This window comes from Oreochromis aureus, unplaced genomic scaffold (genome assembly GCF_013358895.1).
Source record: "Oreochromis aureus strain Israel breed Guangdong unplaced genomic scaffold, ZZ_aureus HiC_scaffold_245, whole genome shotgun sequence".
NCBI classification, from domain to species: Eukaryota; Metazoa; Chordata; class Actinopteri; order Cichliformes; family Cichlidae; genus Oreochromis; species Oreochromis aureus.
The window spans coordinates 104,603-176,691 of record NW_024108813.1 but is presented as its reverse complement, the minus strand read 5'-3'; the positions used below and the strand labels follow the sequence as shown (position 1 = coordinate 176,691).

The following is a 72,089-nucleotide window of genomic DNA, read 5'->3' as shown; positions in this document are numbered from 1 at the left end:
TCATACCATACAGAAATGAACAGAAACCCAATGTGATTTAGAAAATGGACAGCTGTATTTCAATTTGTAGTAAAGGTTTACCAGTATGGTCCAGTGATATATTGTGTTGTGGGAATTAAGCAAATGCTGTAAAGGCATGCAAAATCTACCATTTCCAACTTACACTTACCACCCTCGTCAGAGTAACGCTGTGCAGAAATGAGCAGCTCATCCAATTCTGTACTCTGAGATAGATTTTTGCAATCTTTAATGATCCTTGGCTTGAAGAATGTTGGCCACTTTGCAAGGAACTTAGCAGACACTTCCTCCCCAACAAACAGCATTGTGAAGTCTTGGTCAATCTTAAACACAAAGTGTAACAACAGAAACAACACATTAACAAGAAAACAAACAAAGGAACCACAAAGCTGTCATTAAATCATTTTATGCCTTACCGAGCCAGGTGTATCCAGAAATCTTGGGAAAAGGTCCAGGACAGTAGAAGCTGTGGCAGGTTCTTGAACCACTTTTTGCCTATGTTGAAATGTCACCTTCATGTTGTCTTTGACACGTTTCATGTCAGTTGAGTGCCTCTTCCTTGCATTTATCACCTGACAACGGCCTCACATTTGAACACAAGTTGCGAAGAGTCTTGGGGCTGTCTTGAAAAGCTGACTTTGATTACTTCATCTCTTCTCAGGAACCAGCATATCACCACCTTCCAAGAGTAGAATACGGTCCAGCATATAACACCATTTCTTCGCAAAATATCTAGCATGTCTAGTCCCTTTAGACTGAGCTAAAATTAATTTTGTTAAGAAAAAACATCCTTGGTCCATTTTAAAGTAGTACAAGCTGTGTAACATGACTGCAATACAGTATTCTCTCAATTAGCGCAGGGGTTAGTAGAAACCATATTTCTATTTTATTATTTTTATATATTTTAAGCCATAAAAACCCCACTCTCTAACAAACCCTAATATAACCCTGTTATTCATTTTTAGACTAGAAAATGCTTAATTTACCACGAAAAAATGTAAATCTAAAAAAAAGAAAAAAAAAGAAAAAAGAAAAATACCTACTGGCTACAGAAATGCACACAATAATGAAATTCCCATAATTAACAAGATGTAGGGGCCATTACAGTGTAAAAAATACTCTCAGGTTACCCTTAAGCATCCTAGTTCACCTAAGGCAGGGTCTCAAACTTAAATGAGCTGTCATCTCATTGGAGGGCCACTTCAGTGTTCAAGTAGTAAAAAAACCAGAAACCACAAAGAAAACACCCACAAATATTCCTGACAATGTAGCGTTTGGTTTGTTCGTTTTTAAATTTCAAATATTGTATAACAAGACAAAACTGCAAATATGAATGCATTTTCCCCCCTCTCACTCTTAACTAACCAATGCCTTTAATTGAACTACCAAATGAACACAATGGTCCTCTCTTTCTGGTCAGACACTTTGCAGCACTTCTGCTGTAATTTTGTTCATATTTAACACAATAAAAAGGCAGAAATAAGTGTACACATTAGTTTTTGAGTCTCACTGAACAAACAAAGCCAATCCCTCCACATGTTTGTACTCTCTTGTTACCTCCGCGGCTCTGAACCGTGGTAATGACACCTCTGGCTAATACGTTGGGTTGTCGGGCTTGTAGCTTTACTGTCAGCGAACACAGTGTACAGTCGAGTCTTAACAGCTTTCTTACAACCAGGCACTCATTTTGGTGGCAGTGGTTATTATTATATTTACGTGCTTTCTTCTTCCATTTCTCCTCGGTAACAGCTCCTACTTTCTCCCTCTCTCGCGCTCAAACACATAACGGAGGGGCAGTCCCACACGTTCTCCCTGCAGCATGGACTACACTGCCCATGAGGGCCTGTAACACTCTGCCCTTATTGCCTTCATATTAAATCATTTTTGGCTAATGACAAAAAAAAGCCACTTTAAGGGCCAAATTGCATTATACTTCTTCACCTCGAGTTTGGGACCACTGACCCTAAGGCTTTGGCAGTTTAATTCGAAAATAAATACAAGGCATTTAATAAAAACTGTGACATATATTAACAAGTAATATTCATTACAGTCTGCCAATAGCCAGATTATGCTAAATGAATATTAGGAAAGTAACTGGTACTTTGCAGAGTTCTAGCTAGCAGTAGCCCAGCTTAACAAAAACAGTTAAAATTCAAATATGACACTTAAAGATGATGTATTTTGATATAAATACTTTTTTTTTTTTTTACTAGTTATCATGTTACTTGTTCTAACATCAATCTAAAACTTAATATTTAACTGAATAAAACTTACCCCAGCAGCAAGAAAAAAATGGCAACCGAAGATTCTGAAATGCGAAGCTCCACAGGAAATGAAGGTGTGGTCTAATTTAACACCCACAGTTAGGGATCGGTATCGTTTAGGTTTTATCCGATACTGGTGCCAAACCGGTACTTTTGAAACGGTGCCGGTGCTTAAACGGTGCTCAAACCGGTGCTTAAAGAATGGAGAACACAAAATTGGTCCAAAACCTCTCATGTTCAGCTGTTTTTTTGTAAAAGATAACAATGTTAGCCTTTTCTGCAGCTATAGGGCATATATGGTATCCTCTTGGCTGGAAGCAGTGCTTAAACAATGGAAAAACACAAACTTTGTCCAAAAACCTCTCATGTTTAACTGTTTTCCACTTTTCTTTGGTCATTTTAGCCTTTTTGGCCAGGGTGAAGGGAGTATCTGCCATCAAACAAGAAGACAGCCGCATGTAACTATGGCGGTGTTTGCTAGTTCACCTTACATGCATTAATGTAATAATGTGGTTAGCGTACTCAACGTTAATTACACACGAACAACATGAAGCTACTCACGCAGAGAAGAACGGCTGCTGCTGACATCATCATCCGTCATCATTTCTGTTACACTGGCAGGGCTAGGGGCCAGGACTCTCCTCTTCGGGTTTTTGGGGGATGTTGCTAACTCCGGTCCGATAACAGGCACCACACCCGCAGTAGATGTGCACGGTGTGAGGTCTCGCAGCAAGCTATCAAACACGGCGCATTTCTCGGCTTTAAAAAAAACGCTATGCGTCGCCAGGTGTTTCATCAGATTTGAGGTGTTACCTCCTTTGACAGTATAACAGTATCAGCTTAAAGCACTTGTTGCAGGCTGCTGAGTTTGCATCTTTTGCTGTGAAGTACAGCCAGACTTTTGATCGCTTAGCCTTGGGCATTTTTAATCTGTAGCTCTGCTCTAAAAGAACGTACGTACCTGGCCCCGCCTACTATCGTAACGTAAAATGATTGGCTAGAATTGGCTCAGGAAAAAAAAGCACCGAAATAAAGCACAGAAATGTGCGCTGCTTTTCGGTCTGGTTACTACCGTTTATGTCAGAACCGGACACCGGTACCCATCCCTACCCACAGTGTTAAAATGCAGTAACGACTAAAATCCACACTAACACTTTTCAGGAATCAACTCCCGATGTGTTATTTTAACTCGATTAAGTGTTGAACTAACTCAGAACTCTGTTGAATTCTACTAACACTGAAAAATCAACACTGGCATTTTTGCTGTGTATAATATACTATAAGTTATATAATTATAATTATGTGTATATCATATTTCTTATGTACATTTTAGACCTGGGAGCAGAATTGCTGATGAACTGGTTTTTATTCAGGAACAGGCAGAGCGTCCTCTCTTTCTGGCTCCATGTCTATAATTATGTCACACAAAATTCGCTCTCACAAAATCACCAAAACAAAGCACAAATCCCACCAATGATTCAATTCCTTATAAATCATTGAATCAGGTACTGAAGCAGTGACGTGCTGAATGAAGCTTCAGACGTCATTGATCACGTGACTCTGTTCAGACAAACCAAGCCTCAGCACAGTGTTTCTGAAGCAGTGTGTTGATTTTTTTGACACACGTGCCGGAGCTTCAGCTTCAAACGGGCCGTCACCATCAGAGTTGCTGGAACCATGTCCCACTACTGGGCTACTCTGTTTTATTCTGTGTTAAGTTTTTGAATGTGAATCTTATGTGTTAAGAATAACAAAGAAAATGTAATGAACTGAAAGTTTAAACTTTGTGTTAAATCTTGTAAGTCATATAAAAAAAAAAACACCCAGCACGCCCCTGCGGGCGGTTTATCCTTCAAGCTCGGGTCCTCTACCAGAGGCCTGGGAGCTTGAGGGTCCCATGCAGTATCTTAGCTGTTCCCAGGACTGCGCTCTTCTGGACAGAGATCTCCGATGTTGTTCCCGGGATCTGCTGGAGCCACTCGCCTAGCTTGGGAGTCACCGCACCTAGTGCTCCGATTACTACGGGGACCACCGTTACCTTCACCCTCCACATCCTCTCGAGCTCTTCTCTGAGCCCTTGGTATTTCTCCAGCTTCTCGTGTTCCTTCTTCCTGATATTGCTGTCATTCGAACCGCTACATCGATCACTACAGCCGTCTTCTTCTGTTTGTCTACCACCACTATGTCCGGTTGGTTAGCCACCACCATTTTGTCCGTCTGCATCTGGAAGTCCCACAGGATCTTAGCTCGGTCATTCTCCATCACCCTTGGGGGCATCTCCCATTTTGACCTCGGGACTTCCAGGTTATACTCGGCACAGATGTTCCTGTACACTATGCCGCCACTTGGTTATGGCGTTCCATGTATGCCTTGCCTGCTAGCATCTTGCACCCTGCTGTTATGTGCTGGATTGTCTCTGGGGCATCTTAACACAGCCTGCACCTGGGGTCTTGCCTGGTGTGATAGACCCCAGCCTCTATGGATCTTGTACTCAGAGCTTGTTCTTGTGCTGCCATGATTAGTGCCTCTGTGCTGTCTTTCAGTCCAGCTTTGTCCAGCCACTGGTAGGATTTCTGGATATCAGCCACCTCCTCTATCTGCCGGTGGTACATACCGTGCAGGGGCCTGTCCTTCCATGATGGTTCCTCGCCTCCTCCTCTTTCTTGGGTTTCTGCTGCCTGAGGTATTCACTGAGCACGCTGTCAGTTGGGGCCATCTTCGTGATGTATTCGTGTATGTTTCATATATATATATATATATATATATATATATATAGAGAGAGAGAGAGATGAGGTGTGGGTAGATATCAGATGATTAAATGTCAACAACCTGATTGGCCCAAGTGTGAAGATGTGACGTCCATTGAGGGAAGGGGTGAGAAAGGGTGAGAAGGTATAAAAGTGAGGAAGAGATTCAGAGTTCTTCCCTTTTGTCTTCTGTGAGATGAGCAGTTCAGAAGTTTGGATCTAAGAGGTTCACAGTTAAAATTCCAGCAGAGACGCTAAAAGGAGAACCACAGTCCAACCTGTGAACCTGTGAAATGATTTTGTAACTTTTGTCTTTTCAACGGCTCATTTTTGCCACGTTAGATGGTTAATTCAGAAGGATTTTGATTTACATCATACTTCCACTGGATTCCCAGCTGCTTCCCTGTTGGGTGGTGATGGTCACCCTAAGTGGACCATGGCATGGTCTATATGTAGGATACAGACACTGACAACTGACAACACCGCCAGACGCGCTACTTTGACGCTCGTTTGACGCATTTTCGCGGCGCAAATCTACTTCTGAATTTTCGCAGGACCTGCAACCCAGCCAATATGTATATATGGGCCCCACCTGGTTTTTGCTCGGGCTGGATGGGTATGATGTGGGCATGGGCTCAAATTGGGCTTTTTGTATGGGGCCTACTTGGGTTTTTCACATTAAACCCATATGGGCAATCCCAAGTGGGCACTTTTAGTAGGTCCTAGCTGGGTCAAACATGGGAAACACTTAACTTGGTCCAAAACGGGAAACACATGTAGGACCCACTTGGGTTTTCCACCTGGGATAGACATGGGCAAACACAGTCATTTAAGGATAGGCTGTTGTTGTGTGCCCCAGGTGGGGCAAAGTGAGGTAATCAATATATGTTTTAGTATCGATGACACAGGTGGGGCCCACCTGGTCAAACTATATGGGTCACACATGGGCAAATGCAAGTCAGACCCTGAAAACATGTCTATGTGGGCCCCAGGTGGGGCAAAGTGAGGTAATCAATATATTTTTTAGTAGTGATGACACAGGTGGGGCTCACCTGGTCATACTATATGGGTCGCACATGGGCAAATGCAAGTCAGACCCTGAAAACATGTCTATGTGGGCCCCATATGGATTATGTTAAGTTAATATGGACATATGTTTTATGTGGGCTCAAGATTGTTTACTATATATGGGACCCACTTGGGTTTCTCACATTAAAGCCATATGGGCAAAACCAAGTGGAAACATATAGTAGGTCCTGGCTGGGTCAAACATGGGAAACACTTCATTTGGTCGGAAATGGGAAACACACGTACGACCCACTTGGGTTTTCCACCTAGGTTAGACATGGGCAAACACAGTCATTTAAGGATAGGCTGTTGTTGTGTGACCCAGGTGGGGCAAAGTGAGGTCATCAATATATGTTTTAGTATCGGTGACACAGATGGGGCCCACCTGGTGAAACTATATGGGTCGCACATGGGCAAATGCAAGTCAGACCCTGAAAACATGTCTATGTGGGCCCCAGGTGGGGCAAAGTGAGGTAATCAATATATTATGGAACCCGCGGACAATCCCACTTAAAACCCACTTTTTAGCCTTTGTGGAACCCACATGGTACCCACAAAAAACTTGAAAGATGGGGCCCGGGTGGGTTTCTGTGTACTTTGCCCAGTTGAGGCCCATTTAGGCCCCCAATTTTACCAATATAACACCGAGATGGGCTTATATATATGGGGCCATTATGGAACCCGCGGACAATCCCACTTAAAACCCAATTTTTAGCCTTTGTGGTACCTACATGGTACCCACAAAAAACTTGAAAGATGGGGCCCGGGTGGGTTTCTGTGTACTTTGCCCAGTTGGGGCCCATTTAGTTCCCAAATTTTCCTAACATAACACCTATATGGGCATTTAACATGGGGCCATTATGGAACCCGCGGACAATCCTATATGGGGCCCGTTTTTCAGCCCATTTCCAAACCATATGGGCCCCACATATAAATGTTGGCTGGGAATTGGGCGTCATCGGTGTGAACACAAGTGAACGACGCGAGGGTTTTTTTGGGAGGGGGGGGGTTCTTAGCCTCTCTCTCACACTTTTTTCCACTTCACTCCAAATTCAAATTTAAATTTTATTTGTCACACACACACAACCATACACAGTATGACATAGGGGTGAAATGCTTGTAGCTGTACAATGCCCGACCATTAAATGACAGAAAAAAGTTTTACAGTATTTACAATTTACAGGTTACTACAAAATTTACAAATTAACTTAGAAATTTACAGTAAAAAATGTGCAAATAGCAGAAAGAGGTTATAAAGATTATAAATTATAGGAAATGTGTGGTGGTGCGTGTGTTAATGTGATGTGTGTGAGAGTCCAGCCTTATAGTGATGTGTGTGGGAGAGTCCAGTCCTACACGTGGTTCAGGGCCCGAATAGCCTGGGGGAAGAAGCTCCTCCTCATTCTCTCTGTTTTGGCCTTAAGGGAGCGGAAGCGCTTCCCAGACCTCAACAGTGAGAAGAGTCCATTGTTGGGATGGGAGAGGTCCATCATAATCTTCCTAGCTTTGGACTTGCACCGCTTGGTGTAGATGGACAGCAGGTCAGGGAGCTCTGATTGAATGATGCGTTCGGCCGAGCGCACCACTCTTTGCAGATCTCGTCTGTCCTGCTTGGTGCTGTTCCACACGCGAGCCTTGTGCTTTGCGCTGGGAAGAGGGGGGAGGAGCGGTAGTTACACTCGCAGTAGCACAGGAACAGAGCGGGAGGGAGAAACAGAGAAAGAGAGCCAGGGACAACAATGTCACATTAGAAAGGTATAGTAATCATCCACAACTATTTTCAGTTGCGGATGATAAAGGATTCAGAAAGTTTATTCATGCAGGCCCATATGACAGAGAATGTGCATCTACTTTTTGTTTTCATATTTTAATTTATATTTAATTGTGTTGTGGTTTGCAGTGTTTTGTGTTGTTTCACTTTAAATTTGTTTAACAGGAAAAAGCTGAAAATTTAAATAGTTAAAAGTTGAAATGTAAATAGTTGTTTTTTGTATTATATGATTTATTTATTAGATTTTATGTGGAGTGAATAAATAAAAGTATATTTACGGTGGCCCCTAGAGACAAAGGACGTGCAAACTCCAAAACACGTAAAAACTCCATGGCATGTACAAACCCCGAAACACATACAAAACACAACAGAAGTGCTCCAGGATGCTAAGCGCAGTGTTGAGCTTTTGTTACCTAGTGGCTACACAAGCCAGGAAGTACCAACGACCGGATTTGATGTGTGGTAGTAACAGGAAAATGAACTTTTTTTTAATTATTTGAATATATATGAGTGCTTTTATAAATACACAAACCTTACATATATGCTTTCAATTGTGTAATTTAAGTGATCTAGGTAGCTCTGTTTTGGAAGTTCAGTTAACCCTAGAAATGTGTTTTGGAGTTTGTACGTGCTTTTTGGAGTTTTTGGCCACCATATATATTTATATATAAACATATACAAATAAAACCACATGTTTTTTTACATTAGTAATTCCTCTTGTGCATAATTTTATATTGTTGTTAATAATAAATTAATTAACGCAACAAAACAACCTGAAGAGCTGGTTGGGAGCCAAAAGAGCTGGATCTCTAAAAAGAGCTGAAAATCCCATCACTAGTATAAGTGATATATATATATATCTGTGCTGTTAATAGTGTAATGTAACATATAATTTGTACATATAATTTCATATGTAATTATGATTATCTTTACCCATTAAGATTTTAAATGAAACGATAAACAAAGGCCAAGAAAACTGAGTTAAACTCCTGAGTCTACTATATATTTGCATCATGAATAAATGAATTGTTTGGATGAGTAATAAACAATAAAATACATCAAATTATCGTCAATTATATTAAAAAGGGAACCATGGCACCAAACAATACAACAATTCATGATTCAAAGTGCTGCTATAACTGCACAACAAAACTGCAGTGAGAAAAGCTTTGGATGTTCAGTTTAGTTATAATGACAGTTAAACAACTAAAATACTCGGTTAAGTAGGTGAGACAAAGTTACATTTACTGGATCAGTTTAAGACCAAAATGCATTTGAATGAATTACTGACATGGACACGTTGTAAAAATTACTGAACAGTTCAGGCAAAATTTTACTAAAACCTTGAATTGAACTTGAAAGTTTTCATTTAAAATCCACTGTGTCATGGTCTGGGTGGGTACCTGCAGGTCTCCAACAGCGGCTCCTCCTCCTTTAGGCGGAGATCGGTTGCTCCTCCCTGGCTGACCAACTGTGGGCAATTATTCTGGCAGCATATCAGACCTGCGCACTCAACTGTTCATCGCCTGAGTTTCTGCTATCCCCATGTTAGTCAAGTGGAGTGTGATTGCTCTGTCCAGAACCCGTGTGACGACTTACCTGTTTTTCTTGTTCTCAGAGGTAGCTCCTGGAGTGGAGGTCTTGTCTTCCTCATTCCCGCTTTCCTGGACCTGGGCCGCCTGCTGCTGATACGACGTTGCCTGCCTCCCCACGTCTCGACCGCATCCGGGCCTTCCGCCCTACCTGTCCCCTCCACCGGAAACCAAGTAAGGCAACTCAGTTTAACTGTGGAGGATCGCTGATTGTCTGCTGGATCCCACTGACTGATCTCCTCTCATTACAGTGCCCCGGCCACTTCATAGTCCAGTTTCGACCTCCCCATTGCCTCTGCTGTTCAGCTGCATCCTAGAGTTGTCTAGGTCACTCTTAGTTCCCTTAGGTTATACTACGCGCCACTAGTGTGGTGGCGTCGTTTTGTTTTCGCTTGTGTTTACTTGTGGGGTGAAATAAATCCTTTGTTCACTTACTGTCTCGCTTCCGGGTTGGTTTCTGCACCTGTGTCCATCTCAGTTACCTCGTGCCGCTGGGCCATGACACTGTGACTGTGTACACAGGAAAAACTACACAATAATGTTTGTTTTTTAAACATTGTGGACCTATCTACGTTTGTTATTGTTAATTTTAAATATTTGTTACGATTAAATGATGATGGCAGTAATCTCATTTGAACATAGGTTTGATTTAGTGGAGTCAGTTGTTCCCATGCATCATTCTGTAAGTGGGAGAATGAACTAAGATTAGAAAATGTCAAAATATAAAGTGTCATTTATTTTTATTCATCACAACATCCAAAACTTTGCTGAACTTTTTGAAATATAAAATGAACTCGCTGAGTGTTGACTGTCATAACTCAAGAAAAGTTAAACTGGGCTGACCCAGTTGAAACTAATTTTAACAGTTTAAACCAGTTAAACCAGTTTACCTGGGTGAGACTTGTTACTGCATGCTGTAATCAAACATACCACACCCTGCATCATGTGATTGGCTCTTGGTCGCTCTGTAAGAATATTTCTTTAGCGCCTCCCTTCACAGATGTGTCTGTATCAGGATGGGTCTAAACAACATGGTGTAAATGCAGTTGCTGGTGAGCCTTATTTCCTGTAGGAGGTGAACAAGAGCAGAGATCTGTTTCCCTTCAGAGCACAGAGGTTGTTTCTGTTCAGAGAAAGTGAAACTGTCTGACAGTCACTGAGAGACGGTGAAACGGCACAGCACATGAATCAAATGGACCAAACAAAATTCTGCTGTTCAGTCTGTTTGGATCTACTGAAGGATCCAGTGACTATTCCCTGTGGACACAGCTACTGCATGAACTGTATTCAAAGCTTCTGGGATGAAGAGGAAAAGAAGAAAATCTACAGCTGCCCTCAGTGCAGACAGACTTTCACAGCGAGGCCTGTCCTGGTGAAAAGCACCATGTTAGCAGTTTTAGTGGAGGAGCTGAAGAAGACTGGACTCCAAGCTCCTCCTGCTGATCACTGCTATGCTGGACCTGAAGATGTGGCCTGTGATTTCTGCACTGGAAGAAAAATGAAAGCCTTCAAGTCCTGTTTATTCTGTCTGGCATCTTACTGTGAGAAACACCTTCAGCCTCATTATGATGTGGCTCCATTAAAGAAACACAAGCTGGTGGAGCCCTCCAAGAAGCTCCAGGAGAACATCTGCTCTCGTCATGATGAGGTGATGAAGATGTTCTGCCGTACTGATCAGCAGATTATCTGTTATCTCTGCTCTGTGGATGAACATAAAGGCCACGACACAGTCTCAGCTGCAGCAGAAAGGACTGAGAGGCAGAGAGAGCTGGAGGTGAGTCGACAAAACATCCAGCAGAGAATCCAGGACAGAGAGAAAGATGTGAAGCTGCTTCAACAGGAGGTGGAGGCCATCAATCAGTCTGCTGATCAAACAGTGGAGCACAGTGAGAAGATCTTCACTGAGCTGATCCATCTCATCCAGAAAAGAAGCTCTGATGTGAAGCAGCAGATCAGATCCCAGCAGGAAACTGAAGTGAGTCGAGTCAAAGAGCTTGAGGAGAAGCTGGAGCAGGAGATCACTGAGCTGAAGAGGAAAGATGCTGAGCTGAAGCAGCTCTCACACACAGAGGATCACAACCAGTTTCTACACAACTACCCCTCACTGTCAGCACTCAGTGAGTCTACAGACTCATCCAGCATCAATATCCGTCCTCTGAGCTACTTTGAGGATGTGACAGCAGCTGTGTCAGAGGTCAGAGATAAACTACAGGACATTCTGAGAGAGGAATGGACAAACATCTCACTGACAGTCACTGAAGTGGATGTTTTACTGTCAGATCCACCAGAGCCAAAGACCAGAGCTGGATTCTTAAAATATTCTTGTGAAATCACACTGGATCCAAACACAGAAAATAAACAGCTGTTAATATCAGAGGGGAACAGAAAAGTAACCACAATAAAAGGACAACAGTCTCATTCTGATCATTCAGACAGATTCACTGTACGATATCAGGTCCTGAGTAGAGAGAGTCTGACTGGACGTTGTTACTGGGAGGTGGAATGGAGAGGGAGAGGAGTTAATGTAGCAGTCACATACAAGAATATCAGCAGAGCAGGGAGTGAATCTAAATTTGGACATAATGACAAATCTTGGGTATTACATTGTTATGTAGATGATTTTAAAGATACATTTTGGTACAACAACATCCAAACTCGTGTCTCAGGTCCTCGTTCCTCCAGAGTAGGAGTGTACCTGGATCACAGAGCAGGTATTTTGTCCTTCTACAGCGTCTCTGAAACCATGACTCTCCTCCACAGAGTCCAGACCACATTCACTCAGCCGCTCTATGCTGGACTCAGGGTTTACACAGATATATTGGGTAATTTTAAAACAGATGCTGAGTTGATTAAGTTGAAATAGACTGAAGTCTTTCATATTGTGGGTTTAAATCTGTATTTTAGTTTCATTTTATTTTCTCTCCATCATTTCTGCACAGACATCAGCTGTCAGTCAAACATTATGGGTGGTACCTCCACATCTTCTAGTTGTTCTCTTGATGTTTCTGAGTTTTTAAAGGAGATCTTTCCTGTGACTGTTTATGGAGGCTATCACTGCTCATCATCATTTTGATTTACTCAAATATTTCTCCACAAATGTAAACTTCTCTATCCTCTAAATGTTTCTGGAATATTTGTATTGAAAAATGTCGACATTTCTCTTTATGAGTATGGCAGACCATGTGTGTGTGTTTGTGTTTGTTTTTGTCAAAATCATCAAACAAATGAGGAAAAACTGTGATTTTAATGAATGAATTCATATATTGTGTTGATGTTTTATTGTGTGAATAAACTGGAAGGTTTAACTATAAATCAAACTTTGAACAAAGTCTTTTCTTCTGTCTTCATTCCAGGATCTCACTCAAATCTGATGCAGAAAATATGAAACTAATCTGAGAGAATAACTGAAGCAGTTTTCCTCCTGAAGCATCACAAAGTTCAGAGTTCATGTTTAGAGCAGAAGATTCAGCAGTCGCTCTGTGACCTTTCAACTTTCTTCACTAAAACAGCTTCATTACAGAGAAACAAGTCACATGTTCTTGATGTTCTTAAGTCCTTTCAGATGTTTGTAATGGTCCTTGAATGCAGCATCAGTGTTACAGGTTGTGACTCCTGTGAACAAACTGACACAGTGTGATATTACACATATTTAAATCTGTCTTTACTGATGATGTTGAAGCTGCTGAAGGCTCAGTGAAGTTTTGTCTTCCTGCAGGTTAACAAGTGAAATCTGAAAGTGATGCACAACACAAGAGGGCGCCTTCATCCTGCTAACAGGGATGTAGAGGAGGTTAAAGCACCTCAGCTCAGTTTGTCCACATGTTTTACGTTCTGCCATGTTTTTAGGCTGAATAAAGCCTTTATCATAAAGTGCATTGTGTCATAGATCCTGGTAAACTGGATCAAAGCATCATTAGTTAGTCACTTATTTAGATTGGACTGAAATTACCACTCAAATATTTCATCAGCAGCTCATCAGCTTTATATAATGTAGTGTTTATGGGCTTCATTTAAACTTCCTATAGTTTAGTTTAAACTATAGGAAACATTGACACATGAACTGGGACTTGACACGAGACAGAGAGGGAGCGAGACACAAAGAGAACCTACAGACGAGGAGATAAAAAACAGAAAGAGGCTCAAACAAGGAGATGAAGGAGAAACATAAACTAGGTTAAAACTCAACTAAACCCTAACTAATAATAAAATTAGAATTAGAATTAGAATTAGAATTCAACTTTATTGTCATTGCACATGTCACAGGTACAGGGCAACGAAATGCAGTTTGCATCCATCCAGAAAGTGCTTTAACCGTGATATAGATATATTACAATATATATTAGCAATAATATAGATGTGTAAGTATATTACAGAAATGGGTCTATTATGGTATGTTATAATGTACACGGTGTGAAGTATGTTATGAACATTCTATAACTATAACTATGTACAGGCTGTAGTGAGTACAAGCTATGTACAGGCTATGAACAGGATATAAATATGAAATAAAAAAATACAGAAATCTGAGATATACAGTTATACAGAAATGTGAACTATGTAAGTTATAAACAGTTGTAGGATTAAAATTATCATATGTACAGAATGATATTTACACAGAACTATACAGTAGTGCAGTTAGGATAATTGTGATAGTGATAAAGTGCTAGTGGTTGTGGGTGTGTGTATGTTCAGTCCATGAGTTTAACGTGGGTCAGATGTCAGGAGGCAGAGTTCAGGAGTCTGACAGCTGTGGGGAAGAAGCTGTTCCGGTACCTGGTGGTCTTAGTCCGGAGGCTCCTGTAGCGCCTCCCAGAGGGCAGGAGGGTGAAGAGTCCATGTGATGGGTGACTGGGGTCTTTGGTGATTTTCCCAGCCCTTTTCAGACACCGCTTCCTGTAGATGTCTTTTATGGCAGGAAGTGGTGCTCCGGCGATGCGCTGGGCAGTTTTCACGACCCTCTGCAACGCCTTCCGGTCCGAGGCAGAGCAGTTCCGTACCAGACTGTTATACAGTTGGTCAGGATGCTCTCGATGGTGCAGCGGTAGAAGTTCACCAGGATGTCTGAGGACAGGTGGTTCTTCCTCAGAGTCCTCAAGAAGAAGAGGCGCTGGTGAGCCTTCTTGACCAGCTTGGAGCAGTTGGTTGTCCAGGTGAGATCCTCGGAGATGTGGACTCCCAGGAACTTGAAGCTGCTCACACGCTCCACAGCCGTCCCCTTAATGTGGATGGGTGGATGTGGGTCAGCATTCCTCCTGTAGTCCACGATGAGCTCCTTAGTCTTCTCGGTGTTAAGCAGCAGGTTGTTTGTGTCGCACCACTCAGCCAGACGATCCACCTCCTCCCTGTAGGCGGTCTCATCGTTGTCACTGATGAGGCCAATCACCGTGGTGTCATCTGCAAACTTAATGATGGTGTTGGAACCATCGGCAGGTCTGCAGTCGTGGGTGAAGAGGGAGTAGAGGAAAGGGCTCATCACACAGCCTTGTGGTACACCGGTGTTCATTGTGATTGTTGATGAGCAGCGGTTATCCAGCCGGACATGTTGGGGCGGTTGGTCAGGAAGTCCAGTAACCATTTGCAGATGAGGGAACTGATGCCGAGGTCTGTCAGTTTCCTGATGAGTTGTGAGGGTGGATTGTATTGAATGCTGAACTGAAGTCTATAAACAGCATTCTGGCGTAGGTGTTGTTGTTGTCCAGGTGTGAGAGGACAGAGTGCAGTGCGATGGAGACTGCATCCTCTGTGCTCCTGTTCTGGCGGTATGCAAATTGGTGGGGGTCCAGGGTGGGGGGGAGACAGGATTTGAAGTGTGCTAAGACCAGCTGCTCTAAGCACTTAGCGATGATGGGGGTGAGTGCTAAACACCAGAAACTAACATATTTACACTGTAACATGAAGCAAACTGAACTCAGTTGTTAGTTGTTCTAAAGTAAAACTCAGTCTTAAGTGTTGATATTCAACACAAAGAAAAACTCACGTGTTTGAATTTACTTACAATTAGTTTTTATAAATTCTGACCGTAAACAATTTTTACAGGTTTTGATATTCTTGGACACTCGATATCAGGTGATGCGATTTTATTCAAATTTTCAAATTTGTAATTTCTATGTCCCACTGAGTCATTCACACTAAACAGTGACAGTATAACAGATTTGTCATTTAGATCCCAAATTTCTGAGAGAAATAACTGAATTTAAAATATGGCAGACCTCAAACCAGATCAAACCAGATTTAATTGATAGATATACGCAAATGTGGCAGCACAAAGGTGGAGAACTGGTAAAGGCAACTAGATGGTGTTGACAGCGCCACCTGGGGAGGAAGTTACACCCCAAGAGAGGGTACAATAGCCAGTGCAAATGTAACAGTTACAAAAGGCACACGGGCTCATTATTAACCCTTTCATGGATGATGGAAGAGTTGGGAGTTCGCCTTGTAATTGGAAGGTTGCCGGTTCGAGCCCCGGCTTGGACAGTCTCGGTCGTTGTGTCCTTGGGCAAGACACTTCACCCGTTGCCTACTGGTGGTGGTCAGAGGGCCCGGTGGCGCCAGTGTCCGGCAGCCTCGCCTCTGTCAGTGCGCCCCAGGGTGGCTGTGGCTACAATGTAGCTTGCCATCACCAGTGTGTGAATGGGTGAATGACTAGATATGTAAAGTGCTTTGGGGTCCTTAGGGACTAGTAAAGCGCTATACAAATACAGGCCATTTACCATGGATGAATTATGACAACCTCAAAGTTTTTTAAACGTAGTTTTCAAAGAGTTTTTTACATGTCCACTTAGGTGGACAACATATGTTTCAACTTGTGAATTTGACACTGTGTGTTGTGTTTATGTGCAAGTATACCATCAACACTGACACTAATACAAGAAAACAGCCTTTGAATAGCTGTCAACTGTAGTGACCACTATGTGTGAAAGGATTAACAAGCAGAGGTGAGGAAGGTCAGTTTCATAAAACAAAGTTTAGACAAAATAACTGCAAATGTAGAGCTGCAGAAAAGAAACTCCTTAGATAGCAGGGCTTGCTGTAGGCAACCTACAGCTAGTGAGAGCAGCTAAACAGATTCCGCACAAAGATGTAAACACAAAGCGTGGATCGTTCAGCCGATGGCACGTACACAGACACGCTGTCGGGGCTGAATGCCGACATCTCACATTTTCTGAAGCTGCAGGTTTTGTCACTCTCTGACCAAAATTCACTGAACCAGCAGCAAAAGAAGATCAAAACTATGCTTCACATTTGATAAACATCATCATAAAATCCCTCCTACCTTTGCTGTTTTGGTTCCACCAGGGTAAAATCTCACTTCCTGCACAGCTGTCTCTCTCTCAGTGTACTTCAAGAACACTGAAGTACACCCATCTCAAATCTGTTTTCTGCATTATTCACTTGCTTATTATGCACCAGTCTACAGGTGTTGTTTTTATAAAATAACCTCTGACAAAAAAGCCTCATTTCGGCTGTTCAATACTGAAGAAATCTAAACTTTTTAAAATGATTCCAAATTGCAAAACCCTTAGCTGTGTCTCTAGTAAAACCTCTGTAACTTTGCTCTGCTTCACTTTAGCAGCATCACGTAATGGTCATATGCTGAGTCAAAATTGGATCGAAATGGTGATCGAATCGAATCGGGACCTTGTGAATTGGAATCAAAATGATTGTGGAAATCAAAATCGATACCCAGCCCGAGATATAACCCCACATACAGCTGAGCCACAAAGTGAACCAACTCATTTAGTTACAACAACAGAGGACCAAATGCATCCAACCAGCCTGCACCAACCTGACATTTCTTCCCCCTGAGTTAAATGAATAGATGCAAGTTAAATGACTGCAGACATAAAAGCCACTAGTTCCCACACAAGGGTTCCCTGACACTGTGTTAATTTGTTTAGTTTTTATCAACAGTTGTAACAGACTAAGCTACCTGACACATTGCATTGAATTATTGTTTATATCTTAATTATTTCACCTGACTGTTTTCACCTCAGATATCTTGTTTTTTCCTTTTGGTAGCTCAAAGCAGCTCGTGCTGTTTCTGCTTTCTTTTTCATGCCAAAAAGAAGAAGAATGCTTCAAAGAAGTGGCGTTCATGGTCTCAGTGGATTGTTGTTTGGAGATGTGTAATATTAGTGCATGTTACAGTTTGTTATTCAAAATTGTTCAGTTGTTGTTTGTTTTGCTGACAAAGCATTCAAACTGAGCAGAATACAGAAAGAGCAGAGATTACAAAACAAATCAGGAAATGACTTCAAACTTACTGAGAGCAAGGCCTCTGTTACTAATCTGTCTCATACAAAAACATGCTGTACAGGTACAATATGGTAAATGTTCATGGGAATCCAACAGCTGGCTCTACCTGAACCACTTAAATATTTTATAAAGTCACTGAGTCAACAGTTTCTAACGTTTGTTTTCTTAGTTGCAGTTAGAGTGTAGCTGGGAAAGATGGAAACACATACAGAATGTAAACTGTCTGAGTTTGTGAACTTTGTTAGTAACAAATGACACAAAAACAAAGATAAACAACACAAACAGGTTCTTATTATTCATTAATAATTAGAAAACATCTAAACATCCTGGTTGTGGATTTTTACAGTCTGAGTTGCGCTCGCTGTCATCTTCATAATCATCATGATCAACACATGACAGGGGGAGGTCCTGAGGTGGGCGGGGCTGTCTCTGGTGATGTCACCATGAATGGCAGGAACAGTGTCTGCCACATGTTGGTGAAACATCACAGTACACTGGTGTAGTTTCATTTCCTGCTGTTTAACATTTGGCACTTCAACACTGAGGCGAACAAGAAGAAACAGTGTTGGGTCTAAAATAACTGGCAGGAAGTAACCAGTAGTTAGAAAGTGGATGACATGTGTTTATAGTGACTGTGTTATGGTTACTACAATTAGGTAACTATAGTTACCAAAAGCACACAGACCAACAGAGATAAGATGATGAATGTTACAGGAACTCGCTCATCTGTGGTGATCACTGAGTGCTGCTGTGTTCTTTTATTGGAGTTGGCTGGTTGGACAGTCTAATAGTGAAAATGACTTAAAGAGGTGTAGAGTATTACTACTATTAAACATTAGAGCTCAAGTTTGGATCATTTAGATCTAAAAAGATCAAACTCGCTCTTAATTTCAGCAATCCAGTGAACAGACAGGAGATTAGAGGACAGGTTGGTGTTATATTTCAAAATTACAGCCAATGAGATGTTTCATGGTGGAGCATCTCCTGATTATTAATGAATACAGTATGTTATCATTTTCAATTCAGGTGTCAAAGTAATTTGACAAACTTGAAGTTGCCAAAGATTTAAAAAAGTGATAATTATATTGAAGAAAATCTATTTTTCATCCATTGAATTAAACATTTTAAACTTCAGCTGTCTCAATCCTTCTATAGCGTTTTGCAACTACGACGAACCTGAGGAGGCTTGGATTTGGCTGCAGGTGTCGCTGAACATCTTTCTCAGCAGCACACATGTAGGTACAACATAACAACTCAGTCAAACTTCTTTCTGAGCTTTGCTTCCTCTCAAGACTAAAGGTGGCATCCTGTGTCACACAGTCTTATCATCATCCACCTGGAGAAGAAACATTTACAGTAATCCTGGTTTTCTTTTCTGATCCTGTAAAAAAAACTGAGGTCAGCAAAGCCCAGAGAACACAAGATACACAAGGTCCAACATTCAGACTCAAACAGCCTTCATCAATGAAGAGCACCAGGTTGGTCCAGTTATACTAGATATTAGTGGTGTGCGATACTGCATATTTTGGTATGGATCCGATACCAAGTAAATACGGGCCAGTATCGCCGATACTGGCCCCAGTATTGCTAAATCGCAATTAATTTTGATGACCTTAAGTGTTTTTTATTATTAATTAGTTAAAACCCAGGATATAATTAGAAGAAATAATTTATTTATAAATAAAAAAAAAAGCTTTATTATTGTGGCGGGGCGTGTTCTGCAATGCCGCTGCAGGTTTGGTGGTGGTGACGTGTATGGCTGCCAGCGGGAGAGCTGCAGCCGTTGAATGTACTGTTACAGCAACCGTGTGATTATTGTAAGAATAAATGATGCTGCTGACATGAAGATCCCATCGGGTCTGCCGTGGTGGCGATCTGTTTTCTTTTTTTTAAATCTTAAGTGCACGCAAAACCAGTAAACAAATTAAAAAAATGCTGTTGATAAACTATAATACAAACATTATAATTAAAATTCTCAAAAACCAAAACAATCGGTAAAAATATAATTAATATGTAAACAACTTAACAACCCCCAAGTGTCTAAGTCACGTGACGTGTCAGCGCAACACCGAAACATAAGATTTGGGGAGAGGGAGCAAAGTGTGCCTGCTCTTCGCTGACACAGCAGCGGCGAGGTCCAGCGACCTGGCTGTTTCGTTTTTCGTTTTTCTTGTTTACAAAGCACATCATTGTAAACAAGCAGAACTCAAACTAAAGAATCGATCTCACCAGGCTAGTATCGATCCGATACTGATGCCGACTTGGGATCGATACTGTCGATATTTGGATCGATCCGCCCACCACTACTAGATATCACCATACATCACATTACTGTGTATGAATAATAACCAAGAAACAAACTCTGAGATGCTGAGCATGTGGTTCCATCATCAGACTGTAACCTCTGCGAGTGTGAGGCTGTTCCTCCAGCCTCAACAAAAATCTGACTCTCCAGTCACAGACAAACAAAAAACTCCAGCAGGGTGATGGAAAACGCTGAGTGGGTGGATGCTGGAGTCCACACATTAGCAGAGTGCTTCTTGTTCCCACTGAACCATGTGGACAGTGACCGAGCTGCCCTGGAAAACTGAAAAAGGGAAATAAAATTTAAAAAGCCAAACTGGATTTCCATAAAGACCATCATTGGTTCAACGTGTCTGTGAAGGTTCTCAGTCATCCAGGTCATCGTAGTCTAAGGAGCTTGGAAAGAAAAGCGTCTGGACTTCTTTAAGTTGCTTGAAGACTGTTCACCTCTCATCCGAGAAGCTTCTTCACTTCTAGGGTCAAATGGTGGATCCTCTACCTAATCACATGAGCCAAGGTGTGAAAACGGTGTAAGTTTTCACCGCCTCTGTTTAAAGATGGTCGCTCACAGTGGACATGAATGGCCTCTTTTACTCCTCTTTCAAACCTTCTGTCTTCTCTGTCCAAAATTCAGTTCTTTTGAAAACCATACATCTTTCCACAGGTCTCAGCTTCATCAGACATCACCTGAGAGCTGGATGAGGCGAGCACAAACAGCAGCCTATCTGATGAAAATTACTTCTTTGGATCCATGGGGTCAGGAAAGCCAGAAGCAGGGGAGCTGGAGAGGTACCTATCATGGAGTTATGGATCTATTGCATAGTTTTCCTCACATCCAGAAGCTGTCCATCAAAATCAATACAGCTCTTCCTGCATCTGGAGCTTGTGACGCTTTGTCAGGCAGGACTCCTGTTCACTGCTAAACAGTTACAGCTTCTGTCAAGAGATTTATTCTAAAGACACTTCTTCAGCTAAGAGTCTAAGAGGAGAAACACACACAGACGCTGCAGCATTTACTTGTATACAAGGGCAATCACAGAACGCTCACACCAGAGTGGGGGCTCTGTGATGCGCGCTCTGTTCTTGCACTTGTCTTTATTTATACATAAGAAAAATGAATACATTTGACGTGAGCATGTGCGTATGTGATTGTGTGTGTGTGTGTGTGTGTGTGTGTGTGTGTGTGTGTGTGCGCGAGGTCAGAACTGCTTGTTTGACTTCTTATTATCGCTGTGGGAAGGTTCAGATACAGATATCAGAACACGTTTTATAAAGAACAATCAGTCCAAAACAATGAAAAGTACAATCAGTTCTAAGCTAGGAAATGATCATCATGCAGCATTCTATCACAAGTAAACTTATATCATTAAAAGCTTATACTGACTAAAAAATACAATTTCCTATTGACAGCTTCACAGCAAGAACCTTGAGAGCAAACTGCTGCTGAAGCTTAACCATCACTATACTGAGTGAAGAAATGGCACATTTTTGCTAAATATGCAGAAATACATGCACACCCATATAGTTTATTGTAAAGTAAAGTGCTTTGTATGTACAGATGTTGAAGTTGCCTTGTTCAAATGTTTTCTCTAAAGCTGCGGTGCCATTTGGAGTAAAAGTGAATATAAAGCATACAGTATATCCTGTTACTGGAAATGATCTCAACTGTTTATATATTTGTATTATTTACTGTAGTTATGGGTTTAAAAAGCTTTATGTTGTGAAAAACTGAAATCTGGAAAATAGAAATGTTGTGCCTTATTTTGTTAATGTTTTTATATATATTCTACTTGAAAATACTAAAATTTGTATATTTATTTGTTTTTGTTTGTCTGATAGCATTTATTTAAAAAATAAATCAGACATTACAACCAGTTACTCATACTTGACTAATTTGTTGGACAACTACTTTTCACTTTTACTTGAGTAATAATATTTTAAAGTAATGTTACTTTTACTTGAGTACAATTTTTGGATACTCGACCCACCACTTCTCATTACACAGTGAGTCCTATTAAAGTTAAACTATTAAAGTTTATATGGACCAGACTTGTTACTGAATGCTGTAGTGAAACATATAAAAATGAGCATTAGAGCCACATTAAGAAAAAACAAAGTATTGATCATATTGAATATGTCACAAGGCCGAACGTAAAATGAGACCAAGATGCAGACACGATGCAAAGCACTTTCTTGAAATACAGGAGACTGCAAACTTTGTAGCAGTGACCAGCGTCCAGAGAGAGGTGACTGAGGAGTTTCCAGTGAACTGAGAGTTAAACCCTCTACAAAATGCCTTGTTTAGAAGAGTTAGTGAAACAAATTGTTTAGCCGTCTTTGTCATGGTCCCTGTGTCTGCTCAGCTGACCTTGTGTGGCTACATGTGTTTTGGTTTTCTCTCTCTTCCTCCTCTCACTCACTATTGCCCTGCCTGGGCGGAGCTCATTGCGAGCTCCTGGCCCTCCCCCTCGCACCTGCAGTTCATCACCTTGTCTGCTCTCACTACTTAAGACAGTGGCTGGGAGCAACTCGTCGCTGGACTATTGTGTAACGCTCGTCAGTGTAGCTCTGGCGTTAACAAAAGTTTTGAGTTCTCTTCGTGTTTTTCTTTGTGTTAATTATCCTGTTGTTGTGTATAGATCTGGAACCCTGGTTACTGGAATCTGTACGTGAGTGCGGCGATCAGGTGTGGTGTGTGTGTGAGGAAGAAGACTCTCATGTGAAGTGAGCTGATTGTGTGAAGCTGTGTGAGAGAAGACTCTGTTTCCCAGATTCTCCCCTGGACCCCTGGAAACCTTGGACCCTTTTGCCCCCTCACCTGTATATAGTGCACTAGGAGTGTGTAAATACTGTGTAATAGGAACTGGGATTCAAGGTAATGACTTGACAACTTGTAAAAAGCTTGCGTGAGCTTGTCTTTGAGTATAAGATGGAGAGAGGGTGCTTAGCTGGTTAATTACTTGGGTAAAGTAGCGATAACTACTGTGCTGATTTCTGAAATGAACATGTAACCCTGATAAAATTTACAGCACGCAGAAAGACAACTTTCTTTGAATGCATCGCAGTTTCTCGTCTGGTAGTTTAATTTCCGGCTTGCCCTGGAGGCATCACCTGCAGCTCAGTGCGCTGAAGGTGTGGTGCAGAGGGAAAAGGATGGCAAGGAAAAACTCCATGCTGCCGCCGCCACACCGTTTTCCAGTTAAAGGGGAAAAAGAAGTTCCATTAACATTTGTGAGAGAGCTGCCGTTAGCGGTGAACCACAGATGAGTACCTACCTCGAAGGGGTCTGAGTATTTCTTCAAACTTTTGAACTATTCCGATGAGTTAGCCTTAGCTCCCTTAGCACCGCTATGGCAGTTCAATGCATTGAAAAAATAACTAATCAGTCAGAGTAGTAGTAAATGTTGTTTAATGATGTTTAAGATGTGTTTTCATAGTATTGCGATGTTGTGGCAGTTTATTTTGTTTGTTATGAGTGTTTAGCGTTTTTTCCTTTTCTTGGGCCTGCTAGTTCAGCTGCGGCCAGCTAAGTGGTTATGCGCAGTTCACGTGCAATAGCTGTGTTGTAGCTGTAACTGCGGGTGATGCAGAGTAATGCCAATGTATTTGCTTTTAATGTGCCACAAGATGCAAATTTATTTTAATATTTAAAAAGAACCAAGGCCATTAGGAACAAGGACATTTAAGGAATGTGGAAGTCTAACGTTCTGCATACTTCTATGCAGACTGTTTTTTTTTTTTGAGAGGCAATACCATGTATGCCTAGTGAGGAGCTGGTATCGTGGATCTAAGACGCTGTTGGTGCTCTGGAGGCCTTCTGTGTGTCAGGAAAGCGGAGCGGAAGTATTAAGAAAGCGGAACCGGCTGTCCAAACCCCCACAAAGCTGCCTGCTGAGATTGAATTGACGGGACGAGGTGTGGGTTTTCAGAAAGGGCTCACAGACGGGGACATGGTCAAGAGCTTGGAGGCAATTGCGGCTGCAGTGAATACTCAGAATAACATCTCTGAGCGGATATTGGGACACATCAGGGAAGAATCCGCTCAAATCAACAACTATGGGCGGAAGCTGGAATACATCACGGATCAGTTGGCTGCGGTCGCGAGGTCTCAGAATCTGATCTGTGAGCAAAAGAGTGACAAGATCACGGAATTGAAGGTAAATAACATCATGGAAAAACTCGCAGCTATCCAACGGGTGATGGAGGGACCAGTGTCGGAGTGCTAAAAGAAACAGCTCGAAATTCTCATGAGTTGTTGAAAGAAAATCGCAATCATAATGTGGCTACCCCTCCGGCGCCAGCTGCGGGCTCAAGGCTGGAGCCGATCAAAACAATCCCTGATAACGACTATGTTGAGACTGTTCCTTCCCATCCCATGCAAGGCCACCTGGGTTGGCTGGTAGACTGTTTACTTAGCCTGGCAGGGCGAAGGATACTGTCTCCGCTGAACTATGGACACGCACACACATACACTTACACTGATAAGCATACACTGATCCCCTCCTTTCCAAACGCTTTCGATGCTTGTTTCCTGCGGGGAACACGGCGGGTCTATGTGCCGCGCTGGAATGATAGCGCTGTGCAGGGCGGCTGCTGTGTTCGCTTCGGATGACTCCTCACCCCCCACCCAACGTGGCTTGTCATGTCCTTCATAATGTTGTGCTGTGGACATTCATGTGCTTTTTTGTGCAGAGGAGTTTTTTTGTTTCCTGTTCTCATGCTGTCCTACCATGGAAGCACAGCATGAGTAGGGAATCTCTTTTTTTCCTCTTGTACTTTCCCATTGTAATGTACATTTCAATGTTTTTTTCTCTAATGCTACCAATCTCCGACCTGTATCCCCATGTAATGTCTGTGTTGTATGTGTAAGGTCGGGGGGGTCCCATTTCACTGCAGGGCAACCTGCATGTGACGAATAAAGCTTTGATTGATTGATTGATTGATTGATTGATTGATTGAGGACGCCAACACGTTGATGCCTGCCGTACCAGGAGGGCGGTAGGGGAAAATACAAAAGGAAGTCCACCTGAGAGCTACCTTATTATTTTCTTTGCTACTTTTCTTCGCCTGAGATTCAGGTTGTTTTTTGTTCTCAAACCCAGATAAACTGGTAACTAAATGAAACTGACATCATAAAAAACTGAAGGTTGACAACCAGTAAACCAGTCATATATTCGAGTTGGTTACTTTATTTGAAAGTATTCCTACCTTAAGAATAAGCAAATGGAACTGAACAAAATATTTATATAAAGTTAGCTTTTGTTTCACAAACCTGTGGTCCTGTGTGCTGTGTGGGTTGGAGGTCTTATTTACTCTTAAGGAGTCTGCTACTGCCAATCTCCTTCCCAAACCTAGGAGATCATTGAGCGTGAATCTGAGAAAACCTGTTATAACTCTGAAGTAGAAGGCCTAAGGTCTGAGATTTTTTTTTATACAATCCCTAGATTCAGATATTGTAGACATTGTACTTGGGCCAGCAGTATAGATTATCTCTAGAGGGACACACGTCCAGGTTACAAACAGAAGTGCCGGTAAGCAGCTTTGGAAGAGTTGATGAATTGAAAGACTGTTGCTTTTTTCTCCAAAACTCAAAAACAGTCTCTCTGGGATAATTGCATTGATAAACTCTTTCTCAAGAGTCTCAGATTATTCAATTAACTGGTCAAAATCTACACTTCTTCCGATTAATTGCTCCTTCTGTAATTCTTCATCTACCCCACTGCAATCTGGAAATATTAAATATTTAGGTATTAATGTTTCTCCTAAGCTTGCGGATTTAACTAAATTAAACTACATCCCACTTTTAAAGAAAGTAGAAGGCGATGTGGCTAGATGGAAATCTCTACCCATATCACTCATGGGAAGGGTAGCCGCTATAAAAATGATGGTCTTGCCAAAAACAAACTATTTATTTTCAGTGATCCCGAGTAAGCCATCACAAGATTGGTTCAGATCTCTAGACTCGAAAAATCGCCTTCTATAATGATAACTCCCAAAATCGTCAGAGAGCGGAGTATGAGTCCACTGAACCTCATGGGAGATGACAAGCAGTTTGGACATAGTTAGAACCGTGAGTCAGCTTGGAGAGTCTCGAATGACTTTTGCCAATCGAGTACCGGAAGGGTGAGCTGCTTAGGGAATGGAACCTGGCGTCTCGGTGCAAAGAGCTTTTTCCTGCATTTGCAAATAAGAAATAGAGACAGAATCTGGCCTTTTGCTGCCAAAAGGAACATCTGCTGCTTAGCATATGAGAGCTAGATGCTGTGAAACTAGCATCCCAGTGGTAGAAGGATTCATTGCTGCTGTTGCTGTGATAAATGCAGAGAACCTGGTAACTCTGTATTAGAAAGCTTGCTGCTGCATTTGTGAATGAGGGCTAAAGAAAGAACCAGTCATCACGGCGCAAAAGCTTGCTACTGCATTTAGGAACCTGGCTTCTCGCTGGGGTTGGGCTGTGCTGCTGCCGTGGGCCCCTGTTCGCCCCCATGGCCTTGTGGATTACAGAGAGCAGGGGTGCCTACTGGGTTCAGCGGGGAGCATGCCCCAGGAGGGCTACTTGCCCCTTCCTTCCATCCCTCCCATCCCCAGCTGCCTCCCTCTTCCTGCTCCACCACACCCAACCACACATACAGGGCCTTGGGGTGCAGGGGAGGCATTCCCCATCTGTCCCCTTCTGGCCACCAGTGCGTTAATTTTATTCTACAACCTAGACATCCACATTACTCACACTCTCATAACACATACATACAGGGACTTGGGGGTGGACACTTTATACGGCGTCCAGAGGACAGTCTGTGTATTCAACCTCACCTCTGGTGCCAGTGCCCACCTCTCAATTTTAAATGCACGTAGACAATGAGGGTTCTCAGGACAGGCCTGCTGCTCTCTGGCAGGAAGCAACATGACCTCCAGTGTTTTAAATGCACTTTAGAACAGGACGCAGCAACGCTACATATGAGCAGGCGGAGGGAGGTTTGAGGTTTTGTGTCTCACTCCCGGTGGCTGCTTGACGGGGCCTGGCACCTGTGGCTTGGTTGGGCCCCTTCCGGGGGGTGGGGGACCCTCAGACCTCTGGGCCTGGGGATCGGTCCACTCTGGCGCAGGTGGCTGTCGGCCAAGCATGCGGGCACGTCACTGCAGCCCCCTCTGGCTTCTGCTCCGTGGCTGCTGGGTCACCCCTCCTCTGGAGCTCTCCTCAGCTCTTCCCAGGAGGGTGGCACGGCTGCCCCTCCAGTGGTTCTCCTTGGGTTCTCAATCTCTGGAGGCCTCTGGATGTCTGGGGCCTGGATCTCCTCCATGCCCTGGGGGATGGGGCTATGGCTCCCCACACCACCCTAGCAGATTGTTACATGGAGAAACCTTTTGAACACAAGCACTCTCATCCACACAGATGTACACATGGGTGCTCACAGACACAAACTACTCCTTTCTTGGCTGCTACCTCAAAGCTCATTGTGCGGTGTTGGTATTGTGTGCTGCACAATAACATTCAATTTCTCCCAACAGGTGATCCAGGAGATCTTTTTCTTTTCTTTTTTCAAGTACCCTTTCCCCTGTCCCTCTTCCCTGTGTTTTTCTTTCCCTCCCTCTTTCTTTCTTTTTCCCTTTACTATCCCCCAATCATGTCTGTCTCATCTGTAACAACTGAAAATAAAATAAAATAAATAAATAATAATAACAAAAGTCAATCAAATGGACCAATATGGCAAGGCCATGATGATCCATTTGGTAAAGTTAGTCGGTTGGGCATCTTTTTTGCCCTTCAGACAAGAATTCTGATGGCTAAAAAACCAAACGGGACAGGCAAAAAAAAAAAAGAAGACGCTTGCTGCTGCATTTGTGAATGAGAGACAAGAACCTGGTATCCAGGGCTAAAAGTATTCATTGCTGCTTTTCCATAATAACTGCAGAGAAAGAACCGTGAATCTGAAAGTCATAAGCATGCTGCTGCATTTGCAAAAGAAGAACAAGGAATGAGAATCTAGCATCCTGGTGCCAAAGCTTGCTGCTGCAATTTCAAATGACAGAAATAGGGAGCCTAGCGTCCCAGTGCTAGGAATCACTGCTAATTTTGTGATGTAAATGTAAAGAGACTGGCCTCATTAATAGAAGCTTGCTGCTGCATTTGCGACTGAGGGATAAAGAGAGAACCTGGCATCTCTGCCAGAAGGGCTGCATTTATTTTTTATTGTTGGACTAACGGCCATAGAAAGAACCTGGCATCCCAGTGCTAGTAGGATTCGTTGCTGCTTTTGCAATGATGAATGGAGAGAAACTGGCAACTTGGTTATAGAAGCTTACTGCTTCATTTGCGAATCAGGGACAAAGAAAGAACCGGAAATCTTGGTGTAGAAAGGGTTTATTACTGCTTTGCAATAATGGATGCAGAGAAACTGGCACCGTGGTGGAGGAAGCTTGCTGCTGCGATTGCGAATGATATAGAAGCAACCTGCTAGAAGGATTTGCAGTTGCTTTTGCTGTGGTAGATGCACAGGAACTGGCAACTCGGGTGTTAGAAGCTTGTTGCTGCAGTTTGCAAATGACGGATATAGCAAGAACCTGAAACCACAGTGCTATAAAGTTTTGTAGCTGCCTCACGATGATAGAAGTGGAGACACTGGCAGTTCTGTAGTAGAGAAGCTTGATGCTGCATTGCAAATGGGGGATGAAGGAAAAGCTGGCAACTGGTGCCGATTTTATTTATTTATTTTTTAATGCAGGGAACCTGGCAACTCAGTGCAAAGCATGCAGCATTTTGCTACAGAGGGACGGAGAACTGGCAACTTTGTGCCTTTGTTTTTTCCCCCAGTCTATGCTTTTATTGTGAGAGGAAAAACAAGTTGTTTTTTAAATGTAAAACTTAATCTTAAGGTTGTGCCACAATTTCAGCTACAAGAAGTGCAAAACAGCACACAAGCAGAAAAAATTATTCTCGAGTAAAGTCCCTGAAAGTATAAAGGACAGTTTTACATGTACTTGGATACTTTCAGCTACTCTGCATGACTTTTGTTACCTGCTGCTCCTGTTAATGATCAAACTCTTACAGTAAACTGTTGACTCTCGTTCTGTCACGTTGTTGATCAGTGACGTCTTGTTTTCAGATGTCTGCCTTTAACTTTTTGGTTTTGTTTACTGAGTAATATACCAGGTGTTGAAGCTCTGATGGTTTTCAGAGAGTAACAACTTTTATTGCAGAGAACATTTTAAAACTCAACATAAACTTAAAATGAATTATATGTAACACATTATTGGCTACTTTAACTGTGTTTTTAGGATCTCTATCTTCCTGTATTGTCTGTACTTGAAGGACTGTGTATAAAGTACTTTGACTCTGTAATCAACCGTGGATGTAAAAACCTTCAATTTTAATCTGAGGGTCATAAATTGTTTGATTCCAATGAAATTTATATTTAATAAGCTGTGTCTTTCATGTGCTATGCAACACAGTGCATGTACATATGTGTACAATTTGTGAGCTAATCAGTCCTCTATCACTGTGTTCAGAATAAGTGTTTTTTCTAAATCATAGAGATGTTTCCTGATGCTGAGTGATGGCTGTGACTGACTGTGAGGATGGAAATAAACAGAAACACTGAGACAGTTTCTTGATCAGTATATAAACAAACATATGGCAGATGAGACTGCTACATACATTTTAATATGTGTTGTAATTTTTCAGTTGTGTTGTCCATTGTGATGACCATCTCACACAGGTCCAGAGAGCAGATGTTGCTGCATTGCGGCAGTGTTATGCAGATGCGTTCTCCCCCTGCCCGGCCGTTACAACTCTCACAGAGCACCATTTTATAACCCGCCCTGGTGTGACGCTGTGTTCACGGCCCTACTGCTTACCTGAACATAAAAGACAAATTGTTCAGAGAGAATTGACTAAAATACTGAAGTTGGGAGTAATAGAAAAGTCACACAGCACGTTGTGTAGCCCCATAGTCCTTGTAAGTGAAGACAGATGGGTCTACACCAGGCATGTCCAAAGTCCGACCCGCGGGGCCCGCAAGTAATTTTATAAATAGAATAGAATATGGCCCGCACTTCAACTTTTGCTTGAGTTTATTGCACTTCTTAGTTTTAACACCAGGGGAGCTGCTGTTGATCAAGGCAGTTGCTCCACCAAAAAGGACAATCACAGAAGAAATTTATCCCAAGTTACTAAACATGGCAGAACCAAAGAAGCGGAAGGTCGAAAGTGAGCGCAGAAAATTTCAGACACGGTGGGAGAGTGAATATTTCTTCAAAGAATTCAAGGGGACGTGTGTCTGTTTGATCTGCACTGAAACTGTGGCAGTTATGAAAGAGTATAATGTACGACGTCATTATGAGACCAAACATCAGACCTATGCATCCTACACTGGTGCTGAGCGAGAGCAGAAATTAAAGCAAAGGGTAGCTATCCTGCGGGTCAGCAACAGTATTTTTTCATGCTCAAATTGTCCAGGAAAAGGCTCCAATAGCAGCTATGAGGTCGCCCAACTCATCGCAGGACATGGCAAGCCTTTTTCAGATGGAGACCTCATAAAACACTGCCTCGTTAAAGTCACCGAAATAACGTGCCCGAAAGAAGTGCAGGACTTCAACAACATCAGCATGTCCAGAAATACAGTTGTGCGACGCATTGAAGACTCGTCAGCCAACATTAAACTGCAACTGTCTGATAAAGCTGTGCTTTTGATTTTTACTCCATCGCATGCGATCCGAGCACCGTTGCCGCAGACACCGCACAGCTGCTAATTTTTTGCGGGGAGTGGACGAGAGCACGAGCGCTTTAGGTGAGTAAAAAATATATTCCACAGTACCCGTGTGTTAATAAGCATGCATGTGCAGGTACACATGCTTCAAATATGAATAATGCGCATCAATTCTGTCACTACCCTGCTTTTGCGCACCACTTTCTTATATGCGTTTTTCTTGTTAACACACAGAGTACACACCGCTGTGCACAGCGCACGCACACGCAAAGTCAGCTGATCTCATCTGATGCAGATCTGCTCCTTGATCAAGTGACATTTGTCTGGATTTTTGCCACGAGTGGCGATCAGCACCGCGGCTGGATGGCCCGATTTACATACCCAGCGCAGCTGATACTCACCAGAATAATTCACTAAAATTATATGCACTCCTGTTATTAAGTCCAGTTCAGTCTGTTAATGTTGATAACCGTTTCAAACGAACGTTAATAGATGTTTTGCTAAGCCTAATAACGTAAATAACAAACTTGAAATGTACCCGTCCCATTTTCCCCTTTATTGTTTTTTCTCTGTGCTGTAAATCTTCTGTCCAAGAGGAAATCTGAGGCTGCTGTTCTGAGAATGAGCTACCAAAGCTTTTTCTGAATAAATCAATAAAGATCCATTTATGGAAAGCTGTGATGAAGGCAGTTTTGTCTTTAATTATATTCAACAATATAACACATTTGACCACTTTTAAGTGATTTTTAATACAGTAAAGTTAAGGTTATATACCTAATTTCTAGTAAGTGGCCCAGCCCCTCCTATATTTGTATGTATGTGGCCCTCAGCGAAAAAAGTTTGGACACCCCTGGTCTACACGGTTCTGTGCTGAATACTGCAAAGTGAATGAGGGTGTCACAGTTTGATGATCACCCCATGTCCTGGATCTACGAGCTCCTGGAAGGCTGCCGATGGCTCCCCTGCCTCAGTCGGGCGGTGGAGCTATGTGACGTCAGCTGGAAAACTGCCACAGAAATGTCAAAGATAACAGTTAAAAACCAAAGAATAAAATGAACTTCACTGCAGTGATGCTCGTCTCAGGTCCTTATTGGTTACGAAAGTGTTTTTACTTCATTTCCTAACTAAAACTGTCCAGAATATTCTTCAGAAAAACCTCAAAGGAACTGAACGTTCAAAAATATGCTGAAAGGAAACTTAAGCACATACTCCCACACAATGTCACTGTTTAATTTACCATTAGACACATAATGCTCACAAAACACATTCCCATCTAAGTGGGTTAAAACAGGGAGACACAATACACAATAAAATATATACAATAAATAAAATGCATATGTAACAGTGGCGAGTGTAATACATAAGCCTATAAAGTGCAGTCAGGCTATAGCTTACACTCCCGCTGTCTTTGAATAAAACAGTTTGGCTAAGCTTCTTTATGCTCTCCAGTTGTTTTTAGCAGAGGCTGAGCAACCCAAGCTTCTTACTTCTTCTGTTTTCCTAAAGAAACATGAACATGGAAACACCACAAAGCAGAAACAAAAGAAAAGAGCTAAAACATACAGTACATGGGTCGTCCCTATTACTTTTTGTTTCTTTGCACTGAACCAGCTGCTTGTGACACTTTCAGATAACAGGGCTCATTTCTTCTGAACAACATGCCCAGAAGGTGAAAATAACCTCTCACATGGTATGGATGTCACTGTGTGTCTCACTGTGTGTTCATGTTTGGGCCACCATTTCTAGGGACAGTCCTCTATGTCAGTAGTTGGCTCTGTCCTGTATCGCTCCACACATTTCTCAGTACAGTCCTCCTCTTCATCAGATGAAAACTCTGAAACAAGCATGAGAGCTGATCTTTTCTTAGATGGCTCGTATGTTGCTGGTTGTTCAGGCTGTGCAGGCCTCTCCCTCCCTCTCTCCCTCAGATCCTTAAACCTAGGATCCAGTGCTGTTGCAACCCTGAGCCACATGATGTTATTTTTTCCCTGCGCGACCTTTGAAAGTCTCCTTGAATTTAACCATGTAAGCTGGGTCATCCTCAGAGACCTCTATCACTCACATCAGGTGACACAAAGCTGGCAACACCACTGAGCAGGAAACAAACTTCTCCCCTCCCAGAAGTTCAGTTATACACCTGCAATAGTAGAGAAACACACTTCATGGAGAATTTGTTACATTCACTCACCTAAGGTTCAGTTACTTTAAACACACACTTTACCACTTCTGACATAGATGCTGGTTATGTTCAGTTCCCCTACCTGCATAAAGTGCTGTGATGACCCACTTGGTGAAGTAAATCCGTTGGGCATCTTTCTTGGCCTTCAGACAATAATTCTGATGGCTAAAGAACCAAAAGGAAGGTGGCAAAAACCCAAACAAAACACTGTTACTGTTTAATTTTTAACTTGTAATCTTCAAATATGTCATGAATAAGTTTTGTTGGATCAGGTGGATGATACAGTCAAAGACTTGAAAATACACAGACATCTTTTCATTTCCAAGAATCCTATTTTGATCTTTGTTTACATTTATATTTTTGAATACAACTATGATAGAATGGAGACCAGGCCAGGGTGTACACTGGCTTTCACTCAAGGTTCCCAGGACAGAGCCCCGCCCCACCATGAGCCTGGGTGGATACCTGCTTATAATAATAATAATGGATTGGATTTATATAGCTTTTCAAGGCACCCAAAGCGCTTTACAATGCCATTATTCATTCACGCTCACATTCAATTATAAAATATAAGGACTAATACTGAATCTGAATATTAAAGAAAAACTGAATTATAATGCAAATTCCTAGATAGCTGTTAGATGCCGAAAGAGTGATATGGATTACATATGTGTGAACTGCTAACCCTAACAACAATGCCCTGGACTGTCAGTATTATTACATGCTGTGAACATGAGGAGCTTTGAGCACAGTTTCAATCATAAAAGAAAAAGAAAACACAAAGAGAAAAAAACAAAATAGAAAAAAAGCTTAACATTATGATGTCATTTTCTTCCCAACGTTCTACACAGAAAAATGGCTCCTATCACAGCAAAGCATCAGGCTCACTATTTATGATGACTTAGACCAATAATGCATGTTAGACTGTCAGCTGTGTACTTGTTTAGTATGCTTCTGTGCAGTTAGGGTCACCATCTCTATTTGAGTATAATTAAAATGCAAAAAACACTAAAAGTTACACATGAATCTTTCTCAAATGTGCTGTGAATAAATGCTGCAGGTGACTCACTGTGGGAAAGCTGTGTTATTAAAATGAAAACATTTGTGACACATGTAGCACATTCACAGAGGAAGAGGACACAAATGGAGGACACACAGAGGCTGTAATAAAGTCAAAAATCCAAATCTTTAGTCAAACACAGGCAGTGGTTACAAACAGGAAGACAAGCAGTCCATTAAACAGTCTACAGGGTCAAACATGCAGAGAATTCAAACAGCAGTGAAAAATAACTGGAATTAACTTAAAACTTAAAGCAATGGGAACAAAGTGAAGCAGCTGAATATATTCACTTAATTATCATCAATTACAAAGGAGAAAAAACTATAAAGGCAGCATTCAAACTGAGCAGAATCCAGAAAGAGCAGAGATTACAAAAAACAAAACAGGAAATGACTTCAAACTTACTGAGAGCAAGGCCTCTGTTACTAATCTGTCTCATACAAAAACATGCTGTACAGGTACAATATGGTAAATGTTCATGGGAATCCAACAGCTGGCTCTACCTGAACCACTTAAATATTTTATAAAGTCACTGAGTCAACAGTTTCTAACGTTTGTTTTCTTAGTTGCAGTTAGAGTGTGGCTGGGAAAGATGGAAACACATACAGAATGTAAACTGTCTGAGTTTGTGAACTTTGTTAGTAACAAATGACACAAAAATAAAGACAAAACATACAAACAGGCTCTTAATATTCATTAATAATTAGAAAACATCTAAACATCCTGGTCGTGGATTTTACAGTCTTAGTTGCGCTCGCTGTCATCTTCATAATCATCATGATCAACACATGACAGGGGAGGTCCTGGGGTGGGCGGGGCTGTCTCTGGTGATGTCACCATGAATGGCAGGAACAGCGTTTGCTACATGTTGGTGAAACATCACAGTACACTGGTGTAGTTTCATTTCCTGCTGCTTGACATTTGACACTTCAACACTGAGGCGAACAAGAAGAAACAGTGTTGGGTCTAAAATAACTGACAGAAAGTAACCAGTAACCAGTAGTTAGAAAGTGGATGGCATGTGTTTAGAGTGACTCCAGCAGGGCGATGGAAAACGCTGACTGGGTGGATGCTGGATTTTGCTGGTCACACACATTAGCAGAGTGCTTCTTGTTCCCACTGACCCATGTGGACAGTGACTGTGGAGAGCTGCCCTGGCAAACTGAAAAAGGGAAATAAAACTAAAAAAGCCAAACAGGATTTCCATAAAGACCATCTTGGAATCAGTAATCAAAGATGGATCACAAATTTATAGAAAATCATTGGTTCATCAAATAAATATGGACAGGTTCCTTAACTGTAAGCAGTTAAGATGTGATTTGATTCCCATCCTTCATGTAAACAGCACATTTGTCAGGGCCTTCAGGTAAATACAGGAATAATCTCAGGTCACATGGCTTATTGTAGGAATTCTGTGAGGAAGGTTGCTCTAATATTAATACCACAAAATCCAAGGACACAGCAACAGCTCAGATTTCTAGAACAATTTTAAAAAACGTCAGCCTATCGATCCATTTTCTTCTTTATATTTAATTCAGGGTCACAGTGGGAGGGTTGGTGGGTGGGTGGGGGGCTAGGGCCTGTCCCAGTAATTATAGGTAGAGTACACCTGGACAGGTCACCAGTCTGTGGCAGCACTAACAGAGAGACAGACGTTAGAGTAACAAGTCTGTTTAAAATGACTGCAAACTTGCTACAGCTGCATGTATGACCATGTGTTTCTGTGCATACAGTCCACTGCAGGAAGCTGCAGTCAGTTTTTTTTAGTCCACTTTAAACAGACCTCACAAAAGGCTGATGGAGCTCGTCCAGTAGTTTGAATTAAGAATGATACCTTTGGCCAGGGATCAATCCAGCACATCTCCTCACCACCTTCATTTTAACGGTGCTGGAGTGTGTACTCTTAAGTATTTTACCCACACCTGAATAAAAAATACTGACATTTAACAAAATATTTTGTAGGTAAGGAAAAGTTACATTTACTGGATCAGTTTAAGACCAAAATACATTTGAATGAAATACTGACACTAAACAGTTCATGCAAGATTTTACTCAAACCTTGAATTAAACTTGAAAGTTTGCATTTCAAGCACATCTTGATGTTTTAATTTAAAATCTACTGTGACTGTGTACACAGGAAAAACTACAAAATAATGTTTGTTTTAATTTTCTTTGATTTTTTTTTTTAAAACATTGTGGACCACGACCGTCATCATCTAAATAGTTCTTGGTGGAATATTTCTTTAGAGCCTCCCTTCACAGATGTGTCTGTATCAGGATGGGTCTAAACAACATGGTGTAAATGCAGTTGCTGGTGAGCCTCATTTCCTGTAGGAGGTGAACAAGAGCAGAGATCTGTTTCCTTCAGAGCACAGAGGTTGTTTTTGTTCAGAGAAAGTCAAACTGTCTGACAGTCACTGAGAGACGGTGAAACGGCACAGCACATGAATCAAATGGACCAAACAAAATTCTGCTGTTCAGTCTGTTTGGATCTACTGAAGGATCCGGTGACTATTCCCTGTGGACACAGCTACTGCATGAACTGTATTAAAAGCTTCTGGGATGAAGAGGAAAAGAAGAAAATCTACAGCTGCCCTCAGTGCAGACAGACTTTCACAGCGAGGCCTGTCCTGGTGAAAATCACCATGTTAGCAGATTTAGTGGAGGAGCTGAAGAAGACTGGACTCCAAGCTGCTCCTGCTGATCACTGCTATGCTGGACCTGAAGATGTGGCCTGTGATGTCTGCACTGGAAGAAAAATGAAAGCCTTCAAGTCCTGTTTAGTCTGTCTGGCATCTTACTGTGAGAAACACCTTCAGCCTCATTATGTAGCAGCTCCATTAAAGAAACACAAGCTGGTGGAGCCCTCCAAGAAGCTCCAGGAGAACATCTGCTCTCGTCATGATGAGGTGATGAAGATGTTCTGCCGCACTGATCAGCAGAGTATCTGTTATCTCTGCTCTGTGGATGAACATAAAGGCCACGACACAGTCTCAGCTGCAGCAGAAAGGACTGAGAGGCAGAGAGAGCTGGAGGTGAGTCGACAAAACATCCAGCAGAGAATCCAGGACAGAGAGAAAGATGTGAAGCTGCTTCAACAGGAGGTGGAGGCCATCAATCAGTCTGCTGATCAAACAGTGGAGCACAGTGAGAAGATCTTCACTGAGCTGATCCATCTCATCCAGAAAAGAAGCTCTGATGTGAAGCAGCAGATCAGATCCCAGCAGGAAACTGAAGTGAGTCGAGTCAAAGAGCTTGAGGAGAAGCTGGAGCAGGAGATCACTGAGCTGAAGAGGAAAGATGCTGAGCTGAAGCAGCTCTCACACACAGAGGATCACATCCAGTTTCTACACAACTACCCCTCACTGTCAGCACTCAGTGAGTCTACAGACTCATCCAGCATCAATATCCGTCCTCTGAGCTACTTTGAGGATGTGACAGCAGCTGTGTCAGAGGTCAGAGATAAACTACAGGACATTCTGAGAGAGGAATGGACAAACATCTCACTGACAGTCACTGAAGTGGATGTTTTACTGTCAGATCCACCAGAGCCAAAGACCAGAGAAGGATTCTTAAAATATTCATGTGAAATCACACTGGATCCAAACACAGCAAACACATGGATGTTATTATCAGAGGGAACAGAAAAGTAACATTAATGAATCAACAACAGTCTTATTCTGATCATCCAGACAGATTCACTGAATGGTTTCAGGTCCTGAGTAGAGAGAGTCTGACTGGACGTTGTTACTGGGAGGTGGAGTGGAGAGGGGAGGAGTTTATGTAGCAGTCGCATACAAGAATATCAGCAGAGCAGGGATTGGGGATGAATCTAAATTTGGACATAATGACAAATCTTGGTCATTAGAATGTAACAACAACAGTTATACATTTTGGTACAACAACGTCCAAACTCGTGTCTCAGGTCCTCGTTCCTCCAGAGTAGGAGTGTACCTGGATCACAGAGCAGGTATTTTGTCCTTCTACAGCGTCTCTGAAACCATGACTCTCCTCCACAGAGTCCAGACCACATTCACTCAGCCGCTCTATGCTGGACTCAGGGTTTACAATTATGGAGCCACTGCTGAGTTGATTAAAGTGAAATAGACTGAAGTCTTTCATATTGTGGGTTTAAATCTGTATTTTAGTTTCATTTTAGTTTCTCTCCATCATTTCTGCACAGAGATCAGCTGTCAGTCAAACATTATGGGTGGTACCTCCACATCTTCTAGTTGTTCTCTTGATGTTTCTGAGTTTTTAAAGGAGATCTTTCCTGTGACTGTTTATGGAGGCTATCACTGCTCATCATCATTTTGATTTACTAAAATATTTCTCCACATGAAAATGTAAAGTTCTCTATCCTCTAAATGTTTCTGGAATATTTGTATTGAAAAACCTCGACATTTCTCTTTATGAGTGTGGCAGACCATGTGTGTGTGTTTGTGTTTGTTTTTGTCAAAATCATCAAACAAATGAGGAAAAACTGTGATTTTAATGAATGAATTCATATATTGTGTTGATGTTTTATTGTGTGAATAAACTGGAAGGTTTAACTATAAATCAAACTTTGAACAAAGTCTTTTCTTCTGTCTTCATTCCAGGATCTCACTGAAATCTGATGCAGAAAATATGAAACTAATCTGAGAGAATAACTGAAGCAGTTTTCCTCCTGAAGCATCACAAAGTTCAGAGTTCATGTTTAGAGCAGAAGATTCAGCAGTCGCTCTGTGACCTTTCAACTTTCTTCACTAAAACAGCTTCATTACAGAGAAACAAGTCACATTTTCTTGATGTTCTTAAGTCCTTTCAGATGTTTGTAATGGTCCTTGAATGCAGCATCAGTGTTACAGGTTGTGACTCCTGTGAACAAACTGACACAGTGTGATATTACACATATTTAAATCTGTCTTTACTGATGATGTTGAAGCTGCTGAAGGCTCAGTGAAGTTTTGTCTTACTGCAGGTTAACAAGTGAAATCTGAAAGTGATGCACAACACAAGAGGGCGCCTTCATCCTGCTAACAGGGATGTAGAGGAGGTTAAAGCACCTCAGCTCAGTTTGTCCACGTTTTATATTCTGACATGTTTTTAGGCTGAATAAAGCCTTTATCATAAAGTGCATTGTGTCATAGATCCTGGTAAACTGGATCAAAGCATCATTAGTTAGTCACTTGTTTAGTTTCGACTGAAATTACCACTCAAATATTTCATCAGCAGCTCATCAGATTTGTATAATGTCGTGTTTATGGGCTACATTTAAACTACAGTATTACACTTGTTCACAACAAATAATTTCAAATGAAGTCTATTACAGTTTAACAACTAGTTGATGAGTACAGTGAAACAGTCATGGTGACCACAGAACAGCTGAAGACTGAACTGAGGTGAGGATGACACTCAGTGTTTAAAAGGTCACTTTCTGTTGTGTTCAAAGATTTCCTTCAGATATGGTCTTTAATCAGTAAAGCCAGTGATACAGCAGTGTCATTAGCTGTGTTATTGGCACCAGGCTGTGTTTATGTATGTATTTAATTCTGTCTGAGGATGTCTTCAGCATGAAATGATCATTTGCTCAGCTGCTGTGTCTCATCTCTTATCAGACATTGGTTGGAACACAGTTTTGTTGCTGACCATCTGACAAGAGGGTGAAGAAAAGCTTCAGGCTTCATTTGGACACTATGTTGGACAGAAGTCTCCACAAAATGACTCAGAAACACAAATATTATTAATGAAAGTCCAAATTTCAAAAGGGGTCATACATGATCCTGAGAAATGTCCTTGAACATTTGAACATGAGTCAGAGGGTTGTCAGGTTTCTACACTGCATCGTGGCATCAAGCCTGAGATGTCTGTGTGAACAAGTATGGAGGACACAAATGCACAGACGGAGTCGAGCTGTTTACTGCTGATGAGGAAGGAAAATAGTCTGTTGGATATTAAAGCAGCATTTATTAGAGTAAGAACAGATACTTGTGTCCTTCATTTGATCCCCGTCAATTTACAGAAGACTTAAGGACCCTTTGACTTCTAACATACAGCTGCATGTTTACAATTTTATTATTGATTTATTTCTAACAAAGCGAGACTTTACTGATTAAAGACATATAATCAGACATATTACTGTTACTTTCTGAAAAAGACTCACATAAAGCAGATTTATCACAAGCAAACATCAAGACACATCCTTCATGGCTTAAAGTTGCAGTGGGACTCTTTCGCCATCTGGTGGTTGTAACAGTTATGACAACTGTTCCTGCATATATGTCCCTCCTCAGTGTGAAGAAGACTGGACTCCAAGCTGCTCCTGCTGATCACTGCGTGTCTAAAATCTATTTCCATTATGAATCAGGAAACTGTTTGCACCAATCATAAAGGCAATAAAATACGTCACACACTAAGAAATAACAAAAAGGAATTGTGGATTTCAAGGAGATTTTTCCCTCGTACAGAGAAACAAGTCACATTTTCTTTTTTTTCTTTTTTTTTTCTTTTTTTTTGCCTGTCCCATTTGGTTCTTAAGCCGTCAGAATTGTTGTCTGAAGACCAACAAGGATACCAAATGGATTTATTTTGCCAAATGGATCATCATGGCATTGCCGTATTGGTCCATTTGATCAAACTTTGTTATTATTTATTTTATTTTCAGTTGTTACAGATGGGACAGACATGACTGGGGATAGGAAAGGGATAAAGAAAGAGAGGAAGGAAAAGAAAAACAGAAGGAAAAGGGACAGTGAGAAAGGGCACTTACAAAGACAAAGAGAAAGAAAAAAAAAATCTCCTGGATCACCTGTTGAGAGAAAAAGAAGAGAAGACAAGCAAAAAAAACCAAACAAAAACAAAGCAACATACTAAACACAACACCATCACGTTAATCTAGCTAAGTGTGAACAGCAGTAAATACTAAATATTGAAAGTTGTTGTGCAGCACGCAGGACAGACAGCGCACAATGTGCTTTGAAGTAGCAGCTAAGAAAGGTGTAGTTTATGTCTACGAACAGTGAACACCCGTGTGCACACCTGTGTGGATCAACACGCTTGTATACAAAAGGTTTCCCCATGTAACGGTCTGCTAGAGGGTGTGGAGGCCCATAGCTCCGTCCCCAGGGCATGAAGCAGGCATGGAGGAGATCCAGGCTCCAGACATCCAGAGGCCCCAGAGTGCGAGAGCCCAAGGAGTACCACCGGAGGGCATCCGTGCCACCTTCCTGGGAAGGGCTGAGGAGATCCCCAGACGAGGGGGTCACCCAGTAGCCATGGAGCAGAAGCCAGAGGGGCTGCACCGCGTGCCCGCCGGTTCTGCCGGCAGCCAGCTGTGCCAGAATGAACCGAGTTGCAGGCCCGAGGCCGAGGCCCGAGGGCCCCTTTGCCCCGGAAGAGGCCTGACCGGCGACAGGCACCAGGCCCCGCCAAGTAGCCACCGGGAGTGAGCTGGTGCATACCTGAGCGCCCAGCCCCAGACACCAAGAATCACCAATGCACCAACCCCTGAGGGCATCAGTTACCAGCGGGGAGTGTGGTGAGGGGAGATAGGCCTCCACACTTGGAGGGCCTGGGAGTACCCAGGAGGTGGAGTCTAAGACCCGACCTGACATATAGACACAGACAAACAGGCACACACAGACACAAACATGCTTTCCCACCCTCATGCACACATATACAAACACTCAGCACTCACCCAACGTAGGAATAGACATACATAGACATGTACACACAATCATACTCCCCAAACATACTCTATGCCCCAGGTCCAGGTACCCTCACCCCCAGAGGGGAAACGGCACCAGACCCAAGAGATGTGACCCTTTCCCCGGGTGGAGGCAAGCAGACCGCCCCAGGCTCCGCAGCAGCAGGGAGGCCAATCGGACAGCCAACACCTCCTCCCAGCCCCCGCCCGATGGCTAGTAGAGAACGGGGGTGTGTGAAGACCCCATACCTCCCTCCTCCCGCTCATGTGTAGTGTTGCTGCGTGTTGTTCTAAAGTGCATTTAAAACAAGGGAGGGCATGGTGCTGCTGCCAGAGAGCAGCAGGTGTTAGCACGGCCCTCCCGAGAACCCTCAATGTCTACATGGATTTAAAATTGAGAGGTGGGCACCGGCGCCAGAGGTAGGGTTGAATACACAGACCGTCCTCTGGGCGCCGTTAACGTGGTCACCCTCAAGGCCCTATATATATATGTGTGTGTGTGTTATGAGAGTGTGAATAATGTGGATGTCTAAGTTGTGAAATAAAATTGAGGCACAGGTGGCCAGAAGGGGACAGAGGGGGAATGCCTCCCCTGCACCCTGGTGACACACCCGCACCCCAAGGCCCTACCTGTGTGGGTGGGTGTGGTGGAGCGGGAAGAGGGAGGCAGCCGGGGATGGGGAGGAAAGAAGGGAGGGGCAAGATGCCCTCCTTAGGGCCAACTCCCGGCTGACCCCAGTAGGCACCCCGTCCTCTAGTACCCACCAAGGCAAGGGAGCCCAGGCCCATCCATACCGGGGCCTATGGCAGCAGCACCGCTAAGCCCCACAGGACCTGGGGAAGCCCACCCCACCGCAGAGGGAACTATACCCACCCCAACATTCAATCATCTCCAGACTACACAAGACAACAGACACCCAGGTTAGGTTTATTCTCCACCTCTCCTGTGTCTCTCCCCCACCTGCAGAGTGGACTTCTGCAAGGATGGAACAACCTCCTGCCAGTTGAAGAGCCCCCAGTTAGGCCGATGCACCAGAGGCCCCTGCGCCAGGGCTGAGCCCCGTGCACCCACCCGCCCACAACCTCGGCGACACACCGGCGAGGACCGAAAGCCCCTAAGGCCCAGCCAGAGCCCCATCACGGAGACGAAGCACCCCCGAACCCCAAGCCCCCGCCTGCCCCGGATCCACTCAGGGGCAGCCAGGTTACTCAGGCCAGTAACCTCGTCCGCCAGTACAGACCATCCCCAGCCCCGCTGCTGCGCAGCCACGAGGAGAACACCCTCTAAGAGCGACCAAAGCCACTCACCAGGTTATGACCACAACCCCGGGTTGAGCCCTCCAGGGCTAACGTCTCTAGGGGTTCTCCTGGCGCCTAAGCCCATCCCAACCTCCACATCAACCACAATAGCGAAGGCAGGACCAAACCATGACCCCCCACCCCACTAGGGTCATGAAGCCGATCAAAGGAGCCCAAAGGGATTGATCAAATGTGGTGGCAGAGGCTGTATCAAGACTAATGTGATCTATTAGATGGTTTTTATATTGATTAGAATTAAGATTATTTTTATTTTTCCAGTTAAGGAGGACCGTTTTCTTGGCAATGCATAGGGCTGTAAAAACAATGTGTGCTGTGTTTATTTCTGCAGTGACCTCATCCAAGTTGCTCAGCAAGCATACTAAAGGGAGGTTGGAATGTTACATTTCAGACACTTTGATAAGTCTTCACATATCTCACGCCAAAACTTCTGCACTGGTGGACAGAACCAAAGGGCGTGGATGTAATTGTCTGGTGTATTGCCTTGACAGTGTGAGCAGTTGTTGGAAGATGTAAAGCCCATCTTGAACATCCGATGACCAGTATAGTGCACTCTATGTAGTATTTTGTATTGTATTAATTGCAGACTGGGATTTTTAATCAGTTTAAAGGGTTTTTAAGCATACCTGAGACCAGAAGTTTTGGTCTAAGCTTACTGATAAATCTGCTTCCCACTTTGCAATAGGAAGGGATATTGATTCATCTATTTTAGAAAGTGTTCTGTATATTTTAGATAATAATTTTGGGGATTTAAGAGTAAGAAATTGTACCGCACTTGGTGGTGTTTGTAATTCAGCTTGACTGAGGTTAAATCTCTTTTTACTATGGATTTAATTTGTTGATATTCTAAAAATCTTTTCTTGTTGATCCCATATTGTGTAACTAGTCTGTCAAATGGAATAAATTCTGTTCCCTCTAATATATGTTCTAAGTATTTAATTCCTTTACAACTCCATTCTGGAAAATTAATCATATTATTGTTTTGTAATATGTCAGGGTTATTCCAGATAGGTGTACGTTTGCATGGGATTAATGAGGACGCTGTCATTTTTAGAAACTCCCACCATGCTGTCAGAGAAGAGCTGATGTTGATGCTTTTAAAGCATTCATGTCTTTTGATGTTTGAGCTGATAAATGGTAGATCTGAAAAAGTCACATTTTCTTGATGTTCTTAAGTCCTTCCAGATGTTTGTAATGGTCCTTGAATGCAGCATCAGTGTTACAGGTTGTGACTCCTGTGAACAAACTGACACAGTGTGATATTACACATATTTAAATCTTTACTGATGATGTTGAAGCTGCTGAAGGCTCAGTGAAGTTTTGTCTTCCTGCAGGTGAACAAGTGAAAATCTGAAAGTGATGCACAACACAAGAGGGCGCCTTCATCCTGCTAACAGGGATGTAGAGGAGGTTAAAGCACCTCAGCTCAGTTTGTCCACATGTTTTACATTCTGACATGTTTTTAGGCTGAATGAAGCCTTTATCATAAAGTGCATTGTGTCATAGATCATTTTTACATAGAACTGTGTCCTTCATTGAGTTATATAATTTTAGAAAAACTTTGCATAATATTGTATTAAAATGACTTTTTCTGTATTAAACTGTTTCTCTGTTTAGTTACAGGCCATTCGTTCGTTAGAAACACATAAAAATGCACATTTAGATTAGCTGATAATTTACACGACAACCTCAGTTTTGTGTACAAATGTGACAAACATGACGTTTGCAGATTTCTTGAATCAGCTGAAGAAGACTGGACTCCAAACTGCTCCTGCTGTAAAACTGATATCACTGCTATGCTGGACCCTAAGTGCTGTACTGTTTTCAATACAGGCTTTTTATGGAGATGAAGGTGACTTGAATGAAGCTTGAGTGATGAGAGGTGGAACTGGGGAGGAGGTGCTTTGCACAAAGGCGTCTATGAAGGAGAATGACAGATGCACAGTGAGATTTAAAGTACGCAGCATGAATGGTGATTGGCCTGGAGAAGGCCGGGAGAATGTGATTGGACCAGACCAGTGATGACACAAACAGCTTGACAGTGGAAGTGATAAAGCTTAGATTCAGCCGGCAGCACCTGGGAGCGGACAGATGTGAGACCATAGATCTTTCTTATTGAACTAACACAGAAGCTTTATTTCAGAGCCTGAACTTTTTTACTCTTAGTTGAGTAACACGAGTGTTTGTACTTCTACTTAAATACAGAATGTCTGCACTTTTGCCACCTCTGCTTTTTAGTAGCTCCAGGAATGAGAACAGAAAAACATACATTGACAAAAAGTGTAGTGGATTTATGAACATTATCGTGGCTCAAGAGTTGGCAGTTCGTCTTGTAATTGGAAGGTTGCCTCCATCATCCAGCTCATGGTAGTCTAAGGAGCTGCTTAGGTTTACCTCACATGTGAGATCATGTGCCTTGGAGTGCATTATGGACAGGAAGGTTTCAGGTCCATGAGGTGAGCATATTCTGGATGTGCAGAGATCACCTTATGCAAGTAAGGCACGAACTTGCATGTGACTGCTGCCTGGATGTTACCTCATCCATAAGTATTAAAGGATGGACATAAACATCCTCTTAGTAATGACTGAAGGTCCTGTGGGAAGTTTTCATCAATAAGTACAGTATATGTACAGCAGTGGAACAGAAGCTGTTGTGGTCTTCTTGTCCTCATGTGCCAAGCTACCATTTTATCTTTCTCTCCACCTTTTGCTCTTTATTTCTTTCCTCTGTGTGTGTGTGTGTGTGTGTGTAGAGGAGTGTGTGTACGTAAAAACGATTTGTGTGTGTAAAAATATTCACACAAGTTACAAGTTATTTTTGTTAGGGTCTGGTTACAGATACAAAGCAAATAAACACGTGTGAAACTCTGCACTCAAGTTTCAACTTACAAGTACAAATTTTGACCAAATTTTTCTTCATTTCAGCTGATTGGTCAATGTCATGTCAATCACAAATTTAACTATCTAATCAGAGAACAGATGGGTTTGGCTGACGACCCACGGCCTGCTAGGAGGTGGCAATGCTAAAGACAACATGAGGCAGACATCCAGCGAACCCACTAGGGTAATTATGGAGATAATCCTGCAAGAAATTCAAGAATTCCGAAAGGAGAACAACACTCAGCTGGACGACATAAAAGGTGAAATTCATGAGACTAACAGGAGAATCAGAGAGGTGGAAAACCGCATTGAAGCAGCTGAAACCAGCGTTCAAATACTGGAGCGGGTGATGAAACACGTATTTAAAGCTCAAGCCCGACGCGATGAAAAAACTGACCAGGTGACTGACCAGGAGGGGAGAGCCAGGAGAGTCTACAGAAGGAAATCTCCTCAGTAAGAACAAAAATAATAACAGAAAAGGACGTTACAGGCAAAAGGTATGGGACTATTTAAAGTATTATGAGATGATCAAAATGTCTTTCTCTTTGCTCCCTTTCTGAGTAGACAAAACCTTATCATGGAGGACATTTTCTTTCGTTATTGGCATGAACAATTGTTTTCAATGGACTAAAACACAATAGAGGGCCCTTCCTCTGCAAAGGTACAGAGGGGACCTACCTCCACAGACTTTTCATCTGGCAAGCTAAAGGGACTGTTTATAAACATCCCTATTTTGGAAACCATTTTGGCAAATATATGTTCTCCAAAAGAGTTCTTGGTTCATTCTACAAAGTTACTTTCTTTTATTTATCAGGGCACTGTTTCCAGAGAGGCTGAATGTAGCAGAATGAATGGAATACTGAACCCTATCAAACACTTCAAGATTTTATCTAAGATGAAAAAAGAGAAGGCTAATATTGTATATTTACAAGAGACAAATCTAGACGACATAGAACATAAAAAACTGCAAAGGATGGGTTTCACTAAGGTGTTTTTCTCATCACATACATCAAAACATAAGAGGCGGGTTGCAATTTTGATATCTTAAAGGGTTTCTTTTCAAAAAATGTATGAAGAAAAAGATGTGGAGGGTAGATACATTTAGGTCAGAGGAAAGATAGAAGGATCTGATTTCACTTTGATTAGCGTATATATATTTCACCTCATAGTACTTTCTCTTTTTACAAGAAGATAATAGAGTTGATGATTAGCCAGTCTAAAGGATTCCTGGTCTGTGGAGGTGATCTGAATATACATTTAAACCCAAAACTTGATATATCAAAACAAACAGGCTCCATTAAAAAAAAAAAACAATTGGTAAAAAAGTGAAAGAGTTGATGAAGGACATGGGTTTGATTGATGTATGGAGGGAAATGTTCCCTTATGAAAAGAGATATACCCATTATTCCTCACATCACTCATCATATACTAGAATAGACTATTTGGTTGCATATAGCAGGGACAGATCAAAACTGATCGACTCAGATATTGGAACAGTAGATCTTAGCGATCATGCCCCAATGCATATTGTAGTTGACTTAGAGGGAAACAAAAGAGATACAAATATGGAGATTTAACCCCAGCCTACTTAATGATGCTAATTTTAGGAAAGAAATGAGCAATGGAATTCAAATGTACATGAAAGAAAATGATAATGGAGAGGTGTCACCACTGATTTTGTGGGATGCAGCAAAGGCAGTATTAAGAGGAAGAATCATTGCAGCAGGAAAAAAAATTACCAGGAAAAACTACAGGACTCTCAAAAACAGCTGAGGCAGCTAGAAAGCAGCCATGCACAAAACTAAACTCCGTCTACACTAGAACAAATTAAAAAAGACTAAGAAATGAAATGAACTTAATGTACACTCAGGAAATTGAAAAGAAGATGCTATTTTCTAGACAGAGATATTATGAAAATGGCTCAAAATTTACAAAACTATTGGTGTGGAAACTTAAGAAACGACAAGCAGACAATACAATATACAAAGTAGGAGATCTCCAGAAAAACAAAATAGAAAGTGTTACGGGCTCAAATATTGAGCGAGAGCACAAAAACAACAATTGGTCCAGGAGAGTCGGTCAAACAATGATTTTTAATGAACACATGCGTGGGAGATGAACACTGTACGCAGACAGCATAAGATCTCAAAATGGTGGAGCACTGCTCAAACTCTTATAGCCTCTAGTGGCCCCCACCTAGTCATAAAAGCCTAAACATTCACATTCTTTCTCTCACACGGCGCCTAAGCTATGACCTTGGCTCCCTGTTTATCTGCTCCTGCTGAGATGGGACAGAAAACCTCTCCAGTATATTCTGCTCTCTTCTAATCAGACAAATAAGGTCATGACTCTCTGAAAACAGTATTTCTTATAACTCAGCCGTATAATGCATCATAAAACAATATCGTTCATTCACAATAAATCAGCAGTCCAATGTAATGCAAATCAGTTTAACAAATGTAATAGTTATCACCTTCTTCTAATTCAGGAGAATAATGCAAACTAAAACTACATAATAGTTTCACAATCTTTAATTAGGGGTATAACATGGCATAAGGTAATGTTATAATCCCACAAAAGTAAGCAGGACAAGATCTGTCTGTCTTTGAAACCTTTTATAAACAACTCTTTTCTCAAACTACGGATGTCGGAATTGATCAAATGGACACATTTCTTGAAACGCTCAAATTACCTGTCATGAGTGAAGACCAGAATAAATAACCAGCCTCTGAAATAACAGTAAATGAATTAGAAAATGCCATAAGAAACCTGCAAGCTAATAAATCACCAGGAAGTGATGGGTTCAGTTCCGAATTTTATAAAGCATTCAAAGAGGATTTTATTCATACATTGAGAAAAATGTGCAATTGGGCACTTGAAAAGGCACAAATCCCACCCACCTGGAAGAAGCAATTATCTCTCTCATTCCAAAGGAGGCCAAAGATAAGAAAGAATGTGGGTCATACGGCCGATTTCCATACTTAACATAGATTACCGTATCTATACATCTATAATAGCAAAACGAATGGAAAGAATACTCCCTAACCTCATACATAATGATCAAGCTGGCTTTATACATAAAGGTCAAACCCAAGATAACACAAGACGCACCTTACACATAATGAACTATATACAACAACATACAGAGCAGGCTGTGATCCTAAGTCTTGATGCTGAAAAGGCTTTTGACTGTTTGTTGACAATACCTATATAGAGTTTTGCATGGTTTGAATGAGCCGGTAATAAAAAATGTAAAGGCATTATATGATAACCCGACTGCAAGGCTTAGGATTAATCTGACAGTACGTTTGCACTAAGTACTGCAGCAATTTCCTAATGTTGTAAACCAGCTCAACATTTGGCAATAAAACCCTTTCCGATTTCCGATAATGGTTACCTAACTCAACCTCTAACATTGGAGAGGGGAGTAAGACAAGGCTGTGCCTGGTCTCCTCTTGTCTTTGCTACATTTCTGGAGCCACTAGACCAATATATAAGGCAGAACAGAAAAATTGCAGGTGTTACAATAAAGGATGTGGAACATAAAATACCAATTCAATTCAATTTTATTTATATAGCACCAAATCACAACAAAAGTCGCCTCAAGGCGCTTTCGCCTCAAGGTGCTTATGCTATGCCGATGATGTACTCTTATTCCTATTCTTATTCTAGAATCGATTCTCATATTAAAATATGACACAAACAGCCACGGCGATACATGTGGTTTGAGCACATTTCCCCTGTTTTAGCTTCACTTCACTGGCTGCTCATTTCTTTTAGGATTCATTTTAAAATTCTTCTATTTGCTTTTAAAGCTCTCCACGGCCTAGCCCCATCATATCTCTCTGAGCTGCTACTGTCATGGTCCTGGGCCACGTTGGCCCAGTATTCTTAGTTTTCATGTGTTTTGTACTGTGTTCTTTCATCATGCTGTGGTTCCTAGGTTCTGTTAAGATGTCCCTTATTTTGGTTACCCCCTGTGTGCTCCTCTGTGTATCTGTGAGCCCTCGTTTCCCCTCCTTGTGTTTCATTCCATGTCTCCCCAGCCCGCTACGCCTGTGCTTTCCCCGTGCTCTCCTGTCTCTCTCTCCTCCTGTCTGCACCTCTGTACTTCCTGTTTTACTTTGACAGTCTCCCGTCAGTGTCGCGTTTCTCCTGCCATGTCTTGTTACGATTATCTGTGTCAGCTGTGTTCCCCGTGTGTCCCCACTTCCCTCGTTAACCCTCTGTGTATTTATGTGCATGTCTCTCTCAGTTCAGTGTCGCTTCGTCAATGTCTCCTCCCGAACCTGTGTGCCTCCCTGTGTTCCCTCGGTCCTCAGCTTAGTTCTCCCAGTTTAGTTTTGTTACTTTGTCAGTCCTGCATTAAAGCAGCATTTTTGAGTTCCACTTCAGTCTCTGTGAGTTTTGCATTTGGGTCCTCATCTGCCTCCACACAGCCGGTTCATGACAGTACGAAGCGACCACGACATGGACCCAGCAGCTCACAATCCCTCCGCTGAGCTCCGTGAGGATTTAATCTACACGGTGGAGTACCACTGCCAGGAGTGGGCAGCGCTGCCAGCGGAAGAATATCGGGAGACCGTAGCCATCCGTTTACAGAGGATGGTGTCCGGACTCCCATGGCTATTCGGCGCGCTACACCCCCACATCCAGGACTTCCTCGTCTCCACCATACGTATCCGCCCGGAGCTGCCTCTCCAGTATGAAGAGTCGGAGGATGTTCAGCCCGGTCCGCTGGAGGATTCGCGGCCCGGCTCGTCTCCTCCCTCTTCTCGACGAAAACGCGCTCACGCCGCCGTCGCCCAAAAGTACAGCTGAGCTGGCTTCACCCGTGGGTGAGAGTGACTGTCGTCACTCACTCAGCCCAAGTTTTCTGATCCCGGACTTCAGGACTTATCCACCACTGTGAGTAACTCTGTTTTGCCCGCCATTGTGTTGCCTGAATCGGATAACTCCGCCACTCTGTGTTTGGACTCTAAAGACGTTATTCCGAGTGACACCTCCGTGCCGAGTTATTCACCGGCTGTCCTAACCAGTGACCTTTGTGTTCCTGAGCCATCAGATTCTTGCAATGCTCGCAGTGTTTCCTCTGAGTTAGCCAGTATGAATGTTTTACCTGTGGAGTTAGCTGAACCAAGGACTGTTATCCTACACCAGACTCACCTACATACTGCTACCAGCATTGTAGCCCCGCAGAACTGTTTTAATCAGCCTGTATGTTTTGAGGTTTCCCAGTCTGAGCTCAGCCACACACCACCATCAGCTCTAGATGTAACAGTGCATGCTGTGGAGCACAAACCATCCGAGACTGAGCGTTCTATAGGTGATGCTCCTTCAAATGACTGTTTCATGTTCCAGCCCGTTTTGTCTTTAGACATTTCTGATATTGCTCAGCCAACTTCTCAACCAGCCACTGCTCTCTCAGCTCCTCAAAGAGTTACTGTGAATGAGGCCTGTGTTGCTGAGCAAGCCAATTTACCGTGTACTCCTAGCGTTCTGCCTGAGCCAGGTGACACAGACTATTAGCCATTCCTCTGCTATGAACAGTTTAATCTTTAAACCAGCTCTTGTATCTGTGACTCCCAGAGTTGCTCCGTCAGTTTCTCAGGCTCTGGTTTTTCCTGTGCCACAACTCGAAAGTGCTAACTCGGATACTACCTGTGTAACCTCGCCTTCTCCCGTGCCTGCTAAGCATGAGACTGTTTCTGTTTTTCCTTGTGGACTCCTTGAAACTGTGTATTCCATGCCTGCTAAGGTTAAGAGCCGTAAGGTTTTGTCTGCTATACATACACTGGCAAATGAATTTGGTTTGAGCACTGCAGAGCTCGTTGCACAGGTTAACTTTTCTGTTCCCCGGTCGTGTCAGTTTAACTCTGTGCGCCATGCTTTTCGGCCAAGTTTCATGGACTCTGTGTGTACTACGTCTCGGGCTACATCCCGTACAACTGTGTGTAGTGTTGCTTCACACCCAGGTTATCCAGACACTACTTGTGTGAAGTCCCCAGTGCCTGTGACTGCTCCTACACTCACTCTTCCTAAGACTGCTAATTATGACATGGACAACTTAAGTACAGCAGAGTTGCTTGAACCAGCCCACCATAAGTCGTGGTTTGCTGAAACTGTGTTTGGCACCATTAACCTAGTTTACCCAGTGACTGTTACTGTTTCTGTGCTTCGCTCTCCACCTCCAGTTCCTATACCCAGGGCAGCTCGGGCCCGGCTTCCCCTTGCACCCGTATCAGTTCCTCGGGTGAGGGTGGCTGAGGCCCAGCTGGTCCCTGCTTCTGTCTCCAGCCTGGCAGAGGCTCCATTCATCCCGGCACCCGTACCTGCTCCTCGGGTGGGGTTGATGGACACCCAGCCATTGCCAGCACCTGTTCCGCTCCCGGGTGAGGGCAGCTGTGACCCTGCCGACTCCTGCACCCGTCTCAGTTCCTCGGTGGGAGCAGCAGAGGTCCAGCTAGGTCCTGCACCTCACGCCTGCTCCCAGGGTTAAGGCTGCAAGAGCCCAGTTCGTCCCTGCACCCGTATCTGTTCCTCGGTGGGATGGCTGGTGTTCGGCCAGGCCCTGCACCCGTTCCTGTTCCCCGGAGGAGAGCAGCCAGGAGTCAGACACCTGCTCAGTCACCAGTTCAACTACCTGCTGATCCACCAACATTACAGCCATTGTTACAACCACCACTACAACTTGCACTTTTGTCCATAGCGCAGTCATTAGCTCAGTTAGTAGCACAGTTTCCTGTTTTGTCACCAGCTCAGTCTCTTGCACAGTTATCAGCTCCATTATCTGTTCAGTCATTCGCTCTGTTGCCACCTCAGTTTCTTGCTCCATTGCCTGTTCAGTTATCAGCTCAGTCATTAACTCTGTCACCAGCTCAGTTAGTAGCTCTAAAACCCGTTCAGTTTCTGCCACCCTCTGCTAGAAGCTCTTGTGAGCCCACTCAGCCAGCTGAGGACTGCGTGGTGCTGACAAAGCTTGGACAGACTGTTTGCACTGCACAGCCCCAGCCGTTGCATCCCAAGCCGACTGCGTGCCCTGTGCAGCTACAGTTAGCGTCCGCTGAGCCAGAGGTCTCCGCACCTGCTGGCTCTGCATCTCTTCTCGCTGGCGGTTCAGGAGAACCGCTCCAGCCATCCCTGGTCTCCGCTGGGGGTTCAGGTGAACTGCTCCAGCCATCCCTCGTCTCCGCTGGCGGCTCTGATCAGCCCGGCCAGCACCTCCTCGTCTCCGCTGGGGGTTCAGGAGAACCTCTCCAGCCGTCCCTCGTCTCCGCTGGCGGCTCTGATCAGCCCGCCAGCACCTCCTCGCCTCCGCTGGGGTTCAGGCGAACCTCTCCAGCCGTCCCTCGCCTCCGCTGGCGGCTCTGATCAGCCCGGCCAGCACCGCCTCGTCTCCGCTGGGGGTTCAGGAGAACCTCTCCAGCCGCTCCTCGTCTCCGCTGGGGGTTCAGGAGAACCACTCCTGCCGTCCCTCGTCTCCGCTGGCGGCTCTGATCAGCCCGGCCAGCCGCTCCTCGTCTCCGCTGGGGGTTCAGGAGAACCTCTCCAGCCGTCCCTCGTCTCCGCTGGTGGCTCTGGTCAGCCCGGCCAGCACCTCCTCGTCTCCGCTGGGGGTTCAGGAGAACCTCTCCAGCACCTCCTCGTCTCTACTGGAGGGTCCAAGACACCGTCGCCTGGTCCGGCCTCTGCATCTGCATCGCCGTCGCCTGGTCCGGCCTCTGCATCTGCATCGCCGTCGCCTGGTCCGGCCTCTGCATCTGCTTCTGCTCCACCGTCGCCTGGTCCGGCATCTGCATCAGCTTCACCGTCGCCTGGTCCGGCATCTGCATCAGCTTCACCGTCGCCTGGTCCGGCATCTGCATCAGCTTCACCGTCGCCTGGTCCGGCATCTGCATCAGCTTCACCGTCGCCTGGTCCGGCATCTGCTTCTGCTCCGCCTGGTCCAGCTCCAGGTCCGGCATCTGCTTCTGCTCCGCCTGGTCCAGCTCCAGGTCCGGCATCTGCTTCTGCTCCGCCTGGTCCAGCTCCAGGTCCGGCATCTGCTTCTGCTCCGCCTGGTCCGGCTCCAGGTCCGGCATCTGCTTCTGCTCCGCCTGGTCCGGCTCCAGCTTCCGCTTCTGCTCCGCCTACGCCGTCGCCTGGTCCCACCTCGTCTGGTCCTGTGCCCACCAAGCCTCGACCGGTACGCCCGACGCTTGAGAGCCGCCGTCTTCCACGCGGTCGGCCTCCGGACCCGCTCTGCAGCCGCCGCCGTCTTCCACGCGGTCGGCCTCCGGACCCGCTCTGCAGCCGCCGCCGTCTTCCACGCGGGTCGGCCTCGGACCCGCTCTGCAGCCGCCGCCGTCTTCCACGCGGTCGGCCTCCGGACCCGCTCTGCAGCCGCCGCCGTCTTCCACGCGGTCGGCCTCCGGACCCGCTCTGTAGCCGCCGCCGTCTTCCACGCGGCCGGCCTCCGGATCTGTTCTGCCGCCACTGCCACTTTTCACGTGGCCGGCCCCCGGAACAGCCGAACTGAACTTTTGTGCTGTCGCCCCCCGGGTCAACCTCCTGTTCTCTATGGACACCGCTTCCCTGTTTTGAACTGTTTTTGTGTGTTTGTGGACTCAGTTTTGGTCTCGTGCTCCTTGTCTTTTGTTTGGTTTCGTTCCTCCGTCCTGGTCCCCGCCTCCCACCCTGGGTGGGTTGTTTTCTGTTTTTCTTGTCTTTTGGTTCTTGGGTTTGGGCTGTCGGGAGCCAGCCCTTGAGGGGTGATGTCATGGTCCTGGGCCACGTTGGCCCAGTATTCTTAGTTTTCATGTGTTTTGTACTGTGTTCTTTCATCATGCTGTGGTTCCTAGGTTCTGTTAAGATGTCCCTTATTTTGGTTACCCCTGTGTGCTCCTCTGTGTATCTGTGAGCCCTCGTTTCCCCTCCTTGTGTTTCATTCCATGTCTCCCCAGCCCGCTACGCCTGTGCTTTCCACGTGCTCTCCTGTCTCTCTCCTCCTGTCTGCACCTCTGTACTTCCTGTTTTACTTTGACAGTCTCCCGTCAGTGTCGCGTTTCTCCTGCCATGTCTTGTTACGATTATCTGTGTCAGCTGTGTTCCCGTGTGTCCCCACTTCCCTCGTTAACCCTCTGTGTATTTATGTGCATGTCTCTCTCAGTTCAGTGTCGTCAACACGTCAATGTCTCCTCCCGAACCTGTGTGCCTCCCTGTGTTCCCTCGGTCCTCAGCTTAGTTCTCCCAGTTTAGTTTTGTTACTTTGTCAGTCCTGCATTAAAGCAGCATTTTTGAGTTCCACTTCAGTCTCTGTGAGTTTTGCATTTGGGTCCTCATCTGCCTCCACACAGCCGGTTCATGACAGCTACAGCCTTATACACCCACCCGCTCTCTCAGGTCAGCGGATCAGCTGCTCCTGAATGTACCCAGGACTGGGCGTAAACTTAGAGGAGATGGTGCTTTTGCTGTAGCAGCTCCAAAACTGTGGAACGAGCTTCCTTTAGAGATTAGACAGGCCAGTTCTTTATCTGTTTTTAAGTCACTCTTGAAAACCCACCTCTTTACCCTGACCTTTGACACCACGTGAGATGTTGGTTTTTATTTTTATTTCAGTTGTTTTTAGGTGATTCGATGCTGTTTTATCTTGTTTTTGTTTTAATATAGGGCTGTTTTAATTTTATGTATTATGTGTTTTATTTATTTATTTTTGCTGTTTTCTGTTATTCTATTGTTTTAACTTATTTTCTGTACAGCACTTTGTTCCTGTGCTGGGTATTTTAAAGTGCTTTATAAATAAAATAGGATTCACTGCATCCAATCCAATGTATCCAATTCCAAGCAGGAAAACACTTTCCCAATGTCACGTCTGGTGTGGCAGATGTGTGGAGAAGGAGAATAGGCTCCAAGATGCAACTTTTGATGCGAGTGAGTTTTATTAGTAAGCAGTGTTGGGACTAACGCGTTATTAAGTAACGCGTTACAGTAACTACGTTATTATTGTGGTAGTAACGAGCACGGTAACTAGTTATTATGCCAAAACCAGGAACGCGTTACTCGTTACTGGGATTTAGATAGGCTCGTTACTTCGTGGTGGTGGATATCGCGAGCTTCCACAGATTCAATAACATTAGCAAGTGGTGGAGGCCAGCAGGTGGATGAAGGAAAGGGAGGCAAGAGGAGAGACCCGAAGCGGCCGCCGGTCCGCGTGTCAGGTGAACTGAACTTCAGGTAAGAAGTTATGACCTGCAGTCTATCGGAGTCAGATATAAACCAAGTTTAGGTGGAGTTTATTTTCGGTATGCTGACATTTTCGTACTGCGTGCTAGCTAGCATGACGGAGTTTCTATACAGCTGTGTGGGTGCTATGTTACTGATGTTGAACTTTATTTTGTTCATACGGTTAATTATTAGAGTTGCCAACCGTCCCCTAAAAACAGAATCGTCTCGTATTCAGAGAAAATATTACTGCTTTTTATTGAGGTGAAAAGGAACACAGTTTGTCCCGGACTTCAGCTACAATGAAAAAGACACAAAGCTGAAGCTGCACAGCTGCCTCTTCTTCTCTCATTCTCTCCGTTTCTACTTCAATCACGAAACTGATCAATGATCAGCTGATCGGCTTTTCTCTCTTGTTTATTTATCGCCCACTTTGCGCCAGAAAGAGGAAACCAGTGGATGTCGCGTTAAACAACAGCAGCACGTTTAAGCTTGATCAGCTGTTGTTAGAATTTATTTAATATTAATTTCTAGTATCAGCTGATGTTTGCTGGAGCCACAGCTGTAAAGCTGCTGGTCATGATATCGGTTTGGTTATCTGGTGAGAGGGACACATGCAGATGAAACCAGGAGATGTCCTTACTGAATCATCAGAGCTGAACAGGTGATGGAGAAACAGGTTTACCTTTTAGGTGACATGAATGAGTTGAAGGAAGTTATGAACTGTTTCTGAGAGACAAATAACACCAGGATCCTTTTCTATGTAGCTGACAGCTGGTAACTGTGCAGGGGCGGGTCTAGCAAAGTGTTGCCAGGGGGCCGGGTAGGGCATTAACAGGGAAAGGGGGACAAGGAAATACTTTTCTTTATTATTCTCATTTAAAATGTCTCGCTTTAAAAAAAATAATTATCTGAGTCTTACAACAAACGATTGATAGATTGATACATATATACCATCAGAACAGTGTACATCACTGTCACAACAGTGTTTGTTTTCATTCAAAGGCTTTATGATTTTTCCTATAATGGTGGGCGGTCTCTAGTCAAAATGCCCGGGACGATTGTTTTGTCCCAGTCCAGCTCTGTATGCAGCTCATCTGCAGTCTGGTGTTACCTACATCTTCCTATTCAGAAGGCAGAATTTCCAAGTTCTGAGTACAATCAAAAGCACCACGACTGCAGTTTTGGTGTTGGATGTAAAAGCAGGCTAGAATCATGGCGGGTCAACGACAGTCCAGGCGTGGGATTTCTCTCGTGGAAATGTGCACATTATTTTTTCCTTTCTATTGGTAGGTGGCACAGTGCACTTGTGGCAAGTAAGCAAGCTAGAAGACTGGCAATCTTGCTGGGTATCCAGTTACGGAAGCAACACATTAACAAGAGAATTCTGAGTAAAACCAAAGTTACTTTCCTAGTAACTAGTTACTCTGAAAGTAACGAGTAACTTGAAGTAACTGAGTTACTTTTTTAGAGAAGTAACTAGTAATGTAACTAAGTTACTAATTTAAAGTAACTTACCCAACACTGTTAGTAAGAAAGGAGAAACAAACAGGAATGTGGTGGACATAAGCCAAGATCTCGAATCTTATGTCCAAAGAAACAAAACAGGAGCCCCAAAAGATCTCAAAAGAAAACATGAGATTCCAAAACCAAAAGTTCAAGAAAGAAACTGGAGCCAAGAAACAGTACAGGAACAGTTCAGGAAGCCGACCCGGAGGCGAACAGCCCAGGAGTCCGAAACACAACAGTTCAGGGGGCCGACCACGAAGAAGGCAGTGGCGGCAACGCAGTCGAAGGAAATCCAGAGACAGAAGGCTGAAGCAGCCCCCGACTGAGCCTCAACACTAACCTAGCGGCTCTTTAGCAGGGGACAAAGCTGGAGGCCCTGAGTACTTTCTCTCACACTGAAAACACTGGAAAGATTAAATTATTTGAACATTACCTAATAAGACTGATTCAGGACAGACAATTAGTTATTTTAAACTTTCCTAGCAGTCCTTCACAAACAGGGAACAGTCTGACTATTCTCTCCATCTGTCAGCTGCTGCTGGCTCTTCCTCCTCCTCTTCCTCACACACTGCTGAGTTTGTCCTGGTGGATCATCAGGGGTGCAAAGCCTCACAGATGATGTGCAGCAGTGGGTCCCTCAGTCTGTCCTCACTCTGGACACTTGCAGTTGTCACACATGGAAATCAAATGTGTGATAAGCTGCACACTCAGAAAAATAAAGGTGCCAACTGGAACCAAAAGTGGTTCTTTAGACTGATGCCATAGAAGAACCTTTTTTGGTGTCACAAAGAACCTTTCAAACAATGGTTCTTTGAAGAACCATTTCTTTCAGTGGTTCATTGAAGAACCTTTAAAGGTGCCCCAAAGAACCATCAAGAAATGGTTCTTTGGGGCACCTTTAATGGTTTTTCAAAGAACCTTTTAAAAATGGTTCTTTAAAGAACCATTTTTAAAAGTTCCTTCAAATGGTTCTTTATAAAACCATTTTAAAGAACCTTTTTTGAAATGGTTCTTTAAAGAACCATTTAAATCTTTCAAAATAAAATGTATCATAAATTGAATTTAAGTAGGGTAAAATAAATACGAGCACAGCATAGACATATATTAATGGTTTATTGCCATTTAGCAGTATACCAAAAGACAAAAGGCACCACATCACTACTAATACATGTCACATATTAGTCATTTAAACAGTAATAACATTTTTACTATACTATAAATAAATAAATAAATATATATATATATATATGAATACTATATCTAAAGATAACACAACAATTAATACATGGATTGTTTAATTTATAAAACATCAAAAAGTGATAAACACATTAGAAATAGCAATAGCTTCATAACAGACCAATAAATCAAGACATTTTCATCAGCAGATGTTTGCATGTTCAGTAAAAATATTTCAACAACAAGTTTTTGAATAAAATTATCAAGGAACTTCAGCCTTACATTATGTAAGGTAAGTTTAATGTTAGACTTAGGGCTGCTCGATTATGGCAAAATGATAATCACGATTATTTTCACTGAAATTGAGATCTCGATTATTTGACGATATTTATTTAACAATAACAATGTATTGAATAATGGCTTTAAAGATTGTCAAAAATAATATAAAATAGTGTGCAAATACCGATAACAGTGCAAATGTTTGCAATATAAAAAAAATAAATGAAAATGTAAACATTAATGTTTAGTGAACTTCAAAATACTGCATAATATTTATGCATACAAATAACCAAACATCAAGGCAAGCTGTGTAGCCACACAATGCACAATTGCATGAAACTGACATTGAGGTATGTCAACTAAAGTTGCTGCTCCTTCATTGTTTGATCGTATGTCACTTTGTGAGCGGTCTTCAAATGTTTGAATAAATTTGTAGTGTTGCTCTGTGGTGCAGCTACGACACCGTAGCAAAGTTTACACACTATGTCTACTTAATCCACGTCTGACTCATGAACCCATAATGTTTCCACACCACTGAAGTTGTTTTATCTCTCTTTCAACCAGCGGCATTCTCTCTTCAGCAGCCATTATCCTCTCCAAATAACTTCTGCTTAGCTTCCTCGGGTCCTCTTAATTATTATGACGTGTGTTCGAATCGCAGAGAGGTGCGCTCGATTTGCCACACGGAGCAGCGCGATAGTAAAGCACGAGGGAGGTGCTAATAATCGGCTCAGTCATTTTTAATGATCGTTGAAAGCCCAGATCGTAATCGAGATTAAAATTCGATTAATTGAGCAGCCCTAGTTGGACTCATGGTTCTTTGTTAGTCCAGTTTAGGATAATGTCTCTGACATATGTGTCATATCAAATATATGTCATATCAAAACAACCCCACACCTGCAGTTGTTTCAGTTTTTTACAGGTGTTTCCTGTCAGCTGGTCAACCTCACTCAGGTGGACATCCATATCAGCCAACCAAACGAAAAGCTCCTCCCTTTGTGCTTCAAATCCCTCCCACTCTGAGACAAGGAGCTGAGAGAGAGAAAACAAGGGTCAATTATAAAGAAGAGAGAAAAGTGAAACCCTCCTCAGAAGGTCTGACTCGCATACCTGCAGTAGACCTGTGATGGACTCCTGTTTGGCGTTCACGTCATCCCAGTGTTGCCAGCAGCCGAGTCTGCAGGGTGCCCTGGAAGAGCCGAGTTAATGTAGACTCCTCCTGGTCAGGCTGTCCAGCTGGATGAGCCGAGGTCTCCCCTCTCGCCGCCGCCTCTGAACACAAAAACAGAAATTGCATGTGAACCAGGAGGTGCAGATTTTTTTGCTATTCTTTCCTAAATCCAGACTTGATAATGTGGAGGTATTTGGAAAACTTTTTTGGCCAGCGGATGACTGTTGTCTCGCAGAAAGTCAAATCAAATGTATGCGATACACAATTAATTCACAAGAACAAATTATAAAAAACAAGTCCAGTTCTTCCCTGATTTCAAGTGAATTCTGCATCAAAACAGGGTAACAGAATTAAAACGAGAGTTTGCAGCAAATGTGAGCACTAAGCCTCACTTTGTACAAGCCTGCTATTAAAGTTCTCCTCTATGCAGATGACTTTCCTGTTTTCAAGGCACAACTTGGATCTGCTGTACAAATCTTATGGATACACGCTAAATGAAACAGTAGTGTGCACGACTCCAGATTCTGATCCCTCGTCCTAATATGGTCCCAAAAGGCTCACAAAAAACATTGGAATAGCAATAAAGCAAATGTTGAGGCTTCTAAATACAAAGTCCATAAACCAATGGCTGACATGGGTTTTATCGTAAGGGTGATAAATATACAACATATGTTCTTAAGACTAAAAGTATAATACAGATTTTAGTCTGAGAGATTTGATGTTCATTTACCTGCAGATGCACTATACAGGGAGTGCAGAATTATTAGGCAAATGAATATTTTGTCCACATCATCCTCTTCATGCATGTTGTCTTACTCCAAGCTGTATAGGCTCGAAAGCCTACTACCAATTAAGCATATTAGGTGATGTGCATCTCTGTAATGAGAAGGGTGTGGTCTAATGACATCAACACCCTATATCAGGTGTGCATAATTATTAGGCAACTTCCTTTCCTTTGGCAAAATGGGTCAAAAGAAGGACTTGACAGGCTCAGAAAAGTCAAAAATAGTGAGATATCTTGCAGAGGGATGCAGCAGTCTTAAAATTGCAAAGCTTCTGAAGCGTGATCATCGAACAATCAAGCGTTTCATTCAAAATAGTCAACAGGGTCGCAAGAAGCGTGTGGAAAAACCAAGGCGCAAAATAACTGCCCATGAACTGAGAAAAGTCAAGCGTGCAGCTGCCAAGATGCCACTTGCCACCAGTTTGGCCATATTTCAGAGCTGCAACATCACTGGAGTGCCCAAAAGCACAAGGTGTGCAATACTCAGAGATGGCCAAGGTAAGAAAGGCTGAAAGACGACCACCACTGAACAAGACACACAAGCTGAAACGTCAAGACTGGGCCAAGAAATATCTCAAGACTGATTTTTCTAAGGTTTTATGGACTGATGAAATGAGAGTGAGTCTTGATGGGCCAGATGGATGGGCCCGTGGCTGGATTGGTAAAGGGCAGAGAGCTCCAGTCCGACTCAGACGCCAGCAAGGTGGAGATGGAGTACTGGTTTGGGCTGGTATCATCAAAGATGAGCTTGTGGGGCCTTTTTCGGGTTGAGGATGGAGTCAAGCTCAACTCCCAGTCCTACTGCCAGTTTCTGGAAGACACCTTCTTCAAGCAGTGGTACAGGAAGAAGTCTGCATCCTTCAAGAAAAACATGATTTTCATGCAGGACAATGCTCCATCACACGCGTCCAAGTACTCCACAGCGTGGCTGGCAAGAAAGGGTATAAAAGAAGAAAAACTAATGACATGGCCTCCTTGTTCACCTGATCTGAACCCCATTGAGAACCTGTGGTCCATCATCAAATGTTAGATTTACAAGGAGGGAAAACAGTACACCTCTCTGAACAGTGTCTGGGAGGCTGTGGTTGCTGCTGCACGCAATGTTGATGGTGAACAGATCAAAACACTGACAGAATCCATGGATGGCAGGCTTTTGAGTGTCCTTGCAAAGAAAGGTGGCTATATTGGTCGCTGATTTGTTTTTGTTTTGTTTTTGAATGTCAGAAATGTATATTTGTGAATGTGGAGATGTTATATTGGTTTCACTGGTACAAATAAATAACTGAAATGGGTATATATTTGTTTTTGTTAAGTTGCCTAATAATTATGCACAGTAATAGTCACCTGCACACACAGATATCCCCCAAAATAGCTAAAACTAAAAACAAACTAAAACTACTTCCAAAAACATTCAGCTTTGATATTAATGAGTCTTTTGGGTTCATTGAGAACATGGTTGTTGTTCAATAATAAAATTATTCCTCAAAAATACAACTTGCCTAATAATTCTGCACTCCCTGTACATGCCTGCTCTGTGGTTTTCCACAACGTTTTGCAAATAACTATTTAACACAGGAAGTAGGTGAACTAAAACAAGTCATCTTTCTTTGTGAGAGGACAATATTAATGAAACAAACCTCAATGACATCATAGAGATCCCTAAAGATGCTCCTGCTGCTTTTCTTCCTCCTCATCCTAAGCTTCCTCCTCCTTGTCCTCGACATCCATCCAATTGTAATTCAATCTAATTGTTTTTCTCCCTCCTCTTCCTCATTTTGTTGGAGCTGTGAAAAGAATTAGTGTGAATCTGAATTATTTTGTGCAAACAAGAAAATCTACAGCTTTTTAGGTCAGAGGTAGTCTTGTGATTTAAGCTAGGTAGAGTAGATTTATGTGTTGATGCTACCTGCTTCATCTCTGCGACTGGCTGCTGAGTGATATTTACACCCTGGCTGGATTACAAACTTTAACCACGTGCTGAACTTTGGCCCAGCATTGATACCTCTTGTTAGTATAATGACCTCTTCTTGGCTTAATGTACGATGGTGGATAAATGAAACGTACAAAGAAAATTTAACTATATTACAAATGGACATATATCTTGGTAACATCAAATGGCCGGAGCATAACTTGTCAACTAGTCCAAAAATTAGTTACACAGGAACAGTCACAGACACATCTTCTAATGTGTCACATTTCTATTCATTCAAAACACTTATGCATTGCTGTGTTTTATACAGCTCTTACAGAATGCAAAGTACAGGCTGATGTGAGTATTTAATGTACGGCTCAGATCTACTGAATTTCAGAGTTTCTAGAGCAGACACAGAGCTGACATCACAACAGGCTTCAGGCGCCATTTTAGTGACTTTAACAATATTATAAATTTTAATCAGTCTAGCTGACATTACGTTATGTACGCAGCACGCAATAGAATCACATATTTTAGAAGCCAATTAGTTGGGAGCACCTTCACTTAATTATAACAGTGGTTTTGTTAGGAAAACAGTTCTTTATACCGATACTAAATTGCGTTAACGTCAACGGCTAACGTACGTAGCATAGCTAACTGTTATTGTTAGCACAGCATTAACAGCAAGCTACAATGAGGAGTAACAAAAACAAAACAGTAAAAAGGTTTTAATGAAAACGTTTTACCTTTTCCAACAGTCCCAGAATCCAGAGCTTCAAAGACCAGGAGGTACTCAAGACTGTTATCCATTTCGCTGTCACCGTCCGTGAGAAAGTGTTTTTTCCCTTAAAGTTCAAGGCCCGTCGGTCGCGCAATCTGTCTGCGCATGCGCAACCCAACGATTGACCCTCTCTCTCTCTCTCTCACTGTCATTTATTTGGCTCGAAACACATAAATTGCTCAGTGATAAACAACTACTGAGATCATTTACCTAAGCAGTGTGCTTTGTCAAAACTAAGTGTGTCGGTAATGAACACATAAGTATGTTCATTACACTGAGATTCTGTTGTGCAATTGTTATTTATTAGTATTTTATAATTTGACTTTACATACTGCTGGGTGGTTTGTAAAGTTTACAATAACTAGTATTATCATTATGCTATATTTTCTAATATATATAATAATCTCAAAAGTAATACCTTGAAGCAGAAAATAGTAATACTTTATTAAAATTTAAAACTGAAGTACAGTATTTGGATGTGTGTATTGTGTCTACTGTTTGTTAACTCACCATATTCATAAACATCTTAATAATAAATTCCATATTCTATTACCACATTATTTGTGATCAGTGGGTTTGCGGGGTTAGGGGTGTGGGGGTAGGGTCTTTAGGCTTTGGCCCCACCCTGCCACCGGTATATTTTTAAGCAAGTATTTCTAACTTTTATTTGAATATTCCGTTTCCTACCATCTGCTCTTAAAAGGTAATTGCCAGGTAACCCGCCCTCCCCCTTTGCACACACATGCACACAAACAAAACACAAAACTAATTCACAGCCTCATTATAGTGAATAAATATTTATGCCATTTTACACCATCAAACTTAGATTGCTAAGGATGAAGAACCTTTTGTTCTTTAAAGAACCATTTGTAATAGCTGAAGAACCATCGACAAAATAAAAAGGTTCTTTGACGTATGATGGTTCTTTAAAGAACCATGAAGACATCTGAAGAACCATTTAAGAACCATAATTTTTCTGAGTGCAGGATTCAAACACAATTGTAACTTATAAATACATGTTCATACTTTTATTCCACAATCAGAGAGAAAGAAACAGAGAGAGAGTGCAGGACAGACAGACAGGTGACAGTCTCAGGTGTATACACTGCTACAAAACAGCACAAGAGAAGGAGGATTTAGTGTTTGTGTTATTACGAGTGCTAAACAAGAAGAGTTCCCAGATGGTACAGTGGACACATGTGTGACTCCTGTGATTAAAGCATCTTTCTTTCAGCTTAACGAGTGAACCGTCAGCTCGTTCAAACACACGTTAAAGTCCGTTTGGCTCGACACCACCGAACAGAGGCAGCAATATAACATAGCTAACATTAACAGTGCAGTGCAAACCGAGCAGCATCACTGACTTTCAGCTTGTTGTGTTTGTGGATATATGACTGACTTTAGTTATCCATAAAATCATCACATTCTCTGTAAGATTAAGGTCAGCTATTGTATTATTATATTTTAAAGATAAGATAAGATAAGATAACACTTTATTGTCATTGCACAGTCATACATAGTACAATAGTACAATGAAATTGGAAAACTGTTCTACGTCGGCACTACATATAACACAACACGACACGATACGACACATCACAATGCAACACAAACAACACAACACAGTATAATAACTTAGTAATAAAAAAGAAGAAGAAGTGTATTTGTATTGCACACTGTTATTATTGCACATTAATTATTATTGCACCTTGTTATAAATATAAATATTATTATTATTACTGTTTTTACCGTTGTTACCCCCCAAAAAAAAGTCCAGGTAGGTAGCCAGTCAGGTCAGCTATTTGCATTGATTAGGGCTATTGCCCTGTTGTAAAAGCTGTCCTTGAGTCTATTTGTTTGGGACCTCAGCAGCCTGAACCTCCTGCCAGACGGCAGCAGCTTAAACACCCGGTGTCCTGGGTGTGTACCGTCCCGTAGGATGCTGCGTGCCCTCTTGAGACAGCGAGTGCTGTACAGGTCCTTCAGGGAAGGAAGAGGATGTCCAATGATTTTTTGGGCCATATTGATGACCCTCTGGAGTGCCTTTCTGTGTGCTGTGGTGCAGCTGGAGAACCATACACCGATGCAATATGTCAGCACACTTTCAATGGAGCAGCGGTAGAAGACGGTCAGCAGCTCCTTCTTCAGGTCCGTTTTTCTGAGGATTCTCAGAAAGTGGAGACGCTGTTGGGCCTTCTTTAAAACCGCAGAGGTGTTAGAGCTCCATTGGAGGTCTGTGTCTATGTGCACCCAGAAACTTGAAACTGGAGACCCTTTCCACACACTCCCGTTGATGCTGACAGGCTGCAGCTCAGACTTCCTCCTTCTGAAGTCAACTACCAGTTCTTTTGTCTTGGTGGTATTGAGGTCCAGGTTGTTGTCTACACACCAATCTGACAGCCTCTGAACTTCAGCTCTGTACACCGTCTCATCTCCCCCAGAGATGAGCCCCACCACGGTGGTATCATCTGCAAACTTGATGACTGCGTTGTCTGGGTCGGTACTAACACAGTCATGTGTGTACAGAGTGTACAGTAGGGCACTCAGTACACAGCCTTGTGGAGAGCCGGTGTTAAGGCTGAGGAAAGATGAGGCCCACTCTAACTCTCTGTACACGGTCTGAGAGGAAGTCTCTGATGAGTCCCCATCTGGTCCAGCGGCCTTCCTGGGGTTCACTGCCCTCAGTGTGCGCCTCACCTCATATTCCTGCACTATGAGGCTTGGGCTGCTGCTGCTGTCTGATGTTTTTGCTGCTGCTGCCTCTGGTCCCTTCACCTCAAAGCGTGCGAAGAAGTGGTTCAGCTCCTCCATAGCGCCCGCGTTACCCTCAGTCAACGTGGTATTGCAAGGTTTGTAGTTGGTTAGTGCTGAACTCCCTGCCATACCTGTCGTGAGTTGTTGTTGCTGAAGTGGTCTTCGATCCTTCGATCCTAAAGGCTTTAAAACCAAGTAACGCTGAAAGTACAAACATCGGTAATGTCAGATAACTTTGCTGACGCGTGGCCAACAGTAGTGTTTTAATGTTCCTCATTATTAAACATTTGCACATAAATAAGTGACATAATATTCAGTACTTACTTTTAACAGTTTACACTTCGGCCGCTCCGCTTCTGCCGTCTGCGGCAAAATTATCCACACCCACCGCCGCGCTATGAATTGTGGGATATGTTGGGCCACGAAGTCTACACTGCCACATCCTTAAAATTCAGGGAAATGAAGGACGCATTTGAGGGCCGCATTTAGAGCAGCCTTTGAATTGGGACAGCCTTTGTCGCGTCGCTGTGACGTAATCGGCCTTAAAATGCAGCCTTTAAGGCTGCAAACCCTGAATTGGGATACAGCCAGAGAGAGCAGTCAGGGAATGGGAAACAGGAGGGAAACACGGCTGGGGCAAATCAGGGCTAATGAGACAAGGGAAGCAAAATCTGATAAAATAACCTGAGACACGGACTTCAAAGTAAAACAGGAAACACAACACAGAGACATGGACTGTCGGAGTGAGATTTCAGAATTGTCATTTGTACTTAGAGACATATAATCATATATGCTTAGAGTTATATAATTGTTTACATATTGATAGAATGTCTCAACCTTAGTAGGTCTTTAAGACTCTGTGTACCATGAGATGGGGAGACGTTTACTCCCTATTGTGTTCTGGCATAACTCATACAAATTCCATATCTGTTCAGTGTCAAGTCTTAGTTGATTGCAGCAGGGAGGACTTCTCCCAGGAGACTCGTGGCGCCAGCTTTTAAGGAGGTGTTCACAGGGTCATATTTTGACCCACACACACACACACACACAGCTCACACAGACAGGTACTCTTTGTTCACATATATGCCTGTTTAAGATGTCAACCTAAACCTAACATGGACTTGACAAGGGGATACAGCAGACAGGGGAGACAGAGCAACCAAGGAACACAGACAGAAACCAGAACACAGAACACTAACAAAGAAACCAAAAGACTAGAAATGATAAATAATGTCAAATCAAAGTTCAATAATAATGCAAAACAGAAAACTCTGGGTAGACGACCTAGGCACTCTAACATTAACCACCAGACAGAATGCGTTTATATCCTCCTTAGAACCAGCCTGTTGATTTATGTCCTCTGTAATGAACATTTGTTTTTGGTCTATATCTTTTGACTTTTTTGAGCTATCCTAATAAGTCCTGATGTACGAAATAGAGGGCATCCTGGTCTTTCCATTTATATCTCATGTGTTTGGGTGGCCCCTTTTAGCTCCAAAGAGAAAGGAAATCACAAAAAACGGTCAATAAGAAGATTCATTTTTCCTCGGTGATCAGGAAGATATATAATATACTATTACTTCTATAATTATAAATATTTGTATATCATATTCCTATGTACATTTTAGACCTGGGAGCAGAATTGCTGATGAACTGGTTTTTATTCAGGAACAGGCAGAGCATCCTCTCTTCCTCGCTCCATGTCTATAATTATGTCGCACACTGATTCGCTCTCTTTCGCACAAAATCACCAAAATACAGCACAAATCCCACCAATGGTTCAATTCCTTACCATTGAATCAGGTACTGAAGCAGTGACGTGCTGAATGAAGCTTCAGTCGTCACTGATCACGTGACTCTGTTCAGACAAACCAAGCCTCAGCACAGCATTTCTGAAGCAGTGTGTTGATTTTCTTTTTGACGCATGTGCCGGAGCTTCAGCTTCAAACGGGCCGTCACTATCAGAGGCTGTTGCTGGAACCATGTCCCACTACTGGGCTACTCTGTTTTATTCTATGTTTGGTTTTTGGATTTTTAATGTTGGTGAATAAACACGTGGTTGATCTGCTGCACCTCATCTCTGCCTCAAGCCTCCTATTTGAACCCAGCTGGTACAGGCCATCCTAACACACTGGAGCCACTAATCTCAGAAAATGTCTGACTTACAAAATGTATGATTTAATAAAAGAAGCTGCATAAAATAAATAAAAAAATTAATACATGGTAATTAACAAACACAGTTATAAAAAGTCAAAAAAAGTATTCCTCTGTATTTGAATTGGAAACAATTATTGTTTGTTTATGTGAAAAGCTGCTGAAGACAAATCTGACTAAAGTAGCATTAATGAAACTGGATGAAATAGTAAGTGAATTATATCCATATGTTTTTGAATGTGAATTTTCTGTGTTAAGAACAACAAAGAAAATGTAATGAAGAGATTTTGAAGTTTGAAGTTTGTGTTAAATCTTCTAGGGCAGATAGAGAGAGAGATGAGGTGTGGGTAGATGTCGGATGATTAAATGTCAACAACCTGATTGGCCCAAGTGTGAAGATGTGACGGCCAGTGAGGGAAGGGGGGAGAAAGGGTGAGCAGGTATAAAAGTGAGGTGAAGAAGAGATTCGGGGTTCTTCCCTTTTGTCCTCTGTGAGATGAGCAGTTCAGAAGTTTGGATCTAAGAGGTTCACAGTTAAAATTCCAGCAGAGACGCTAAAAGGAGAACCACAGTCCAACCTGTGAACGTTTTTAACCCTTTGTGAAACAACAAAGGCATAAATATGATCATATAAATATTATCTACTGGGTCAGACTCACAGGATCAGGGATTAGAACTCCTTTTATCAGAGATGAAATCTACTTCCTGTACAGGGTTTTTGTGGGCCTACCGATCGACAGAAACTAGAGTCAATAAAAAACTGGACATTGGCTCAATGTGTGTGTGGCACAGGGAAACAAGGACTGAGCGCTGTGTGGTCCCACATAAAGTCAGACACCTGGTCACCGAGGTGGACCATGGCATGGTCTATATGGAGGATACAGACACTGCTGAAAACATGACTCTGTCTGGTTTAGATGATAAAATGTCTTTACTTTAGGAGGCTGTGGCTCAGAGTACATTCACGTAATGCCTTTGAATAAATGTAAAAAGCTTGTTTTTCTCCTGCTTTGATTTCTTTGTCCAGGTAGAAATTCTGCTTTTTGCCTCTAAAACTGAAACAGTTTGAAACAAAGTTTGGCGCTCTAATCCTCTCTGTGTTTGTCCTTTGGTCAGATGGTGATATTGAATGAAATATTCCAGTATTCAGTAGCTCAGCAGCTTTGTAACATGTGGTTTTGCACACTGTTCAAACCTCAGATGTTTGTGTAAACAAGTGTGGAGGACACAAACTCACGGGGGGAGGAACGACATTTACTGTTGATGTGTCTGACATTTAGTCTCCATGAGTTCTCATAAGACTGAAGAACTCTGTGATCTCTAACATGCAGCTGTATGTTTTGAAATGATGTGTCTCATTCTCTGGACTTTACTAGACAACGAGTGAAGAACATATAACGAATATCATCTTTAAAGTGATGAATAATAACTCTGCCTCTGTGTCTTCATAAAAAGATCGTACTTCTGAAAGGTCAGAGGGCAGCATCCACTCTGGTTTTACACAGTTTTGCAGGTTTAGCTCTTCTGAAGTTCAGCACCTGCTTTTTCAGCCAATCAGAAGCCAGTATTGTAGAGAGTTCATATTTCTTTTCATGCAATTGAATAATTTTGAATGTTTAGGTGAATATTTATATTTAGAGTATTTTCTCGATCAGTGTCTTCAGTCCTGACCCTGAGTGCGTACATTTAAAAATAAAGTGATATAACTTCTTTTACATTACTGTAAACTTCTTGTACAGTTTGACAGCTGATTGTTGTCGTGTTTGTTGTCATATGAAGATCGTTTCCTAAAGAGGACTGAACAGTCATTTAGCCTCTGGCTCCATCCATGAATCTGATATTTGCTGTATAATCTGTGCTGTTAATAGTGTAATGGAACATATAATTTGTACATATAATTTCATATGTAATTATGATGATATTTACCCATTAAGATTTTAAATGAAACGATAAACAAAGGCCAAGAAAACTGAGTTAAACTCCTGAGTCTACTATATATTTGCACCATGAAGAAATGAATTGTTTGCACCAGTAATCAATAATCAAATATATCAAATTATCATCAGTTATTTAAATAAATGAACCATCGCACCAAACAAAACAACCATTCAACAGACAGTTCTATAAAACTGTGGATGATTCAAAGTGCTGCTATAACTGCACAACAAAACTGCAGTGAGAAAAGCTTTGGATGTTCAGTTTAGTTATAATGACAGTTAAACAACTAAAATACTCGGTTAAGTAGGTGAGACAAAGTTACATTTACTGGATCAGTTTAAGACCAAAATACATTTGAATGAATTACTGACATGGACACTTTGTGAAAAATTACTAAACAGTTCAGGCAAAATTTTACTAAAACCTTGAATTAATCTTGAAAGTTTGCATTTCAAGCACATCTCGATGTTTTCATTTAAACTCCACTGTGACTGTGTACACAGGAAAAACTACAAAATAATGTTTGTTTGTTTGTTTTTGTAAACACTGTGGACCGATCTGCGTTTGTTATTGCTAAATTTAAATATTTGTGTCTATTTAATGATCATAATCTCATTTGAACATAGGTTTGATTTAGTGGAGTCAGTTGTTCCCATGCATCATTCTGTAAGTGTGAGAATGAACTAAGATTAGAAAATGTCAAAATATAAAGTGTCATTTATTTTTATTCATCACAGCATCCTAAACTTTGCTGAACTTTTTGAAATATGAAATGAACTCGCTGAGTGTTGAGTGTCAAATTTCAAACATCCAAGTAAAGATAAACTATTAAACTTTGACTGGGTCAGACTTGTTACTGCATGATGTAATCACACATACCACACCCTGCATCATGTGATTGGCTCTTGGTCGCTCTGTAAGAATATTTCTTTAGTGCCTCCTGTAGAATTACAGGGATTATTTTACATAACCATCATCTTTATCATTGCATTAATTATCATTTCATCCAAGCATTTATTGAAGTTGCTGGCATTATGTTATAATTTGTATTACAGGGGTTATCATAATCAAATATTAACATGTTTATTACAGGTGCAGTTATAACCACTTTAAATCGTTGAGTTAAATCTATAATCTTAAAAGCTTATATGCTGAGTATATTGTTACAGTAAAATAGTAGCTGAGCAAAGGCCTGAATGTATTCAGCTTCTTGTTGCATTTGAGTTTGCCTAGTAACAGGTGACAGAAGGAGGACAAGTCCATGGGGACCTCAAAGGCCTGACCTCATCGCCATATTTGGAAAAGGATGCCAGAAAGGGGAACTCCTGTCTCTGCATTTATCTCTTAAAATTGATCATTATCTGTAGAAGAGGCAAATAATGCTCTTAAGATGCAAATTATGTGCTTGTAAACGCAAGAGGGGGCGTTATAATACCCTGATGTTATAAAAGCAATCTGAAGTTGATAGGTTTGTAGCTTGAACCTATCCGCTGGAACGTTGAAAGCAATGTAATTACACAGCAAGCAAGACACGAGTAGGCAACATTCTTTATGTTTCACGTGCACGGGAGAGAACTGGACAGGC

General features: G+C 42.6%; 1 protein-coding gene, 1 long non-coding RNA gene and 1 pseudogene across 3 annotated transcripts in view; 2 read left to right on the top strand and 1 right to left on the bottom strand.

Annotated features, from left to right (window-relative positions):
* Positions 1 to 13,271, top strand: part of LOC120436840 (E3 ubiquitin/ISG15 ligase TRIM25-like) — a 23,035-nt gene extending 9,764 nt beyond the window's left edge. Inside the window, exons 2-4 of one of the 2 annotated variants that reach the window (XM_039607689.1) lie at positions 9,487 to 9,634; positions 9,712 to 11,435; positions 12,814 to 13,271. In XM_039607689.1, coding sequence (XP_039463623.1) covers positions 10,644 to 11,435; positions 12,814 to 12,831 — 810 coding nt within the window. In that variant the 5' untranslated portion in view covers positions 9,487 to 9,634; positions 9,712 to 10,643 and the 3' untranslated portion in view covers positions 12,832 to 13,271. Of the gene's footprint in view, positions 1 to 9,486; positions 11,436 to 12,813 lie in introns of both variants that reach the window. The other variant, XM_039607690.1, reaches the window with a different exon arrangement.
* A 23,084-nt stretch (positions 13,272 to 36,355) lies between these two features.
* Positions 36,356 to 38,538, top strand: LOC120436844 (annotated as a pseudogene).
* A 21,070-nt stretch (positions 38,539 to 59,608) lies between these two features.
* On the bottom strand, positions 59,609 to 63,674 carry LOC120436838. Its single transcript, XR_005610622.1, has 4 exons — positions 63,624 to 63,674; positions 62,603 to 62,749; positions 60,121 to 60,282; positions 59,609 to 60,042 (listed from the first exon to the last, which is right to left on the bottom strand). It is a non-coding gene; the product is annotated as an uncharacterized LOC120436838 (long non-coding RNA).
* Positions 63,675 to 72,089: the final 8,415 nt, after the last annotated feature.